We start from the raw sequence: 62,572 nt of genomic DNA on the forward strand, positions 1-62,572 counted from the left end.
AGTGTGTATGTGTCCACATACTTATGGTCATGTAGTGTATAACTAAGTTATCGTTACTCACTGTGGATTTATTATTACTTCTCTATTTTCTTTCTCTCTGCGGCCCGTAAGTACCCATTTATTATTATTATTTAGTTTTTTTTGGCATTTCACTGTTAGTCCACACCTGTTTTTTACGAATCATTTGAAGAATAACATTTGATTAGTAGTAGTAGTAGTAGTAGTAGTAGTAGTAGTAGTAGTACAGTAGTTGTATTAGTAGTAGTAGTAGTAGTAGTACAGTAGTTGTATTAGTAGTAGTAGTATAATTAATAGTAGTAGTATAGTAGTAGTCGTAGTACTAGTAGTAGTCGTAGTACTAGTAGTAGTAGTAATAGAGTAGTAGTAGTAGCAGTAGTAGTAGTAATAGAGTAGTAGTAGTAGTATAGTAGTAGTAGTATAATTAGTAGTAGTAGTACTAGTAGAATTAGTAGTATAATAATTAGTAGTAGCAGAAAAAAAGTCCTATTAGCACCAACTTTTCCTATTTAGGAATAATGTACTTATATGACTTGATATGTGGTTGTCTCACCTATTTATCTTAAGATGAATGCACTAACCGAAAGTTGCTCTGGATAAGAGTGTCTGCTTAATGACAAACATGTACAATGTAAATGTAGTAATAGTAGTTCATAGCAGTAGTAGTTCTGTAGTGGTAGTAGTAGTACTGTAGCAGCAGTAGTAGTTTTGGGGCGGCAGGGTAGCCTAGTGGTTAGAACGTTGGGCTAGTAACCGAAAGGTTGCAAGTTCAAATCCCCGAGCTGACAAGGTACAAATCTGTCGTTCTGCCCCTGAACAAGCCTAGGAACACTTTAGGTTCCTCTTTTAAATTAACATTCCAACAGTTTTCCCTCCAATCAGTGAATGGGAAATAGATCAAGTTGTGTTTGTGATTTTAGAGTGTGGGTCAGAACATTCTCCTGGTGAAACAATGACAAACAATGACAAAAGTTTCACCAGGAGAATGTTCTGACCCACACTCTAAAATCACAAACACAACTTGATCTATTTCCCATTCACTGATTGGAGGGAAAACTGTTGGAATGTTAATTTAATTTAAAAGAGGAACCATTTGGAGTGTTGTCTATTCCCTCTCCATGTTCGGTGTTTTGGCATGTAGCTCCAAGCTGCTGAAATATATATAATTATAAAAATATATATTTTTCATATGTTTAAAAAATAAACTGTTTTATTGTGGGGAATACAACCATGTTCTATTTTGTATTAGTTTTCTGTCATTGAAAATAAGAATTTGTTCTTAACTGACTTGCCTAGATAAATAAAGGTAAAATAAAAGTTGTAGTAGTAACCTAATTACTTTCTAGAGTGATACATGTCCACAGCAGATTGCAATTAAGTCCAGCAGCACTGTCTTATTATTTTCCTGTTGTGAAATTATTTCAAACCTTCTCTTGGTTGTTTTACTGCATAGTAATGGGCCACATTTACTGCTTCTCCAGGAGCGCTATACTGCAGGCTGAAACAGTGCCAATACAGGAACACAATGTTACAGGAGCGCTATATTGCAGGCATTCTGTTGCCCTGGAACTTGATGTTCTAGTAGATTACCCCAGGGGAGAAAATACTGTGCATTTGCTGTATGTCTGGTTGAGATTTTCATAGTGCAGGTAACATATCTCTAACTCATTTCACATGAGATTACATACACATCTGCCCAGACCAGCTCTTTGCTCAGCAGCAAAAGTAAAAAATAAGAGCTGATCAATATACTGCAGCCATGTTGTGGAGGGAATCATAACCTTACCACTGACCTCTACACACAGGAAAAATTGTATTTTCTGGTTCTCCTCGCTCTCACACTGTTCTGTATCTGGAACTTTCTCTGCTGCAACTATGTGTTATAGTTAACTGAAGGCTCCGTCACCCCATTTACAGACTGGCTAGTCTGTCTGTCTGTCCGTCCGTCCGCCCGTCCGTCCGTGTGTTGGGGAGAGACTCCACACTGTCTGTCCGTCCGCCCGTCCGTCCGTGTGTTGGGGAGAGACTCCACACTGTCTGTCCGTCCGTCCGTCCGTCCGTCCTGACTCCCAGTCTGTTTCTGCTATAGCTGTCTTGTCATGGTCTTGCCTTTTATCTCACTGCAGCTTGACAGCTCGCAAATGCAAATAAGTCGCTAAAACCTGTATAAATAAAGCAATGAAAAGTAATAGGAAAGCAATACATAACACAATAGCATTGCTAAATAGAATAACAGTCAGCTGTAGATGCCAAACAGTAAGAATAAGGAACTAAATAGGGAAACATTTATTTAGTATCTTACTCTAGAGAACTATTCTCCTTAGCCTCATCAATAGAAGATGAATATAATGTAACACCAGTCAGGTTCAGACTAACATCACAGCACAGTTAACCTGTGAGTCTACAGTGAAGGGAAGGGGGAGAATATGTCCTGACGATATCTCAGCAGGGAAAGCTGTGCTTCGTATATTGTCCCCATGAGAACCCTGTTCTGCTCCCTGTATTCCCAGGAGAGATGAAATAACTAATATTCCCACATGAGCTTTGAGGCTGAGGTTACAGACATCAACCTCTGCTGTCACGACAGCACAATGTAATAAATGATATTCTGTAGTGATGACAGTGGAAAGGGAGTATGAACAGAATTAATAGAAGTCATTGTTTATGCTTCACTGGTTCACCAAAAATTCTGTGTAAGATTTCACATTTTCTCAGAAATAGCACATGGTGATTATTTACATGCTGAATGATCGAGTCATGCAATCCATATTGGCTAAGTAATTCTAGTCGAGTCCTTCCTTCTGATCTACCGTCATATTTTTTTCAATCAACCAAACACAAACAGTTAAAATATTATTTCATCTCATACCTGACACTTCTCCAACAGAAAAGTTTGTGTTTTTCTTGCTCTGGCAGAGAGATTGGAGATGTGGTAGCCTATGAGATAAAAAGAGAGTGGAGAGAGAAATATATATATATAAAAAAGCGTCCTCCTGGCTATGTGCTTCTATAGATGTGCTCCTTCCTCCCTGAACCACACACACACACACACACTCTCTCTTCACTGGCACGCGACCTACTCATTTAAAGCTGCGAGCCCTGCACTCTGCCCCCGCACGCTCAGTCGAGCGCTGAACGGAGGAACAGTGGAAGAGAGAGAGAGAGAGAGGGAGAGATGCGTTACTTGGGAGTGGAAAATAATGGAGACAGAGGCAAGTCCACACGACACAGGTGGGCTACCCACTGGAGAGAAACCCCTCCTACACAGGGGATGAAGGGTTATTCTATTCTATTTGTTTCTACCCCTGGATTTTTTGTTATTTTTTATTTTGAGGTTGCTTAAACTTGTGCTATTTATTGTTCTACTACAATTAACTATGACGAGGAGGATGAGGATGGTGGTGGTGAAGATGGTGATCATCCTCATCATCATCATTGCTTTGCTGTAACCTAATGATGATTCCTTGACACATGGTCATCAACCAATCATGTGTATCTAACTGTGTGTGCCCAAGGGTTTTATCCATCATACCATATGGGACCACTGCTTTCTATTTACTAGCCTTCTATTTATAGTCCTATTCTCTATTTCCCTCTGTGCAATGCAGCTACATGCATCACTCTGCTCCAAACAATCTGAATACAATAATCCACAAGTCAAAAGCACAGCCATATTCTGGTTCTGGAATGTTCTATTTCATTACTCAAAATAACCATCTTGACCCGCTACTGAGGCTGCTCATTCACTGATTCTATCTGAACAAAGAATGTCCTTGCTACAGGATTTGTGTGTGTGTGTGTGTGTGTGTGTGTGTGTGTGTGTGTGTCAGTGGAATGGAATAAATGGAATGGTATCAAACACATCAAACAGGTGGAAACCACGTGTGACTCTGTTCCTTTTATTCCAGCTATTACAATGAGCCTGTCCTCCTTTAGCTCCTCCCACCAGCCTCCACTGGTGTGTGTCTGTGGCCCTCTTGTGGATTTTATTGGCCATGACAGAGTAGTTCCAACACTACACTAGTCCCTGCAGTGCTACGGCATCTACAGGTACATTGGCTGCCTAAATGACTCGGCATTTTGTTCCTATGGGAATTAAATGCAAGTGAATTACAGTGCCCCCTTGAAAAGCCTATATCAAAAGGTGCACGCATTCCTGCCAACACACACACACACACACAGCTGGGACAACATGGAAATAAACAACAGGACAGACCAGAGAAAGGACGCAGCTTTACATAAGGATACATGATATATGGAGGTGGATCACATGCAATTTGTTTGAAAAAACATGACTTACACATAAACTTAACACATTTTATGATGGAAGGCTTTGAGGCCGATACATAAAGCTTAATAAAGAACAGTTATACTAGCAAGAGCAGCGTTTCTCTTTTCTCTCATGATGGAATAGCTGTCAAATAAATCAAAAACTCTCACAATGATTTACCCCATAATCATGTGGGGACATATTTTAGAGTAACACTGGCTCCATCAGGCTCTCTGGTTTCCTCTCAGTCTGAATAATACTCTGTTGGGTTTGGGCAGTTTGGCTACCCAGCATCCTCTGGCTACAGGAAGTGGAATCACCGCAGCAGAGTGACCAGGATGAGGAAGAGATCCATGCGTGCCAGCAGCTCCATGGTACACACACGAGAACCTGACACACACACACACACACACACACCAGATTATGAGTTACATTTTGATTGCTGAATACAGTGTACAGTAGAGTACAAAACCTCACTGGCCTAGTTGCGTCATATTTCACTGTTACTGTTCTCTTTGTCTCTCACTGTTTGCTTATTAAAACAAGCTTCTTGCCCAGCGGTGGCTGATGCCTGACTTGTCACGTATACATTACTAACAACAGTTATATAAAGTCAGAACCAAACGCCAGTGACAAACAATTTACACAGCAAACCTCGGACACCTGTAGACCAACTGAGCAGCTCAGTTTCTCTTTAGAAATAAAGATGCCAGTATTCCTGACTCACATTCTAACGTGGCCATAGCCTCTCTAACCTTAGTTAGGTTGCACACCAAACCTTAGGCTGCATCTCGATAGTCTACCCTCGTCTCCTCTCATTCAACTGCACAGGTGTGATTGATAGAACTGGTGTCAGAAGCTATTTATTATTAGTCGTGAATGCGGAGAACGCCAGAAAGGCGTCTGGTTTCACAAACTCATCGTTCAGGAAGTGGGCAGGGTTAAAGTTATTGGGATGCTCCCATTGGCTGCTCTCGAAGAGCATAGTGAGGTTGGTGATAGAGAGAGAGAGAGAAGGGAGGGCGAGAGAGAGGAGAGATAAGGGAGAGTGAAGGAGGACAGAGGGATGGAGAGAGAGAGATACGGGAGAGAGAGTGAGGAGAGATAAGGGAGAGAGAAGAGAGAGAGAAAGAGAGAGAGAGAAGGGAGAGTGAAGGAGGACAGAGGGATGGAGAGAAAGAGAATGATAAGGGGGAGACAGGAAGAAGAGAGGGAGTAGGAGACAGAGGGGGGCGCGGAGCAAAAAGAGAGGGGAGAAGGGTTAATAACAGGATAAATGCCAAATTCATGACCATACATGTTGAATGCTAAAGGTTGACCAGATCTCCACCTTGTGTGTACTCATGTGTGTGTGTGTGTGTGTTTATATGCATAGAATGACATATTACAAATAATGTATTAGTAATTTAATTGGATCTCTCTCTCTGTGTGTGTGTGTGCACCTCTGGTATGTCATAGCCCATGAGCTTGGTGGGTCTGATGGTAGAGTGGTGCGATGTTGGCTAGACGCTGGGTCTCGTGGATAATGGCCAACACATAGAGAATCCTGTGTCTGTCCTCAAACAACACTCTCTACCTCTCCCCAGAACACTATCTACTGTATCTCTGTCTGGCATTGGGCTAGGGAGGGAGGGGGAGTCAAAGAGTGAAAAGACAAAGGGAGAAAGATTTAACATATTTGTTTTAGTCTCCTTTGGGACTTTGTTAGTCTCCTTTGGGAGAGACTGGCTGTCTTATACTAATGATGTCCTGGCCTGTGTCAGACTGTTCATCTAAAAAGAGTTTGCAGTGATGACAAACATAATAATAATAATTTACATTTATAGAGCGCTTTTCATTTACAGACATGAATCAGAAAGCTCTGGTGTCAATACCATAGTGTGCCATCACAGCAGCAAGATTTGTGACCTGTTGCCACAAGAAAGGGCAACCAGTGAAGAACAAACACCATTGTAAATACAAGTCATGTTTATTTATTTTCCCTTCTGTACTTTAACTATTTGCACATAATATGACAAATGTAATCTCTATATTATTTTGGAGCTATTGTGAGTGTAATGTTCACTGTTCATTTGTATTGTTTATTTCACTTTTGTTTATTATCTAGTTCACTTGCTTTGGCAATGTTAACATATGTTTACCATACCAATAAAGCCCTTAAAATTGAGAGAGAGAGAGATAATGAGGAGACAGGCAGAAAGAGAGGGAGTAGGAGACAGAGGGGGGCGGGGAGCAAAAGACAGAAAAACAAAAAGAGAGGGGGAGAGTCAGAGGGTTAATAACAGCTGAAGTATAAATGCCAATTTCATGACCATACATGTTGAACACTAAAGGTCAATGAATTTGTGACGTCTCGCGACAGAGCCACACCTGTTTTGATCCCCACCTGTTTAGATAAAACATGTATTTATTTTTTTGTCTGTTTTGCATGTTATTTTACCATTAATATGTCACACATCAGTTTGCAATAAAAAAAATATAATCATTGAGTTAATAAAGCTGCATACAAACATGGTCTCTTTTTTGTTTTCTTGAGTAAGGCAGCTCCAAAATGCAGGTGTTCCAGCCTAGCTCAGTGCTTTCTGTGGTGGTGGGGCAGCCAGTGGAAAATACAGAGCGTGGGGATTGGTAACGTTCTCTAGTTGCGCCTTGATTGGCTCAGTGTTTTGTCACTCATGGGGACACTACGTCGCTGCAAAATCTACGGGGAGAGCTCGAAAATGTAAGCCCCTTGGGTGCTGCCATAGAGTCACATTAGAAGTGCCCATCCAAGAAGGCTCAAGGTCATCGCCCACAGATAAAATTACGTCAAATCACATACCGACCGTAGCTTTGATTGAACTAATCATGTCGACATCATACTTTCAAAATCTTAGCTAGCAAACTAGCAGTCATCATCATGACAATCTACTGGCAAATCCTTTTCAATCCTTGTCATATTAAGAGAAATGATAGAGAAAATTACAGATAAAACGTATCGGTGCTCATCAGCCATTCGACATAAACATTACACAACAAGTTGTAAATCTCAAATTCAACAATGAGTGGTTTGGAAGGAATCAGTGGCTAACTGCAAGCATTGCAAAGAAATCACTAGCCTGCTATTCAGTGGAGCAGGTGTGTGGTCCAAATCTGGGTTTAAGGGTCTCTTTTCTAACCTTAAGGGAGAAAGATTTATCAAATTCCTTTGGGACAGACTGGCTGTCTCATGCTAATGAGGTCCTGGCCTGTGTCAGACTGTTCATGTAGAAACAGTTTGCAGTGATGGCAAACATAATAATAATTTACATTTATAGAGCACTTCTCATTTACAGACGTAAATCAGAAAGCTCTGGTGTCAGAAGCTATTTATTATCAGTCTTACCTGTGAAGAACCCCAGGAAGGCATCTGGTTGATAAGATGGCACCGGGGAAGAAGGCTAACGTTTTACTGTAATATCTTATGCTTCACGGAGTCGTGGCTGAACGACGACATAGAACAGCTGCGTCTGGTAAGACAAGGGGCGGCGGACTATGTATTTTTGTTAATACATAGTCAGCTGGTGCACGATATCTAAGGATGTCTTGAGCTATTGCTCGCCTGAGGTAGAGTATCTCATAAGCTGTAGACCACACTATCTACCTAGAGAGTTTTCATCTATATTTTCCGTAGCTGTTTACATACCCCCACAGACTGAGGCCACATTGAATGAGATGTATTCCGCCATAAGCAAACAAGAAAACGCTCACCCAGAGGCGGCTCTCCTAGTCGCCGGGGACTTAAATGCAGGGAAACTTAAATCCGTTTTACCAAATTTCTATCAGCATGTTAAATGTTCAACCAGAGGGGGAAAAAAACTCTGAACCACCTTTACTCCACACACAGACGCATACAAAGCTCTCCCTCGCCCTCCATTTGGCGAATCTGACCATAATTCTATCCTCCTGATTCCTGCTTACAAGCTCAAATTAAAGCAGGATGCACCAGTGAATCGATCACTAAAAAAAAATTCTGATAAAGCAGATGCTAAGCTATAGGACTGTTTTGCTAGCACAGACTGGAATATGTTCCGGGATTCCTCCGATGGCATTGAGGAGTACACCACATCAGTCATTTGCTTCATCAATAAGTGCATCGACAACATTGTGCGCACAGTGACCGTACGTACATACCTCAACCAGAAGCCATGGATTACAGGCAACATCCGCACTGAGCTAACGGCTAGAGCTGCCACTTTCAAGGAGCGGGACTTGCAAGAAATCCTGCTATGCCCTCTGAGGAACCATCAAACAGGCAAAGCGTCAATACAGGACTAAGATCGAATCGTACTACACCGGCTCTGACGCTCGTCGGATGTGGCAGGGCTTGCAAACCATTACAGACTAAAAAGGGAAGCACAGCCGAGAGCTGCCCAGTGACACGAGCCTACCAGACGAGCTAAACTACTTCTATGCTCGCTTCGAGGCAAATAACACTGAAACATGCATGAGAGCACCAGCTGTTCCGGAAGATGGTGTGATCACGCTCTCCACAGCCGATGTGAGTAAGGCCTTTAAACAGGTCAACATTCACAAGGCCACAGGGCCAGACGGATTGCCAGGACATGTACTGCGAGCCTGCGCTGACCAACTAGCAAGTGTCTTCACTGACATTTTCAACCTCTCCCTGTCCGAGTCTGTAATACCAACATGTTTTAAGCAGACCACCATAGTCCCTGTGCCCAAGAACACTAAGGTAACCTGCCTAAATGATTACCAACCCATAGCACTCACATCTGTAGCCATGAAGTGCTTTGAAAGGCTGGTCATGGCACACATCAACACCATTAGCCCAGAAACACTAGACCCACTCTAATTTGCATACCGCCCCAACAGATCCACAGATGATGCCATCTCTATTGCACTCCACACTGCCTTTCCCACCTGAACAAAAGTAACACCTTTGTGAGAATGCTATTCATTGACTACAGCTCAACATTCAACACCATGGTGCCCTCAAAGCTCATCAATAAGCTAAGGACCCTGGAACTAAACACCTCCCTCTGCAACTGGATCCTGGACTTCCTGACGGGCCGCCTCCAGGTGGCAAGGGTAGGTAACAACACATTCGCCACGTTGATCCTCAACATAGAGGCCCCTCAGGGGTGAGTGCTCAATCCCCTCCTGTGCTCCCTGTTCACATCATCACTCCCAACAACATCATTAAGTTTGCCGATGACACAACAGTGGTAGGCCTGATAATGACTAGACAGCCTATAGGGAGGAGGTCAGAGACCTGGCCGTGTGGTGCCAGGACAACAACCTCTCCCTCAACATGATCAAGACAAAGGAGATGATTGTGGACTACAGGAAAAAGAAGACAGAGCACGCCCCTGTTCTCATCGACAGTGCTGTATTGGAGCAGGTTGAGAGCTTCAAGTTCCTTGGTGTCCACATCACCAACAAACTAACATGGTCCAAGCACACCAAGACAGTCGTGAAGAGGGCACGACAAAACCTATTCCCCCTCAGGAGACTGAAAAGATTTTGCATTGGTCCTCAGATCCTCAAAAGGTTCTACAGCTGCACCATCGAGAGCATCCTGACAGGTTGCATCACTGCCTGGTATGGAAACTGCTTGGCCTCCGATCGCAAGGTACTACAGAGGATAGTGCAAACGTTCCAGTACATCACTGGGGCCAAGCTTCCTGCCATCCAGGACCTCTATACCAGGCAGTGTCAGAGGAAGGCCCTAAAAATTGTCAAAGACTCCAGCCACCCTAGTCATAGACTGTTCTCTCTGCTACCGCACGGCAAGCGGTACCGGAGCGCCAAGTCTAGGTCCAAGAGGCTTCTAAATAGCTTCTACCCCCAAGCCATAAGACTCCCCAACATCTAATCAAATGGCTACCCAGACTATTTGCATTTCCCCCCCCCTTTTTACACCGATGCTACTCTCTGTTGTTATAATCTATGTATAGTCACTTTAATAACTCTACCTACATGTACATATTACATTAACTAACCGGTGCCCCCGCACATTGACTCTGTACCGGTACCCCCCTGAAATAAATCATCCCAGACATTTTCTATACGCACAAAAAGCTTATTTCTCTCAAATTTTGCGCACAGATGTTTATATTCCTGTTAGTGAGCATTTGTTCTTTGCCAAGATAATCCATCCACCTGACAGGTGTGGCAAATCAAGAAGCTGATCAAATACTGAGGAGTATTTCTGTCTGTAATAAAGCCCTTTTGTGGTGAAAAACTCATTCTGGTTGGCTTGGCCTGGTTCCCAGTGGGTGGCCCCACCCCAGTGGGTGCACCCCTGCCCAGTCATGTGAAATCCATAGATTAGGGCCTAATAATTTATTTCAATTGACTGATTTCTTTATATGAACTAACTCAGTAAAAAATTGGAAATTGTTGCATTTATGTTGGTTGAGTATAGAAATCTGTGTTACTGAGGGTACAACACACTGCTGCCCTCAGAGACTGGACGGGACAGAGACCAATTCTTAGGCTACACAGTACATGGGAGCCAGGCAACTATTCCCATTCCGTTTCACCCAGTTACATTTACTTCAGAGTTCCCTTGGGGTACCCAGTGTTGATATATACTTAGGACTACACAGTCAACACAGTTATTTTAGGCATGCACGCACGTACGTAGGTAGGTAGGTTTTACTATCCTTGTCGGCACCAAACAATTGATTCCCATTAAAAATCCTAATTTTCCCAACCTGCACTCGTAGTATATAGTAAATGTAGTAAATGTAAATCCAGGACACTCCAATTAGTATGATATGTTACGTTTCTTATGGTATGTATTAATTTGTGGATGTCCATCATCCATTTCGTATGATATGTTATGAATTACAATTCGTACAATAAGTTACGAATTTACAAAACGTATGATACAATGTATGTTACAAATTCCAATTAGCTGTGGCTAATGTTAGCTAGGTGGCCAGCGGTAACATTAGCTAGGTGTCTAACCTTAACCCCTAGATTAGCTAACGTTAAAGGGTTAAGGTTAGGGAAAGGACTAGCTAACACGCTAAGTAGTTGCAAAATAGCTAAAAAGGTAGTAAGTAGTTGCAGTTCCTAATTACCTAAAAGTTGTCCGTGATGAGATTCAAACACGCAACCTTTGGTTTGCTTGACGTTCACGCATCCACCCAGACCTACCATCCTTTTTGCCATAAGTATCCTGGTTATGTAACCATACCAAACGTTACATATCGTACTAATTTGAGAGTCCCGGATTTAAATGTACTATGTTACGTCTAGTCTATGAGACCAGGCTGATTTTCTCTAACCCTAAAATAGCGTTTTTCCTTGTGGGGACTGGCGAAATGTGCCCACTTTTTCCTTGTTTTACTATCCTTGTAAAGACTTCTGGTCCCCACAAGGATAGTAAAACAAACACACACCTGGTTCTGGGCACACCCCAAGATCAATGATTGCTCAACAGTGCTGGCAGGTTTTCACAGCTGACTGAATGTAAGCATTACTGTGCTGCATTCAACAGCTCTGAGAAAATAATCAGTGGAAAGTGTTTATTATCATTAAAAGCCAACATGTTTTAGCATCAAGGTGCTGTTTCTTTAATTAAAGCACTACACTGCCACTCAGCAGGGGGCTTCATCAACTTGGCTGCATGGTTCTGTAGAAACAAGCCCGACCTAGAAAGACATCCTTGTAAATGCAGAACTGAAGCTTGAGGGCTTTAACTCTTTGATCAGTGTGTACCTATCAGGTGACGTCATTCTATTCATTGGAGTGATCTGCCAATAACAACAGGAGGGTGACTGAGGCATGAGCTTGCCGTTTATTATTGTTATCAAGAAGTTACCATGGTTACCTGCATTGAAATACAATACGATAAACCTCAAGCTTTGTGAGAAAGCTCCAACTCCATGACACGGGGTAGAGAGCTACTGGATTATTACAGACAGTAAATCTTATTGGCAATTAGATATGTTTAGTAAGTACATTCTCCTCTACAAGATATTCATGTACAATATACAAGTTAAAAAATATAATTTGTTTTGTTTGTTTGCATTGAGTTCAAAAAATGTCATGTTTTTTATGCTTTCCGGTTGACAAAGTGTTTTCAGGTATGGAGAGCACTGGCTTGTCAAACAGAGTATAACCAACACATACTGTATAATGCATATGCATAGGGAGGCAGATCTATGCATGTAGATGCTTTACGTGACAGAAAAAGACAGGAAATAAGAGATGAAGCCGTTTCATCATGATCAGAGGAAAACAACAGAATTCAAAAGAGAAGACCAGGCATTGAGGAGCAGGCAGCTGAAACAGCAGTATTCTTTGATCACACACACACAAATCCTAACACACCACGATACATAAAAACCACCAGAAGCAGGCCACAGACTAGTGTTCGACAAACAAACACACAACGAAAGGGCACACTACACACAGCGGATACTAAGGATCCCCTAACTCAGTCAATGGAGGGTCTCCACCCAGCAGAGAAACAAACAAACCATTCAGAAGAACAACAACTGCTCTGAAAAGGATGAAGACACCGATCTAAAGTGTTTCCCAGCACAGCTGATCCTAGATCAGTGGTTAGGGGTAACCTGGAGCCCCAGAGAGGCTGAGAAAAGGAATGTTCTAGTCCTCCCTCGTCGCTAAGGACGGCAAACTTACATCGACCAATCCAATAGTTTTTAAATCATGAGGGGGAGTGAACAAGTGCACACTTCTGAGAAAAAGTGTGGGAAATGAGAATGTAACTCTGGACATACCAAGACAACTTCCTCCTCAACCCTACCTGCGTTACACAAAGGGCTGATCTGAAATGGCACCCTATTCCCTATATAGGTTAATACTTCTGTCCTCATAAGGCTCTGGACAAAACGTGTGCATAGCATTACATTGGGAATAAGGTGCAATGCCAAACAAAGACAAAGGGCTTTAACCAGTAATCATGTGTAGAATGGAAGGAGTGTGTTGGTGAAAAAAGCTAACGTTATATGTTAGATTGTTACCATGATAAAGTACATACAAAACACATATTAAATGATTGTATCAACCTGGAAACAACCCTTTCTAGAATACTGTAGCACTTATTTCCATATGGACAACAGACTGAGAAAGTAATGTGGTTAAGTGTGATGCACCTAGCAAAATAATAAACGGAGAGACTGAAAACTGCACATTAAACTGTGTAACACCAATGTAGAACAAAGGAATTTGCAAATGACTCCAACTGTGTGTGTCCTTGACCAAATTCAGCCAACCAACAGTGGGTCTGTAGTTTCCATGACAACCACAACAATGAACACTAAAATTGCCAGAGATAACAAATGTGCGGTAGCTTCTCGAAACAGAAAATTAAGTTCATGTGGTGCTTCAAAAGTACACAACAGGCATTCATCTTTAAAAAGAACAGAAGAAGCACAAAATGTAATAGTATCATTATGATGTTTGTTTAGAAAATAAAAAAAATGTAAAACTTTTTGGGGGGGGCAGCCACGCTTCAGTGGCGATGCCTGCTGCGGACTGGAATAAAGAACAAGTTACCCCAGAAACAGTTTCCATAGTAACTTTGACACAGAAGAGCCTGGGAGGAAGCACCCAACCTATTGCCTCGTCCCCTACTGTCTGTGCTGTAGACAACTCTAACGTTTGTTGTCAAAACAGGACTTACATAAAGTATGGGGCAAGGCTACCCCACCAAACCTCCAGAAACTACCAACTACCCTCAGACCCCACATTAGTGCTTAGTGGGACCACAAGGCACCCAGGGAAACAGAGTTCTAGCCAACATCTCCCCCCAGGGTACAAGGCGTGGGCTGTAGCCATTACTTTGCTATGGGAATGCTGCGTTAAGGACATCGGTGTGAGGAATGGTAATTAAGGGAGACAGTATTACATAGTGTGGCAACAACAAAAAACATGTCAACAAAAACATGAAATAAAAAAAACATAAAAATAATAAAATGTCTTTAAAAGGCAAAACCAATATCCTCCCCAACATACTGAATAGTAATCCACTGGGAAGTTAGAGACTACAAAACCCAGAATTCTTCCTTCAGTAACAGAAAACATGACACTTAACATTATCACTGGAAATATCCCTTTTTTCTCAAAAAATGGTTTAGCCGGGCAGAGGGAAACCACTGATTGGCTGAGACGTTGGATTAAACCATTTTTGGTTTTTGGCACAGACCTTTTTTCTCAACTATGAGAAGGGCTCACTCATCTCACTAGCTCCCAAAACAAACTAGCTACGTGTTTCTTTCCTTTGGTTAATAAGAAAAAAGACAATAATTCATGGCAAAAAAGGGAGAGAGAGAGTGGAACAAAGACAAACAGAACAGGTTAGCTAGGTTGTTCTCCCTCTGGTGAGCAGAATGCTGCTAGACTCAGCCTGGGTCTGGTCTGAGACAGGTTTAAACTCAGGCTGAGCTTTAGTTTAGGGGTTTAGGCTTGTTATTAAGTTCGGTCATTAAGCTCGTTAGGGCTCTCCAGATATTCACAGTGGTTTATAAGGGGACGAGACAGCCACTGTTCCTAGAGAGAGAGGGGGATGAGAAAAAGAGAGGGAACAAAAACCCCTCCGTTAATCTCGGTTCTCTCGTAGACCTCTCTGAGATTTTAGTTTTTCGTAATTTTACATTTTCTTCTTTTCATTGTAGTAATTGTGATCACGTCTCAGGCGTTCAGGTGCGGCTGGCAAAAAAATGTAATTCCTGAGAGAGGCAAAGGGAGAGAGATGTCAGGTCATTTACAAATCACAAAAACAATATTTTAAAAATAATTACAGTTAGTTCCAAAAGATCCAGCCACAACATGAACTCAAGACATAGTTCCTGTAGTTACCTAGGACTGGGACAGCATTGGGGTCAAAGGGCAATCTCATCTGTAGCTCTTCTGCTGTTGCATCAGACCGACGTTCTCATACACTCTGGAGCAGTCCTCCCTCATTCTACACACACCCCCCCCCCGAGAGAAACACATCAGCCAAGGTATTTCTCAACTGAAACTGACTAGCTGAGTGCTAGTTTGATTATACACAGAGTATACCAAAAATTAGGAACAACTTCCTAATATTCATATTTTGCCTTCAGAACAGCCAAATTTGTTGGGGCATGAACTCTACAAGGTGTGGAAAGCGTTCCACAGGGATGCTGGCCCATGGTGACTACAATGCTTCTCACAGTTGTGTCAAGTTGGCTGGATGTCCTTTGGCTGGTGGACCATTCTTTTTACCCCTTTTTTCTCCCTAATTTCTTGGTATCCAATTGGTAGTAGTTACAGTCTTGTCTCATCGCTGCAACTCCCGTACACTCGGGAGAGGCGAAGGTCGAGAGCCATGCGTCCTCCGAAACACAACCAAGCCGCACTGCTTCTTGACACAATGCACATCCTACCCGAAAGCCAGCCGCACCAATGTGTCGGAGGAAACACCGTACACCTAGCAACCTGGTCAGCGTGCACTGCGCCCGGCCCGCAACAGGTAACGCTAGTACGCGATGAGACAAACCCTCCCTAACGACGCTGGGCCAATTGTGCGCCGCCCCATGGGTCTCCCGGTCGCGGCCGGCTGCGACTGAGCCTGGACTCGAACCCAGAATCTCTGGTGGCACAGCTAGCACTACGATGCAGTGCCTTAGACCACTGCGCCACCCGGGAGGCCATGGTAGACCATTCTTGATACATACGGGAAACTGTTGAGTGTGAAAAGCCCAGCAGCGTTGCAGTTCTTGACACAAACTGGTGCGCCTGACACCTACTGCCATATCACGTTCAAAGCCACCTAAATATTTAACAAGTGACATCAATAAGGGATCATAGCTTTCAACTGGATTCATCTGGTCAGTCTATGTCATGGAAAGAGCAGGTGTTCTTGTTTTATACTCTGTGTAGTAGCTGCTAGTTGGTAGGTACTCACTCTGCACAGGTGGGGCTGGGGGTGCAGGGAGGCAGAGGACTCTGCAGCTGGTCTCCACCAGTCAGGTCAGACAGAGAATACTTAATGTTGGTGTACTCCCTCCCCTTTATCTTACTCTTCTGTTAGAGAGAGGCGGAAGGATGTTAGAGAAAGACTTTCACGCACACACGGGGGACACACACGCGGGGTACACACACGCGGGGGACACACACGCACCTGTTCCTCCTCTATGCGTCTCTGCAGTGTCTCTATGTAGTGCTGGACAGCCATGTAGATGAACCTGTACTGGGCCTCAGTCTGAACCATCCCAGACCGCTGGGAACGAACCATCTGGATGCTCTTAGGAACGTCTATGTCACAGTCCACTCCTACAGAGAGAAGAGGTTAGACTAGGAACGTCTATGTCACAGTCCACTCCTACAGAGAGAAGAGGTTAGACTAGGAACGTCTATGTCACAGTCCACTCCTACAGAGAAAAGAGATTAGACTAGGAACGTCTATGTCACAGTCCACTCCTACAGAGAGAAGAGGTTAGACTAGGAACGTCTATGTCACAGTCCACTCCTACAGAGAGAAGAGGTAGACTAGGAACGTCTATGTCACAGTCCACTCCTACAGAGAGAAGAGGTTAGACTAGGAACGTCTATGTCACAGTCCACTCCTACAGAGAGAAGAGGTTAGACTAGGAACGTCTATGTCACAGTCCACTCCTACAGAGAGAAGAGGTTAGACTAGGAACGTCTATGTCACAGTCCACTCCTACAGAGAGAAGAGGTAGACTAGGAACGTCTATGTCACAGTCCACTCCTACAGAGAGAAGAGGTTAGACTAGGAACGTCTATGTCACAGTCCACTCCTACAGAGAGAAGAGGTAGACTAGGAACGTCTATGTCACAGTCCACTCCTACAGAGAGAAGAGGTTAGACTAGGAACGTCTATGTCACAGTCCACTCCTACAGAGAGAAGAGGTTAGACTAGGAACGTCTATGTCACAGTCCACTCCTACAGAGACAGAAGAGGTTAGACTGTAGACACAGACACCCTTGGGATCTGAACAAGGCAGAAGCTTTCTTCATGGAAACCATCTCATGTAACACAAATAGATGAAGTATTTGCAATCACCTTTTTCCCTGATGACGTCAATGAGTATGTCAATCACTATGAACGTTCCTGTCCGTCCGATACCAGCACTGGAGAGAGAGAGGGAATTAGAGAGCAACAGTACACATAACTGTTGGTGTACGTGTGTGTGTGTGTGTGTGTGTGTGTGTGTGTGTGTGTGTGTGTGTGTGTGTGTGTGTGTGTGTGTGTGTGTGTACCTGCAGTGCACCACTATGGGCCCAGCCTCTAGAATGCTCTCCTGTTTGAGGTTGACCTCCTCTAGGAAGTCCAGAACACCCCCGGGGTCTGTAGGGACACCATGGTCCGGCCACGCTCTGAAATGGTACTGCCACACTGTCCGCTCTGTGTTACCCTGAAACACACACACACATTTTGAAGTAGCATGCATGCTCACACACACAGCTAAGGACACACTTCCAAAAAAAAGTCCCTCTTACCTGTCCAACCTTGGACAGTTTGAGTTCTCGTAGGATGTAGTCGTGAGCAGACGTCTCTTTAACGTTGCGGACGCGCATGATTCCATACTCCTTCAGAGATGACATGTCTGGCCAGTACTTCACACACTTACTCTGTGGGGAGACAAAGTATCTCAATTGACGTGCATACTTCTGCCCCAAAGCCACAGCAGCAGTTCACACTGAAACCTATGTAGAAGCTCTCCTGGTTTTCAGAGATGCTTGAAATGGAGAACCACGACAGCAAGTCAGCCAGTTACCTTTCCCCTCTCCACCTCCTTGGTAGTCATGACGATGACCCGGGAGTTCTCCTGGAAGACCATCCTCCAGAAGTCACTGATGGTGTTCTGTAGACAGCCCTGCGTGGCGATGTACGACTTCTTCAGCTTGGTGCTGTTACACTTCCACTCCAACTCCGGCTAGAGAGAAAGAACACAGTTCCACAGAGACAGGCGCTGGATGTAGTAGTGTGTAGAGGAAAGCAGACTTAAGTGCAAAGTAACATACAGCGATTGTCTTAGCAGTCCACGTCACACACTCAATGAATGAAAAGACAAACAGTAAGCTTGCGTATTCATTTGTATTTTGTAGAGCCGTCACATACAGGAAATTGCAGATTGTGCTTGAAATAGAGCTGAACCTAAGTGTGTGGAGTTTACCGTGAGGTCATTTCGATACCATATTGTGTGTCTGACAGGTGTGTGTGTCCTGAGAATGAAGTGAGTTTACCATGATGTCAGTTACTACCATGATGAGATTGGCATTAATATAGTCCGAGCCAGCCTCAGATCCATCCCCATCATTCAGCACCACACGAGTGTGATCAACTAGAGAGGGAAAGAGAGACAGAGAGAAGAGTCATGATTAAAATCATACTAATATCCAGGCTCTGCATACTGCAACAACAGGGTGGTCAGTCAGTCGTGATATTTGATAGGGCAGGATGTGTGTGTTTTCTCACAGGGCAGGATGTTCTTGTATCGGTTCTTGTTCTTGTTTTCAGCTCTCTGCCCCTCCTTACGGCTGTAGAGAAGCTTACACTCCTGCTGCTGCAACGTCTGGGCGGGACAAAGGAAAAGGGATACTTGTTAAAAGTCTATGGGTATCTGCTAGCATGCTATCTGCTAGCAGATACCCATAGAACTCCAGTCATTGCGCTAATGCTAGTTAGCAATTGCGCTAGGTAGCAACTTCCTTCAAGCTGCACACAGAGACATAAAAATTGTAACCATGAGTTCATCTGACTCTGTGGAAGTATATAAAGGGCATCATTGTCAAAATCCCAAAGTATCCCTTTAAAAATGTATCCTCAACGTATTGCTTTAATCTATTTCAATAATTCAGATGTGGAGCGTGGCTAGGTTATCGGGAGACAGACGACATGTGAGAATGTAGCTTGAGGATGTACAACGGTATAAAAAACTTTTCCTGACATAAGAACAACACTACATTAAATACTTATTTTGAAACGCAATGGCGCGTCTCTCACCTCAAACTCTTCCCAGAAGCCCTGTTTGACCTTGTCCGTGGCCTCGGCCAGTTTACTGAGCTCTCTCACTCTGCTCTCTATCTCTGCTGCATTGATACGCGTGGTGTTCAGGGGCTGGGGAAAGACGCATACAAGTTTAGAAACAAGAAATCTATGGATTATTAAAGCTTCTGAAAGACAAAAAAGGGCATAAATGATCAAGATCAGGGGAATGATATGTAGCTTGCTGACAAGAGAGAGACAGCAGGCTGAAGAGCGACCTGTTTGAGTTGCAGCACCGTGCCCAGTGTCTCCACCATGGGGTTCTTCTTATAGTGCTCCACCAGGTCTGTCAGAGAGTCAAACTTCTCTCCTCCACCAACGTCATACTTTAGGTCATTCTGAGAAACACATACAATGTGGACCGTCACTTCACCCACAGAGATATGCGAGAGGCTCTTTGACTATTTTAAATATCATGTAGTGTATCTGTGGTCATAAGCCACATCTTTAGCTCGAGGGAGGGAGGAGTGGGAAAAAAAGGACAAAAAAAAGGTAATAATCCTTTACCTGGCAGCGGATCATGACATGTGTCACCTTGGGCTTGTTGTCGCTGCTGTCCGTCTTGTCGTCTCCGGTGCGGACGGACAGAACGAAGTCTCCAGGGTGGCTCTGGCTCTCTCTGACCAGGAAACTACCGTTCTTTCCCTTCTCTGTCAGCAGCTTCTCAGCCTCCCGGCCTGACAGGTGACCATGGAACCACCTGGGACACACACACAGTTTATAGAACTCTACTGACATAGCCATCAAATCCACTGGATTGGTGGCTAAAGCAGAGACAGACTGACACTCAGGCTAGAGAGGTACACACACACAGACAAGCAGAGACAAACACCGTGTTGTTTCAGTGTCAGAGCTCACCTCTCAGAGGTGGGGTCAGCACAGTTGAGGGGGTATTTGAGCTCGATGACGTCGCCATTCTTCTCCTTGAGTTGGCCGTGGTGCTCCATGTAGTACTGAACCAGCTCAGCCAGGGTGGCGAACTTCTCCCCCCCGTACAGGTCATAGTAATCCCCTGTGTTCTGGATCTTAATGTGGGTGACTGCTCCGTTACGCCTGCCAGGATTGAGAGAAAAAGGAAATATTAAAACACACCCCTCATCTAAAGCTGAAACAGTCTGGTACCCAGGCCATTATCTTCAGTTGGCCTAATCAATTATAATAAAGGGAAATGGTAGAGTATAAATTGGGAAAGTGTTTTCTTGTATGCTGTCAGCCTGACTAAACTAAATAGGCCTCATAGATATTTATTCCTAAAATTTCAACCCAGCCTACGGTAGCGCCTGTGTCTGATGATCTGGTGCTACAATAACTCACCTGACAGAGAGGGTGAAGTCTCCAGGGTTGCTCTTGCTGGGTCGGGCCAGGAAGCTCCCGTCGACCCCCCGGGTTAACAGCAGGTTCTCAGCCTCCACCCCTGTGATATTGGGGTGGAACCACCTAAACACCACCACATCATCATCATCATCACAGGTCAACTAGCTAGCTAAGTGCATTTGGAGAACAAGGTAGAACAAAAACACACACAATTTGTATTTTGTAATAATAAGATGAACATGATAAAGTAAGCAAGCATAGAATACAGGGTCAGTTCCAGTACCATATTTACAATGTGCAGGGAGACTGGACGGTAAGGTAAATAGGCATCAGGATATATGATAAACACAGTAGCAGATGCGTATATATGATGATTATATGTGAGTGTGTGTAGAGCCAGTATAAATGTATGTGCATATTATGTGTGTGAGAAAATTGAGTGTTTGTACAGTGCATTCGGAAAGAATTCAGACACCTTCCCTTTCACCACGTTACGTTACAGCCTTATTCCAAAATGAATTTAAAAATTGCTCATCAATCTACACACAATACCCCAAAATGACAAACGCAAAAACTGATTTTTAGAAATGTTTGTAAATGTATTAAAAACAAAAACATATTTACATAAGTACTCAGACCCTTTGCTATGAGACTCAAAATGTAGCTCAGGTACATCCCGTTTCCATTGATCATCCTTGAGATGTTTGTACAACTTGATTAGACTCCACCTGTGTTCAATTCAATTGATTGTACATGATTTGGAAAGGCACACACACACCTGTCTATATAAGGTCCTACAGTTGACAGTGCATGTCAGAGCAAAAACCAAGCCATGGGGTTGAAGGAATTGTCTGTAGAGCGCCAAGATAGGATTGTGTCGAGGCACAGATCTGGGAAAGGGTACCCAAAACTTTCTGTAGCATTGAAGGTCCCCAAGAACACAGTGGCCTTCCATTTAAGAATGGAGAAGTTTGGAACCACCAACACTCTGCCTAGAGCCGGCCGCCTGGTCAAACTGAGCAATCGGGAGAGAAGGGGCTTGGTCAGGGAGGTGACCAAGAACCCGATGTCTACTCTGACAGAGCTCCAGAGTTCCTCTGCGGAGATGGGAGAACCTTCCAGAAGAACAACTATATCTGCAGCACTCCACCAGTCAGGCCAGTACAGAGAGATCCCAGGTGAACACCTGCTCCAGAGCACTCAGGATCTCACTGGGGCGAAGGTTCACCTTCAAACAGGACAATGACCCTAAGCACACAGCCAAGACAACGCAGGAGTGGCTTCGGGGCAAGTCTTGAACATCTCTGGAGAGACCTGAAAATAACTGTACAGCGACGCTCCCCATCCAACCTGACAGAGCTTGAGAGGATCTGCAGAGAATGAGAGAAACTCCCCAAATACAGGTGTGCCAAGCTTGTAGTGTCATACCCAAGAAGACTTGAGGCTGTAATCGCTACCAAAGGTGTTTCAACAAAGTACTGAGTAAAAGGTCTGAATACTTATGTAAATACTGTATCAGTTTTTATTTGTATAAATTTGAAAAACTATGGAGTATTGTGTAGATTGTTACATTAACCTTATTTCTCATCAATGTGGAAAGTCAAGGGGTCTGAATAGTTTCCGAATGGTGTGTTGGAGTATTGGTGTGTGTAGGGCCCTGTGAGTGTGCATAGAGACAATGCAACTACAACAAAAAATACTATAATAAAATACAGAAGTTCAACCTGGATAGTCCATGTAGCAATTTTGTTAGCTATTTAGCAGTCTTATGACATGGGGATAGAAGCTGTTCAGGAGCCTGTTGGTGTCAGACTTGATGCACCGGTCCCGCGCGGAAGCAGAAAGAACAGTCTATGGCTTGGGTTGTTGGCGTCTAACAATTTTCCAGCCTTCCTTTCACACTGCCTGATATAGAAGTCCTGGATGGGAGGGAACTCAGCCACAAACCTATGGCAGGATTAGACAGATGGGTCTCCAGATAATATTTACTTGGGTCCCTGCCCATGTGGGGGTGGAGGGGAACGAGGCAGTTGATGTACTGGCTAACCAAGCACTTAGACGTTTGTTGTAGTTTCAATGAGCAAGGCATAGACAAAAAGCCTGATATGGACAGTGATGGTGCAGAGATGGCAATGAGCAGTGGAGTAGAGATACTAAGAGCAGGCATTTATTTCAAGTACAGAGGAAAGTCGGGGAGGTCGGCAGAAAGGAACAAAAGAGAGGATGCTATTATTACAAGATTAAGGGTGGGACACAGCCAGTTGAATAAGACCTTAAATGTGATAGGAAAGCACCCAACAGGAAAGTGTGATTATTGCCAGGAAGACCGTGGAGCATGTATTGCTACAGTGTGGGCAGTATCTGAGGGAAAGAGTCAGATCTAGTATGAGGGAGAAGGGGATACAGGAAATTAGTTTAGAGAATATTGAGTAGAACATCATTAGATATAGTCTCAAATATTATTATTTATTTTTTTAAGAGCAACAGGGCTGGCAGGTAGGATTTAGTTCTCCCTGTCTCTGGCCCACACTCCAGTACAGTAGGTGGCGGTAATGTACCATAACGTTGGATGCCATCCGCCGATAAACCCCACAGAAGAAGGGAGCTCAGCCCCAGTGAGGTTCCCTTGCTGTCCGCGCCAACCTCTGTAGCGCCAAGCGATTGAGGGCGGGGCTATTGCCATACCAAGCAGAGATGCAGCCAGACAAGATGCTCTCAATAGTACAGCTGTATAACTTGTACTCAGATGTCATGGGCACAACAATGCAAATCAGGATAAAGAATATATTGATGTGGGGAAGGGTCAAAATCAATGATGTACGACTAAAGGATGATGTGAGAATTATCAGAATCCTGATTTAATCAGAAAATCACGTGTACAGTGATTGACATTGAACAATTGAAGTCTGTATCCATTTACTGAGTATATTGAGGTTGGTATCTTTCCAAAGAGCATACAAGCCTGTCGTCCAAACTGAACCAGATGCATTGAACCCCCTTGGCTTCTCAGCTGGAACTGACAGCTAGGTCCCCCAATGGTTGCTAGATTTTCTTGTTTGCAATTGTTAGCTAAGCATTCATATTTATAATTGATAACTAAACACGTCTCCAAAAATGTTATAGGCAGATACCTTTGAATTCTGTGTGAGCTATTCACAAGCTAACTGCATTGTGGGCTTCAATTTCACGGATGCCCATTGCCCAATAAAGAACCTAGTTAACTAGCTAACGTTACCACATACTAGTTGCCGTAATGTTGCTGGCTCCAAAACACCGACAAGGCACATCCTTGTCAAATACGACTTGTTTTAGGTCGTTAACTGACGATCACATACATTATTCATCAATGGGATTATCTTGAAAATGTAAACAGTTCTAGGCTAATGTTAGCCGACAGGCTAGTTAGTTGGCTACCTAGTTTCCATCAGATTGCTTTCCATGATCAGTCCTTACCTCCGAGATGTCATTTTTTTCAATCCTTGTTTCCTCGCGCTGGCTTTTCCAACTATTGTGCTTTTCTTCGGCAGTCTACTCCCAGCAAAAATGCCTCATAAGGTCCAGACTCCGCTCAAAACGGGAAAATGTTTCGATTGGAATTTTTTACAACAACAAAAAGTCCATAGGCCTCAGCCCGGAGACTTCAGAGAGCGAGTCGATTGTTGAAACGTCACCAGACATGCGACACTTTTATTATTATTTTTTCAATCGCATAGTCCTGACTAAGTTTGACCCTCGCTTTTTCCCGTTTAAATCCTTACGTGGCAATCTCGCCGAAGCTAGCTAGGAAGTTTACAAAATATCCTCAATAATTTGTGCTTGTTCTGAGCCTCCTGCTGCGATACATGTGCAATTTTAGGGGATATTTGAAATCGCTGGTACACAGAGAATCTACAATTGTCACGTAACGCTAGCTAAAATCTAAGCATGTTCACTGCTTCAGAGATCGTTGTTCTTCTTTGGTTCATGTCTGCCACAGCGTCCGGCTACTTCGTTAGTATAGACGCTCATGCAGATGAGTGCTTCCATGAGCGGGTTAACTCGGGAACCAAGATGGGCCTAATGTTTGAAGTTGCTGAGGGGGGCTTTTTGGACATTGACGTTGAGGTGAGATGGTATTTGTGCTTTTGATTGATTTGGTTTGACTTGCAAAGGTGGTGGGGCGTGGCTAGCGAGATGGCTATTGTAGCTAGCCAGTTAGCTTAATTGCTAGTCATAAGCCGACATGCATGCCATTTTGTATAGTTTAATTTATGTTCTTTGTAGTTTAAAGTTAACCCACTGCTGGTTAAGATCAATTATTTTAGCTTAGTTGGTAGCTAACTAACTAGCCAGTTCGCCTCTTGATTTGACTTATCTGTCCCGATTAGTGATACAGGAAGTTTTAAGTTAGCTAACTACTCGCTGCCATTCCTAACAGCTGTCAGTGTCACATAACTTGAGAAACAGGTCATCCACATTTGTTTGACAGCTGACTATAGGTACTGCTCCACCACATGATGTATTCACCACCATATAGTTGAGAATTGTAGTCATGCTAATAAGATCCATATTTTTAAGGGATTTCACAAGTGTGGTGCAGACTGCCCCAATCCACCAACCACTGAATGAAATATGTTGCAACAACGGTCCAGACACATTTTTTTGTCTAGCACACCACAACTATGTTTCAACATATTGGCTAATATGTGTATGATATTGTCTACTATGTAGATAACAGGACCTGATGGCAAGCAGATCTACAAAGGAGATCGAGAGTCCAGTGGAAAGTACTCCGTGGCAGCTCACATGGATGGGACCTACAAGTTCTGCTTCAGCAACAAGATGTCCACCATGACACCCAAGATCGTCATGTTCACCATCGACATCGGAGAGGCACCGAAGGGACAGGACATGGAGACGGAAGGTAGGCTTTAGTTGTGTGTGTGAATGAAAGGCAGACTCAGTGAAATGACGCTGCCATGAGCAGCACTGCAGATATTGAGATGAGCGAGATGTATGACTTTGTTTTCACATGGTCACACACAGTATCTGCGCATGTTCACAGGTTCACTTCCTGCTGGTGAAAGTGTGGTAGCCAGAGCACCAAAACAGCAGAGAAGTTGAGCTTTGCGCTTCAATGCTCTTAGTTGTTGCGGAGATTTACCTACTATGCTGTTTACTTTTTCTGAATCTACATCATATCGCGAAATCTACTTTTAAGCTCTATTCATATTTGCCAATTGCTATAACGGATGATCACATTTCTGTTTTCACATACTATTCCTCTTTTCTATATGGTCCTATTGTTGTCTCTTTCTCTTCATCCTTTTGACTGGGTTTGACTGGCTTTCGCTTCACCCTTGTGGAGAGAGTTGGGATGGTAGGGTTCTCGCCTCGCCTGGAACTATGTTTGCCGAAATGCATTCGGTTTCCTCTAACCTAAGTTGAATGAGTTTTCCAGTGCAATCTAATGTTCACAAATCACCACTTAGTTACATTAGTATATGTTGCCTGGAATAACCCCTCACAATTTATAGATGCAGGAATATGTTGTGTGCATGATTTGAGACATCTAAGACCTAGAACTAGTAATGTATTGTAGAGTGTTTTATATGATAAAGCACAACTTTGTTTGGAAGTTGTCTTTATTTTTTACTCTAATATGCATGTAATTTTCACTAGAATGTTGTGGATTCTACAATGATCCTAATTGATTGGTTGTGTGTTCTGTTCCAGCTCACCAGAACAAGCTGGAGGAGATGATCAACGAGCTGGCGGTTGCCATGACGGCCGTCAAGCATGAACAGGAGTACATGGAGGTCCGGGAAAGGATACACAGAGCCAGTGAGTTACACACACGCCGCACATGAAATAAAATGGTGTCAGAATAGACTGTAGTTAAGAACCTGTTAACTTAATTGTTGTGTGTACTGCAGTGTTTAGTGCTGACAGCCAGTCTTGAACTTATTAGTCGTTGTTTTGTTTTCTTTCCATCCAGTCAATGACAACACGAACAGCAGGGTGGTTCTCTGGTCGTTCTTCGAAGCCCTGGTTCTGGTGGCCATGACTCTGGGACAGATCTACTACCTGAAGAGGTTTTTCGAAGTGCGCCGAGTTGTGTAACACCTCAAACCTTCCCCCTGTGACTTCCTGTTGCACTGTTATTTCAGCACAGAGACAGTGAAACAGTCACTCCTTGGAAATGAGACTCTTGGCAGATTTCATTAAAAGTCTGAGTACAAATTGGATCCCTATTATTAAAATAATAATGTTTTACCCTGTTACCCCTTTTGTTATTTCCATCTTCATGTGCTTGTTACTGTTGTATCTGTTTTGGACTCTAGACCTTTCAAAGATCATATGGTTGATGATGTCAAGTTTGATTTATTGTCTCATCACTGCGTAAGCAAATTATTTGTTATGGATTACTCCACCCAGCTTGGTCAACAGCAACTACTAGCCAGGGAGGTTGTCTGCCTAGAGTCAGTGGCTCTACTAGCCAGGGCAGTTGTCTGTCTGTCTCTAGTCAGTGGATGGGATGTATAAAGTAACACAACTGGGACCGGCATTTGAGAGATGCACACTGATGTTTATGCAACAGTGTCCCTTATTTGACCCATTTCTTTGGACCCCTTTGCAATCGATATGACCAACTAGTTAATATAAAGTATGCATCAGCTCAAGGTGAGACACTTGGGGCTTGTTCATGAGAGTGAAATATCACAGAACGTTCATGTAGAAATGTATTGTGCAGAAGCGACATGCTTTTCTGTAATGTAGAATAAAGAATTGTGTTCACTCTATAGATCATATTTCTATCTGCAACTTTCTGAACATTGCATCCTGCTAAATATCCCTGAATATCTGAAGGAGTTGTGTTGTCTGGGAAGCAGATGTTTTTGCTCTTGTTGCTTTTGAGTCATAGATCCATGACATATAATCCTTCTGAATGTGTACACGGGCAGTGCAGGGAAAACCTGTATACTCCCATTTTACCACAGATGGGTTATAGTAGGTCAGTGTACTCAAACCTGGCCCTGGGGATCCACTGGGTGTGCAGGGTTTTTTCTAGCTCATCACTCACACCTGTTGCAACTAATCAATTATTAATTTAACCCTGGATTATATGATTCAGGTGTGTTAGAGCTGGGCTGGCAAAGCCCCGGACCCCTGTATTTGCCTAGAATCAGGAATGAAGAACACTGTAATAGATTATATTGAATGTGTGGCAGGGGGCTGAAACTATATTATGATTGTCGAGGTGAGGTAGTTACTTCAACATTTTGTTGTGGGGACTGGTTGTAATTTGAGGTGGGGAAGGTTGGGGGCTCTACTTTATGTGGCAGTAAGCTGTTTTTTTTTCTTCTGCAGCATATTCAGTGTGGTGCAACATTCAGAACATTGGTATGTCGATGTATAAGAATGGACATGACTAGAGGATTAATTGTAGGCCTATCCTGTCTATAATCTATTTGAAACACCATAAATGTTGTGTCTTACTGAATATGCCTTAGTTTTGTACTTTACATGTTCTGATAAGGTCAGCTATAACTGTCACGTGAGACTGGAGTGACTACTGAGGAGAAATTAGGTCAAGTCACTCCTGAACGTCATTAATGAAGTTCTGCAGCATGTAAAGAAATATGATTGTCTGTGGATCCAGGTTTAATAAAACAAAAACAATATTCTTTAAAAATGCTGTTTGTTTTCTTTTTGTTTGTGTTGACATGTATTTATTGGTCAAATATATATATCTTTTACAAATATTGTGGTCTAAAGATCACTGAAATTATTCAGAATGATTTTTTAAATATATATATTTTTATTATCAACAACAAATCAATACATAAAGTACATGGGGGAACACAAGTATATATAGATTATATACAATGGACAATCGAGCTAGGGGGTACAATATCACATTACAATTACACAAGGACCTTAAGGGACATACATATACTTACAATTCTAACAGCTTTTTTGTTAGTAGAGTATTTAACAGTCTTAAAATACAGTTCAATTTCTTTTTGTAGGGTAAGAAAATTTGATTTTTTGTTTGTAAATTTACATTTGTGTATATGAAATTTGGCCAAAAGAATAATGAAATTAATTACATAAAAATGTTTCAGCTTATTTCTATCGTATGTAAAGAATCCAAACAGTACATCTCTCCACAATAGTGTAAAATCTTCATAAATGTGTTCAATTATAAACCTACTGATGTCCTTCCACAGTTTTCTTACATGCATACAATGCCAAAAAATATGCAACACTGTTTCTGGGTGGTCATTACAAAAGGAGCAATTTGAGTTGATGTTTTCCTTAAACTTCTTCATATAGTGGTTGGCAGGATAATATTTATGAATAATTTTAAAGGCAACTTCCTTAATTTTGTTAACAAGTAGGTATGTGTGTGGCAACATCCAAACTTTTTCCCAACAGATATTATCAATAAATCCATTCCAATAAGGCATGACATAAGGTATAGATACAACATCCTGCTGAAACAAGGTTTGTATCGCTCTGTTGTTGAATGGACCAAAAGAGAAACAAATCTTTCCTACTGATGAGTCAACAGGGTCAATAGAAAGTAGGTTCTGAGGGTCAGGTCTTGACACATTCCTGAATAACATAGCAACACCTGAGGGAATGGCATCTAAAACAATTGCAAAATCTTTAGGTGTTACAGGGACCTTGTAAAGTGATAAGAATTCCTTATAACTGAGTAAAATACCCTCTGCATTTACCAGTTGGCTCACCAATAGGATATTATTTCGGAACCAATATTCTAAAAACAAAGAAGTATTTTTATACAATATATCCCGATTATTCCATATATAATATGTGTGGAGAAAAATTGTGTTTATAAATTAAGGACCATGATAAGAAAACCTGCCGATGAAAAGCAGAAAGTTTCACTAGCACCAAATGTTAGTCTAGAGATACCTTCAGCCTTGGTTATTAGGACTCTACCTTTTAAAGATAAGTCCCTCTGTAGCCATTGATTTAGCTTCTTCTGGGTTTTTTTAATAAGAGGGTTAATATTTCGTAAGCCTCTAGACTTCTGATCCTTTGTAATGGTTATGCCTAAATATGTAAGTTCTTCCTTTACTGGAATACCATAATATGAAGGTGTCACACAATCTTTGACAGCTATGAGTTCACATTTATTAATGTTAAGATATAGACCAGACGCTTTGGAAAAGGATTGTATCACATTGATCGATATGGGAATTTGGTTAGCGTCTTTCAGAAAAAGTGTAGTATCATCAGCCAGCTGGCTTATAATAATTTCTTTACCAGCTATGGAAATACCTTGTACAGGACTATTATTTAAAGTTATTAATAAAAACAGGTACGGAGAGATAGGACAACCTTGCCTAATTCCTCTCTTTAACTCAAATCTAGGTGAGGTGCCATACTTCAATTTCAATAGCCTTACAGAAAAAATCCCCAAAGCCAAGTCTCTCAAGGGAGTGGAAGAGAAACTGATGCTCTACTGTGTCAAATGCTTTATAAAAATCTAAAAATAATATGAAGCTATCCTCAGTTTTTAGGTCTGAGTAGTCAAGTATGTCTAATATTAGTCTGACATTGTTAGAAATATGTCTGTTCCTCATGAAGCCAGACTGTGTTTCATCAATGATTGCATCCAGGACTTCTTTAATTATTTTTGCAAGTAGTAAGGCTAATATCTTATAGTCATTATTAAGAAGACAAATTGGACGCCAGTTATCGATGAGCAGCACTTCTTTTTTAGGCTTAGGTATCAGTGTTATTAACCCCTGACTCATTGTAGGAGGGAGAACATTGTTTTTAATACTCTCTAAAAAGACTTCAAATAGGAAGGGAGCTATTTGTTCAGAAAATAATTCAGAATGATGAACTGGCGCTGGCGGTACAAATATGTACAGTGCTTCCGATTTCCAGGCGGACTGTAAACATCGATGTACAGGAAGTCGGTACAGCGTGGATTGTGGCTGCATTTCCAACATGGACAACACAACTGAAGGAAAATGGGATAGTTTACCCGTTAAACTTAACGACGGTATTACGCAAACTCTCAATGAGCTTGGATTTACACATATGACACCAGTTCAGGTATTAACATTTCTTTACAGTTTTCGTTTATTTCACTCACATGCCATAGCTAGCTATGCTAACAAGCTAGTTAACTAACGTTAGCTTCTCTAATTCAACCTCCACAATAATAATTTCAATATTTTTATATTCCAGTCTGCCTGTATTCCACTGTTTATGCGAAATAAAGATGTGGCTGCCGAGGCTGTAAGTATGACTTGACACACATTATTGTTTACCATGTAACTCGGATGTTTTGTGTACTGCATTTCTCCAGAACCAGATTGCATAGGTAGCTAACTATTGAAGGGAGAAAGGTCTAAGCAACACATCTTCTCGTTGCTGTTACAGGTGACTGGCAGTGGAAAGACACTGGCCTTCGTGATTCCCATCATAGAGATACTTATAAAGCGAGAGGACAAATTGAAGAAAATGCAGGTAAGGTTTGGGTTATTCCGTTTCTTAGACTTATTGCAATGGCTACCGTTTGAGTATATGTGTATGGTTGTGAGTCAGTTTGACTTTTGATATACAGTATTAAACTGAGACGTTATGTTTCACAGGTTGGTGCTCTGATCGTCACGCCGACCAGAGAGCTGGCCCTGCAGATCAGTGAGGTGATGGGCCAGTTCCTCCAGAAATTCCCTCAGTTCAGGTAGGGGTACAGCCAGCGGAGAGATAAAACCAGAGACATGAACACAGTTCAGCAGGCTCTGTTCCAGATCTAAAATGTTCATTGTTCCAAGACTCTTATTGTAATCCTGTTATGACCGGAACTCTTCCTCTTTCAGACAGATTCTGTTGATTGGAGGGAGCAACCCCATTGAGGATGTGGAGAAGTTTAAGGAACAGGGGTAAATATGCTCTTCCTCTGATCTCACACAAAGATGGGAGCTTTTTTGTGCCACATGTTTTTATGTCCAGATCTGATGCCATACAGCAAGCCTGTAAAGGTACAAACGGATTTCCAGCCCCACTTTAAATGAAGTACAACTTATAAAGGCCTTATATAGCATACATAACTGCTTCATAAGCGCTATATAAATGGTTCACAAACAATCTATAAGCTTTTGTATAAACATTAAGCGTTATGTCACATTTGGCAGAAATTCACCCTACATTAGGAATGGTTATGTCACCCTTTATAGAGTGACACACGCTTATAGGTGATTTGTGAAGCATTTATGTAGTGCTTATGAATCCTTTGTATGCTATATAAAGCCTTTATACGTTGTACTTGGTTTAAAGTGAGACTGGATTCCCTAACTGATAATTATTCTAATCAGTGTGTTGTCTTTTCCAGGGCCAACATATTGATTGCCACCCCGGGGCGTCTGGAGGACATGTTCAGGAGGAAGGCAGACGGTCTGGATCTGGCCTTGTCAGTCAAGTTTCTGGAGGTCCTGGTCCTGGATGAGGCTGACCGCCTACTGGATATGGGCTTTGAGGCCAGGTACTATAGTGCAATACAATAGACTACAACTATGCAATACAGTACACTATTGGACATTAAGGAAATATGATTCAGTACAGTACAATCACCAGGCTGTTGGACATTGGCTTTGATGTCAGGTACAACAGCACAGTACACTTTAAGTACCTGACTCCCTCCCTTTCTCCAGTCTGAATGTTATCCTCGGGTACCTCCCTAAGCAGCGTCGTACAGGTCTGTTTTCAGCCACTCAGACTCAGGAGCTGGAAAAGCTGGTGAGAGCTGGTCTCAGGAACCCTGTACGCATCACAGTGAAGGAGAAGGGCGTGGCCGCCAGCTGCACCCAGAAAACACCAGCCAGGCTCTGCAACTACTACACAGTGAGTAACATACACTGTTGGGGATTTGGGTTGTTCAGGTTTGGAAATGCTGGATTCAAAGGAAAAAGTGGACCACGACTGTATTTTAATAAATGTAACTACATGTAATCCCCGAAAGTAATTATTTATCATGAGAGGACCATAAACAATAACTAGTAATGCTGCATGGTCCAAGAAAGGTTCAAATCAAAATAAACAGTTTGTGCACAAAACGGGATGACCGGAACGTTCTCTCAGTCTGAGACATTCTTCCAAGACACATTCTCAGAGGCCTCATGATGAAAGCATCCTTATCTGTTTCGCTGTCTGTGCCAGCCCGTGCCATAAAATTACTCAAGGACTATAAACCATCTGTAAGTGGAGACACAAACACAGGAAAAAAGACAAACCATGACTGATCACTTTTTCTTTTCTGTTATTTCTTGTTTGTCAGATCTGCAGAGCGGAGGACAAGTTTAACAGTCTGGTAGCGTTTCTTAGACAACACAAACATGAGAAACAGCTGGTGTTCTTCAGGTATGTATCCTGGCTACACAGCCCTCCATGTTATTCTCTCACCATGACTACAGCTACCTCTAGTATTCTACGTAATGGCCGACTATATTCATCAACACTGCGGACTGTGTGTTGTTTCTCTCCCTCAGTGTCAGATATTTGTGTTTTAATGTGTTGTTTCTCTCGCTCAGTACATGTGCGTGTGTGGAGTACTTTGGCAGAGCCTTGGAGGCCCTGATTAAGAGCGTCACCATCCACTGCATCCACGGCAAGATGAAACACAAACGCAACAAGATCTTCTCAGAGTTTAGGAGGCTAAAGAGGTATTTTATCCCTTGCTGTTAGCTCAGCTGAGGAGAGCATGGGTTTGATCTTTGCATTGAAATGTAACGTTGTGTTTCAGTGGTATCCTGGTGTGTACTGACGTCATGGCCAGAGGCATTGATATCCCAGAAGTCCACTGGGTATTGCAGTACGACCCCCCTAGTTGTGCCAGTGCCTTTGTGCATCGGTGTGGACGGACTGCGCGCATTGGTAACCAAGGCAACGCCACGGTCTTCCTGCTCCCCATGGAGGAATCTTACGTTACCTTCCTGTCCATCAACCAGAAGGTATGCCCTTTGTTTCCCTCTCCATCTTGCCTGCCTTCCATGCTCTCTCCATTTAAAACCAAGCTGCCCCTCCCTGTCTCCTGATAGTGTCCTCTGGAGCAGATGGCCCCAGTGAGTGACGTGGTGGATGTTCTGCCCAAGGTGAAGGCCCTGGCTCTGGCAGACCGGGCCATGTTCGACAGGGGCATGAGGGCATTCGTCTCCACCGTACAGGCCTACGCCAAACACGAGTGCAGCCTCATTTTCAGGGTCAAAGGTGAGAAGAAATCCCTTTTACCTTCCCTGTGTACAGACCCTCAAGTATGATGGTGTTAGATTGTTTATGCTATGGTCTGAGGAGAATTATGTTTACGATGTCATCCTCCTCCTGTCATTGGTCAGATCTGGACTTTGTCGCGCTGGCCCGTGGCTTCGCCCTCCTCCGCATGCCCAGGATGCCCGAGCTGAAAGGGAAAAACTTCCCTGACTTCATAGAAACAAGCATAGACACAGACAACATCCGCTACAAGGACAAGCAGCGGGAGAAGCTGAGGCAGAAGCTGCTGATTGAGCTAAAGGTGAAGAGGGAGGAAAGGGCCGCTGCCCCCAAGAGACACAACGATAAGAACAAAGCCTGGTCCAAACAGAAGAACAGGAAGGACCGCAGGAGGAAGACTGCTGCCAAGAGGAACCGGGATGAGGTATTTAGTCTTCTCGAGAATTAAGGGGAGGTTTTCCTGACCCAGATTAAGTATAGTCCTGATCTAAAATGCACTTTACGTGGAGATTTCCTATTGACATACATTTTTAGTCCAGGACTAGGTTTAATCTGGATCTAGGAAATGGGCCCTAAAATGCTTTTAGAACATCTTTAAACATGGGAGCGGGGCCCATATGCAGAAAAAAGTATAACATCAGATGACTGTTAATGAACCCTTTGTTCTCTTCAGGGCTCGGAAATGGACGATGAGGACATGAAGGAGCTGTTGAAAGACACTCGTCTCCTGAAGAGATTGAAGAAGGGACAGATCAGCGAGGAGGACTTTGAGAAACAGGTGACAGCAGGACCGAAGAGCCAGAGGAAGACAGCAGCAGGCCCCTCAGAGGACCTACCCAGCTCAGCGGGAGAGGAGGACAAATGAAACAACACACCTGTCAGTGTTTTCCCCCAATGTTCTAGCAGCAGGTCAGGCTGTCCCACCTAGCCCTGTTTACCATGAAAGAAACAGAACATGTTATATATTTTAGGGGGGGCTTTATGCCCCGCCTACAGAACAACCATAGGGGAAATACTGCCTGTTACAATAAGGAGCAGGTCAGGACCACCCATTGAACTTTGAATACACTTTTAAAATAGAGCTAACTGTTTTACATCTATTACTCTGTTATGAACCAGAGAGATACATCGCCTTTCAGGAATGTTATGTATACAGTGTAAAGTTATGTGCATCGCCATATTTTGTAATTAACAATCTATAAAGATAAAACTGATACCAGTCAGTGTCCCTTTTTTATTGAGGTCTTTTGTTTTAAGGCACTGTTATAAATAAAGTTTGATAAGTTCATCGCTGACGGCAGAGGGGGTGAGGACCCCCAGGTCTGTGAAGAGGAGCGTGATGAGGGAGGGAGGGGTGTAGTCGATCATGGGGTGTTCCTCTGACAGGTCAGACACAGTCCTCAGGGTGTCGGCTTTGTACTGCACAGAGAGGAGAGAGATGGGTTAAACAGTACTGAAGAGGACTAGAGAGAAAATGTACTGCACAGAGAGGAGAGAGATGGGTTAAACAGTACTGAAGAGGACTAGAGAGAAAATGTACTGCACAGAGAGGAGAGAGATGGGTTAAACAGTACTGAAGAGGACTAGAGAGAAAATGTACTGCAGAGAGGAGAGAGATGGGTTAAACAGTACTGAAGAGGACTAGAGAGAAAATGTACTGCACAGAGAGGAGAGAGATGGGTTAAACAGTACTGAAGAGGACTAGAGAGAAAATGTACTGCACAGAGAGGAGAGAGATGGGTTAAACAGTACTGAAGAGGACTAGAGAGAAAATGTACTGCACAGAGGAGAGAGATGGGTTAAACAGTACTGAAGACTAGAGAAAATGTACTGCACAGAGAGGAGAGAGATAGGTTAAACAATACTGAAGAGGACTAGAGAGAAAATGTACTGCACAGAGAGGAGAGAGATGGGTTAAACAATACTGAAGAGGACTAGAGAAAATGTACTGCACAGAGAGGAGAGAGATGGGTTAAACAGTACTGAAGAGGACTAGAGAGAAAATGTACTGCACAGAGAGGAGAGAGATGGGTTAAACAGTACTGAAGAGGACTAGAGAGAAAATGTACTGCACAGAGAGGAGAGAGATGGGTTAAACAGTACTGAAGAGGACTAGAGAGAAAATGTACTGCACAGAGAGGAGAGAGATGGGTTAAACAGTACTGAAGAGGACTAGAGAGAAAATGTACTGCACAGAGAGGAGAGAGATAAAATGTACTGCAGAGAGGAGAGAGATGGGTTAAACAGTACTGAAGAGGACTAGAGAGAAAATGTACTGCACAGAGAGGAGAGAGATGGGTTAAACAGTACTGAAGAGGACTAGAGAGAAAATGTACTGCACAGAGAGGAGAGAGATGGGTTAAACAGTACTGAAGAGGACTAGAGAGAATGGAAAGACAGTTCAGATAGACACACCATGAGATGGAGCCAAATCGGCATAATAATCATCATAAGTTACACACGAATGTCAATGGGAGATGTGCACTTAATTTTGAATTGCATGTGTGTATCTCCAATCAGCCCATGGCACAACATACAGTGAGTGCTTTCAGAACGTATTCATTCCCCTTCACCTACTCCACATTTTGTTAGCCTGAATTCAAAATGGATTAAATGAATAATAATCCCTCACCCATCTACACACAATACCCCATAATGACAAAGTAAAAACGTGTTTTTAGAAATGTTTGCAAATGTATTCAATTAAATACAGAAATATTACATTTATATAAGTATTCACTCCCCTGAGTCAATACTTTGTAGAAGCACCATTGGCAGTGATTACAGCTGTGAGTCTGTCTGGGTAATTCTAAGCATTCCACACCTGCATTGTGCAACATTAACCCATTCTTTTCTAAATTCTTCATGCTCTGTCAAATTGGTTGTTGATCATTGCTAGACAACCATTTTTCAGGTCTTGCCATAGATTCTCAAGTAGATTTAAGTCAAAACTAACTCAACCACTCAGGAACATTCACTGTCTTTTTGGTAAGCAACTCCAGTCTAGATTTAGCCTTGTTTTTTTTAGGTTATTGTCATGCTGAAAGGGGAATTAATATCCCTGTATCTGGTGCAAAGCAGACAACCTCTAGGATTTTGCATGTGCTTAGCTCCATTCCGTAAATGTTTTTGCCTGAAACACTCCCAAATCCTTAACGATTACAGCATACCCAGAACATGATGCAGCCACCACTATACTTAAAAATATAGAGAATGGTACTCAGTAATGTGTTGTATTGGATTTGCCCCAAACATAACATTTTGTATTCAGGACAAAAAGTGAATTGCTTTGCCACATGTTTTGCAGTATTACTTTAGTGCCTTGTTGCAAATAGGATGCATGTTTTGGAATTTATTCTGTTAAGGCTTCCTTTTCACTCTGTCAATTAGGTTAGTATTGTGGAGTAAATACAATGTTGTTGATCCATCCTCAGTTCTATCAAAGCCATTAAATCTCTTAACTATTCTAAACTCACTATTGGCCTCATGGTGTAATCCCTGAGCGGTTTCCTTCCTCTCTGGCAACTGAGTTAAGAAGGATGCCTGTATCTTTGTAGTGACTGGGTGTATTGATACACCATGCTCAAAGGGATATTCAATGTCTTTTAATTTTTTTTACACATATACAGTGGCAAGAAAAAGTATGTGAACCCTTTGGAATTACCTGGATTTGTGCATAAATTGGTCATCAAATTTGATCTGAATCTTCATCTATGTTACAACGATAGACAAAGTGTGCTTAAACTAATAACACAAATTATTATATTTTTCTTGTCTGTATTGAATACATCATTTAAACATTCACAGTGTAGGTTGGAAAAAGTATGTGAACCCCTTGGCTAATGACTTCTCCAAAAGCTAATGGGAGTCAGGAGTCAGCTAACCTGGAGTCCAATCAATGAGACGAGATTGGAGATGTCAGTTAGAGCTGCCTTGCTATATAAAAAAACACTACAAAATTTGAGTTTGCTATTCACAAGCATTGCCTGATGTGAACCATGCCTCGAACAAAAGAGATCTCAGAAGACCCAAGATTAAGAATTGTTGCCTTGCATAAAGCTGGAAAGGGTTTACAAAAGTATTTCTAAAAGCCTTGATGTTCATCAGCCCACGGTTGAAAGCACTGTTGCTACTCTCCCTAGGAGTGGCCGTCCTGCAAAGATGACTGCAAGAGCACAGCGCAGAATGCTCAATGAGGTTAAGAAGGATCCTAGAATGTCAGCTAAAGACTTACAGAAATCTCTGGAACATGCTAACATCTCTTGACGAGTCTACGATATGTAAAACACTAAACAAGAATGGTCTTCATGGGAGGACACCACGGAAGAAGCCACTGCTGTCTAAAAAAAACATTTCTGCACGTCTGAAGGTTGCAAAAGTGCACCTGGATGTTCCACAGCACTACTGGCAAAATATTATGTGGCAAAATATTCTGTGGACAGCTGAAACTACAGTTGAGTCATTTGGAAGAAACACACAACACTATGTGTGGAGAAAAAAAGGTACAGCACACCAACATCAAAACACCCAACTGTAAAGTATGGTGGAGGGAGCATCATGGTTCGGGGCTGCTTTGCTGCCTCAGGACCTGGACAGCTTGCTATCAGACGGAAAAATGAATTCCCAAGTTTATCAAGACATTTTGCAGGAGAATGTTAGGCTTTCTGTTGAAGCTCAACAGAAGTTGGCTGATGCAACAGGACAACGACCCAAAACAAAGAAGTAAATGAACAGCAGAATGGCTTCAACAGAAGAAAATACGCCTTCTGGAGTGGCCCAGTCAGAATCCTGACCTCAACCCGACTGAGATGCTGAGGCATGACCTCAAGAGAGCAGTTCACACGAGGTGTCCCAAGAATATTGCTGAACTGAAAAGGTTTTTTTAAAGAGGAATGGTCCAAAATTCCTCCTGACCATTGTGCAGGTCTGATCCACAACTACAGAAAACGTTTAGTTCATGTTATTGCTGCCAAAGGATGGTCAACCAGTTATTAAATCCAAGGGTTCACATACTTTTCCCACCCTGCACTGTAAATGTTTACACAGTGTGTTCAATAAAGACATGAAAACGTATCATTGTTTGTGTGTTATTAGTTTAAGCAGACTGTTGGTCTATTATTGTGACCTAGATGAAGATCAGATCAAATTTTATGACCAATTCATGCACAAATCCAGGTATTTCCAAAGGGTTCACATACTTTTTCCTTGCCACTGTACCAATAGGTACCCTTCTTCGCAAGGCATTGGAAAATCTCCCTGGTCTTTGTGGTTGAATCGGTGTCTGAAATTCACTGCTCGACTGAGGGACATTACAGATAATTGTATGTGTGAAGTACAGAGATGAGGTAGTCATCAAAAATAATTGTATTATATTGCACACAGTGAGTCCACGCAACTTACTATGTGACTTGTTGAGCACATTTTTACTCCTGAACTTATTTAGGCTTGCCATAACAAATGGGTTGAATACTTTGACTCAAGACATTTCAGCTTTTAAATTTTGAATCAATTTGTAAAAAATGTGACAACATAATTCCATTTTGACACTATGGGGTATTGTGTGTAGGTCAGTGACAAAAAACAAAACAATGAATTTCAAATTCAGGCTGTAACAACAAAATATGGAAAAAGTCAAGGGGTGTGAATACTTTCTGAAGGCCCTGTATATATTGCTGGCAGGCTCTGAATGGTTAATTCTCACCTTAAATCTGTCTGGGACGTCCTGCTGGTTAAGAGGGTAGAGACGGACAAACTTGAAGCTCTCCGCTACCACGTAGAAGGGCTTGTTGTGGGCTTTGGAACACACTGCCATCTGATAGGTTCCAATCTGTACAGACATATCAACCAACACTGTCACTTGCACACTGTTACATACTACAATACATGTTTGACTTTATTATTATGAGTTGATTGTTCCCAGAACACACCTTGTTGATGATGCCTCCACTCTCAACGACTCCTTCTGCTCCTACAATAACCAGGTCCACCTTCTCCAGGACATAACTGTAGGTGGAAAGATATAGAAAGGAATATGTATCTTTAACCTTTATTAAGAAAGGTAAGCCATGGTAGTGTTTGGTACAGTCAGTATTTACCCCACAGCAGCATCCAGGACCACTGTCACAGGAACGTTGAGTCTCCTCAGCGCATCAGCCATCTGTTTCCTGGAGAGGACAGACAACATGTCACACGAACTGTGTGTGTGTGTGTGTGTGTGTGTGCGTGTGTGCCTTACGTGTTCAGTTCCCCCATCAACTTGTTTGCTTTGGAAATGTGTGTTGTCTCACCCGGCTGTATCTGGCTGGGACTCTGTGACGTAGACTGTGAAGCGTTTCTTCTCGGCTGCAGCTTTCTCCAGCACCCTCAATACTACTCTGGAGGAGGAATGGGTCAGGATTTTCTGAGGGAGAAAGAAAGATTTGTTCTTCAAAAATACATCTTTCTTATAACATTCTTGGAATTTTATATTTTGGTGAATTTTTGGTACCAACATAGTGTCTATCAAAATCAGGTTTGCCAAACTTAATTTGACATAAAATGTCTGCCGCCATGACTCACTCACCGCCCCGTCTTTGATGAAGGTGTGGCAGAGTTTGGCCACCTTGGTTCTGGAGAGAGAGATCTTCTCCAGGAACAGCTCTCCTCTCTCCTCCATCACCTTCTTACAGCACGACAGGTCCTGAGACAAACATGGAGGGGGAGGTGAGGCCTTGAGAGAACTCTGACCTCTTCTGAGGTGAGGCCTAGTAATTTTTTCTGTTCATAAAATAAACGAGTGACAATAAGCTGAAGTCTATTTGTGGTGTATTTCTATTAGAATGACAAAATTAGAAGGGATAGAATGGAGAGTATTTACACTTGGTTTTTATTTCATGGCAAAAATACCTGAGTGTATATGTAGTAGTCTATGGCTGTGTATGGCCCTAACCTGGTGCTCCAGTGACGTGAGGCTGATGAAGCGAAGGAACAGCTCCCCTCCAGAGGACACGGCTACAGAGGAGTCCACCCCCGTCAGACAGTCTGTGGCCCACTTCAGGCTCTCCCTCAGACCCAGGATCGTCTCACCTGAGCAGGGGAGCAGGGAACAGAGTAACATGGAGGGGCCGATTGTATCCAGAGATCGAATTACCGGGATCATGGGCGCTTCCATAACAATTCAGGTAAACAGTCATAAAAGTATAAAATACAAAACTTGTATGACAAAAACACACTATTTTTCTTGGTATGATTTTGACATTAATATGACTAATAGGCAGAAAGGAGAGAGTGGTCAGACCTTTGTCTCGTCTGAGGAACTCCAGCAGGGTGCGGATGGCTGCTACAGCAGAGGCCATGTCAGGGTCTGTCCTCATCTGGGTCCTGAAGTACTCCACCAACTCTGACAAGAGTGAGGGAGAGCAGTCCTGGGTCACACTAATGACTAGCCTACTCAGTAGTACACTACTAATGAAGACAACAGCCATGTTTGTCTGTTCAGTTGGTTAATTTATCTCACACACACAACCTACCTTCTTTGTTCATTTTCGAGGACTGTTGCATCTGAATTCTAACTATCGGTAGCTAGCTAGCTATATTCTCGAAGTTTATTCAAAGATTAGTCAGGGGCAGCAACTGGAAGTAGCTACGAGGCCGAAAGTTAGTTTCTTATTTCTTCGCAGGATGGCAAAAATGCAGTCAAACGTTAAAAACACATGTATCAGAAATAGAGGTCAGTTAAACCAGAGAATAAACCCACGCGAAATAATTTTTTCTGTACGTATTTCTGACAATTTCAGTCATCTGTCATCATGTCGCAATCTGATGACGTAAACTATTTGAAGGCTTCTTCTTCTCCTTCTTCGATTAGGTTTTACGGCAGTTGGCATCCAACACACGTTGCATTACCGGCACCTACTAGACTGGAGTATAACTCCCTTATAGGTTGCTTAAAAATATATATAATAATAATAAATGATCAACAAATACCTTCCAATCTAACCCTACACTCACTTAAAACCCACCACCCTACTATTTAAATATATTTAGTCCTACTTCAGGCCAACAGCCTGAAAGGATGGGACACCACCACTTAACACACCTTGTAACTCTTCTGATGTCAAGTCTCGCACACCCAAACACCTCTCTGCAGCTGCCACCACAACCTCAATTTTCTGTGACTTACGTTCCATCCCTGCAGTACAATTGATAACCATTGCTATAAATGCTAAAAATCCAATCTTGCTGAAACATTTATCACTTGTTGTCCTATCCTTCTGTACTGGTACAGTTCTACTACTCACACCACTCCTTTCAGGACCCCTCCCCCTTGACCCATCTTCCTCTACTTTCTTCACTGCTTCAGCATACAACTATTTCTGCACTACTCTAACCCTGGAAACCTCAACCTGCCTCTCTCGCACCTGACATTTCTGATCCCCAGCCCCATGGTCAGTTAAGAACAAATTCTTATTTACAATGACGCCCTACCCCGGCCAAACCCTAACCAGGATGACGCTGGGCCAGTTGTGCGCCGCCCTACGGGACTCCCAATCACAGCCGGTTGTGATACAGCCTGGAACCAAACCAGGGTCTGTAGTGACGCCTTTAGCACTAAGATGCAGTGCCTTAGACCGCTGCACCACTCTGGAGCAAATATCCTGGCCCTAATGTAAAGAAAATATCTGGGAAAATCTGACAATAAAGAAATATCTGATCTAATCTAATTTAACCATAACCACAAGCATTACATAACACTCTAACCTTAACATTTAAAATGGTTACGGTAAGGGTTAACTTCAATTGGGTATGTACTTCCCAAGGAACCCAGATAGCATAGAGCCCCAAGGTGGAGATGTCATAATACCAATAAAACCTAGCAGTCAAACAGGGAAATGGTTCCAATTGTTTTTACATCATTAATCTTTCCCATAGGGGATTTTTAGAATCACTTAAAATAAAGGCTGTGTTTCATTTTGATAACCATGTAAATCTCTCGCGGACAGGATTACTTTTATCAATGTATTCACCTCAATTTACTCTCAGATTTGAAAATGCTAATTAGCATCAATGTAGACATCATGCAAAATTACAAATCCCTGCAAACTCCTGCATGTAATTTCTAGCTGACACCTTTGCTAACAGGTATTGTGTCAATTTAAAACTTGCACAAAACAGTTCACGGAATTGTCCATTTTGTCAATTTATTCATTACTACATTTAACTAACATTAGATAGTTAAGAGATTCTTACCTTTGCCTCGATTCGGCAGTCTAGTCTAGATCATCTTGGCATTTGTAGTTGTTTATCATAGCCACGTTAGCAGCTAATTAGCATTTAATTTCTTTTTTTTGGGGGGGGGGGGGGGGGTAAATGCAGTCAAATAAATAAATTCAATAAAGTCAAAATTGGCTACAAAGTATGTGGACACCTGCTCGTCGAACATCTCATTCCAAAATCATGGGCATTAATATGGAGTTTGTCCCCCCATTGCTGCTACAACAGCCTCCACTCTTCTGGGAAGGCTCTCCACTAGATGTTGGAATATTGCTGCGGGGACTTGCTTCCATTCAGCCACAAGAGCATTAGTGAGGGCGGGGACTGATGTTGGCCGTTTAGGCCTGGCTCGCAGTCGGTGTTCCAATTCATCCCAAAGGTGTTCGATGGGGTTGAAGTCAGGGCTCTGTTCAGGCCAGTCAAGTTCTTCCACACTGATCTCGACAAACCATTTCCGTATGGACTTCGCTTTGTGCACGGGGGCATTGTCATGCTGAAACAGGAAAGGGCCTTCCCCAAACTGTTGCCACAAAGTTGAAAGCACAGAATCATCTAGAATGTCATTGTATGCTGTAGCGTTAAGAATTCCTTTCACTGGAACAAAAAAACAGCCCCAGACCATTATTTCTCCTCTCACCAAACTTTACAGTTGGCACTATGCATTGGGGCACGTAGCGTTCTTCTGACATCCGCCAAACCAAGATTCGTCTGTCGGACTGCCAGATGGTGAAGTGTGATTCATCACGCCAGAGAATGCGTTTTCACTGCTCCAGAGTCCAATGGCGGTGAGCTTTACACCACTCCAGCCGACTCTTGACATTGCGCATGGTGATCTTAGGCTTGTGAGCGGCTGCTCGGCCATGGACACCCATTTCATGAAGCTAGCGAACGGTTCTTGAGCTGACGTTGCTTCCAGAGGCAGTTTGGATTTCAGTAGTGAGTGTTGCAACCGAGGACAGACGATTTTTACACGTTACGCGCTTCAGCACTCAGCACTCCCGTTCTGTGAGCTGGTGTGGTCTACCACTTCACGGCTGAGCCATTGTTGCTCCTAGACATTTCCACTTCACAATAACAGTACTTACAGTTGACTGGGGCAACTCTAGCAGGACAGAAATCTGACAAACAGACTTGTTGGAAAGGTGACATCCTATGACGGTGTCATGTTGAAAGTCACTATGGAGATTGCATGGCTGTTTTATACACTTGTCAGCAACGGGTGTGGCTGAAAAAGCCAAAGCCACTCATTTGAAAGGGTGTCCACATACACTACATGTACAAAAGTATCTTATTGGTCTTAATTTAAGGTTAGAGTTAGGCATAAGGTTAGCAGTGTGGTTAGAGTTAGGTTTAAAATCAGATATTAAGAGAAATTGCAGAAATGGGTGGGGTTTAGACATAATTATTACATAGGGCACGCTCCTCTGTCCAAGCGTTACTGACGCATGCCAGATCTTACAACGTCTGGATAGGTATTGTAAGTATCAGTTAACCACTTCATATTTTCTAGCAATCGGTCAGGCGATGACACAGTTGATGACATGGCGCGCAACCATTGGTTGATGCATGCAACATCTGAGCAGGGGAACACAACCTTTATTATGACTGCTGACAACCAGTTGGCCTGGGCAAGGTGCGTAGACTGTAGATTTTCTCATAATGGTGCCTGCAAGACAACTGGTGCCACGTTCAAAACTGGGAACTGGGAATTGGAAACAAATACATCTGACTTGAGTGTTCAAGACAACTAAGAACTCTGGAAAGAAAAGTTCCCAGTTGTCTTGAACGCACTGAAGTCGGACATTACCACGTTCCGAGTTCCCAGTTGTCTTGAACCACTGAAGTCGGACATTACCGTGTTCCGAGTTCCCAGTTGTTTGGAACAGGGCATAAGAACCAGAGGTAGACACTTATTGCAGGTATGTACATTGTACACATGTAATACACACGTATGAAAAAGTTTCTAAAGACTGTGACTGTCACAGAGTAGGCCAGAAGGCTAAACTGGAAAACCTAACCTCTATCAAAATAAAAAAGATGGCAGAGCCACAAAAGTTATTCTGTGCAAGGGTGTTTATTTACAAAGTGATTCCGGAACAAAAACAACAGTACTGCCATCAAACATATACCTTATGGGCCAGCTAAGAACAATGCTGCCCCTTCCACAGCTCGATCCAAAAATCCTCTCCATGAACTGAAAGAGAGGCTCCTTTTGTAGGGCTAGCCCCTCCCCTCAGAACAATTAACACTAATTAATTAAGCAATTACCTATACAAACCTACATTTTCCATTAACTAAACATACTAAAGGATATACATTACAACACGTTTTTTAAACAATATCACAACATAACATTTACAAAATTACATCACCACTGACAGTGTCTTTCAATATGGCCATTTACATTAATGAGCCATTTGGGACAGACACTATAAAGTCAGCCCAATTCCCTTAGCTCGGGTTCTTTTCCAGCATACCCGGAAGCTACCGAGATGGAGAGAGAGGAACAGAACAAACAAACAAAGCGCTCATCCACAACATCGATAAGTATAATAAATATCGCATATATTAAATATGAACACTGACATAAGTGTGAAATGTATGTAGAAAGACAGAGAAGTTAAATTGTGTGTCGACCCACATTAACTTATCTGATAACGGAGCAGGGAGGAGTGATGAATGTGTGCGTGCGTTAAAGTACCAAATGCTGCCCGCGAGTTCTACTTCACAGTGACAAAACAGTAATAGTTTTGAGAATTAGAAAGTTCAGTCTGCCGAACAGCAATAGTCTGTCATTTTCATGCATCACGTCGTTTTTTATTTATTGTCAACCATCACAAAACGTGTCAGGCCAAGTAATCAGTCATTGCTAATAGTCTTGCAAATTAAATCAGTTTGTCAATAGTTTCAAATACATAATGTTTTTGAGAATGCAAAAATGTGTTACAATTGTATTGAGTAAGTATAAAATCATCCATAATCTAATACTAAACCAATCAAGAACATAGCATGATCAACACTGCCAATGAGACCATGATTTGATTGTGAAACCACTGATGAGAATAAAATGTTGACATGGTATCATTAGGCAACACTAAAATGGAAAGTAGGCTATATAATTCAATAGTAAGACACTGAAAACATTAAATATTTTGACATGAGTAAATATTATGACATTGAGAAGTGAAATTCTGTACTGAGTAGCCTAGAGTAGGCTATACAGTACTGAATGAAACAAAATGAAAAGTGAATTACAGCCTACAGTAAGGAACTTACTTTTGCAAGCGTATATCTTATGCAATTTGCACATAAGTTACTGCATCTATTGTGAAAAGGCATACGCTACCATATGAAAGGTAGGTGTGAAGTCAATCAATTGCAAGCAAATACAGCCTACTAACAAAGTAAATGATTATGCAGAAGCAATACAAATCTTGAATTATTATCGCATACAGTTCAACAAGAAATGATCAAATTATGATTGTAATGCAGAATAGCCCTTTAGCCAATATACTCTTGGACACAAAATCAACATTAACCCAGGGTATTGGTTGCTATTTGATGGCTGTAAGGATGTCGATGTACTCTGGGGTATTCTGGTCTAGGTACTTGTCATTGGTCACCGATGACTTCAGCCTCTCCAGCTCATTCTGGTTGATTATCCCCTTTTCATTGTGATGATTCAAAATCTGATTGAAGCTAGCCTTGTAGTAGGACACTGTTCCTTCAGCAGACATGCCAATATATCCCTGGGTAAATGGATTGGGCTTTTCTACAATAATAACATTACATTTACATTTACATTTAAGTCATTTAGCAGACGCTCTTATCCAGAGCGACATATAGTACATCTTCAAATTAAGGGATTAAAACATTCTGTGAGAATGAGAAAACTGTAAAAAAATATATATATATATAAGATAGTATAAGCAAGCAAACTCAAATGACAAATTCTTGAAAAATGTTTGACTGATATATACCTGTTTTATACATCACTAAAGGTATTTTCTACATAACAGACAGAACAATCAGCTGCGTCGTTTCGGAGCTGGTCGGAAGCCATAGGATGAGCCATGATGAAAGAAAACTTCAGAGATTTCTCCACATCCCTGCTTACAAGTGTATCCGCTAGCAGCTTGCTATGAGATGGAAGGAGAAGCACAGGGTTGTTAGAGATGGAGAACATTCAGAGCAGGGAAGCAGCAGAGATAGTATTAAATGCCTAATACAGCACAAGAATGGAACCTTTCACATTGTAGCAAAATAAAAGGTCTTCTTTAAAAGTCAGAACTCTATGAAGAATAGGTCCAGGTAGGAACCCTGCTTGAATGAAATCAAAGCAGGTTTATTTCTGTGTGTATTTATTTCAGCTCGTACACATTGTGTATTACAGGGGGAGGGGGAGCCATGGATTGCACCTATAATAATAGAGAATTCACCTTATGTATTCAGACTCCTTATTGGTCCCAGTGGTCAGTGCAGCCCTGTGATGGTGCTTGAGAGCCCGCATGGTGAGCAGGTTCTCTCCATTTAGGTCTGATCCAATGCTGTTTATCATTTCATAAAACTTTGGATTCTTCTGTTGGTGATTTTTCATCTGAAGTTGGTTTCTGACCAGCTGCAGTGAACCCTTTGGTGGGATATGGTCTGCCTCCACAAGGTCTTTGTTCTCCTTGTCATGAGGGAACAGTCTGGTGTTTTTGACTCTTATGAGGGGATAGAAGAGGAAAGGTTAAGTATGGTAGTATAATTGAAGTATAAGCACATCTACACCATTGGTATGTCAATGCTTTATGTTTCAATATTTGTTCTAAAAAAACATATTAAAGTATAAAAAACTATGAATGCAGGGTGACTAATTACACTGGTAGATTTGAATGATGCCTGCATTTTCACAAAAAAGATTATACAAAATTACCTTTTGTAAGGACCAACTAATCCAAGGTGGTACACATAGGCTATGTCATACTCAGTTAGCCCTGAGGATGAGGAACCATAACGATTCTTCTTCATGGAGCTGAAATCATCCTCATATTCCCCCTCATCACTCCTCTGTGCTGTCGGCCTGAACCCTCCAACTATAGCATATTTTCCATGATTTCTCTCAAGTGCATCATAGGCCCTCTGGGTTTGAAGCATTTCACTATGAGCATGAAGGTTCCCTTCAATCTGTGGGAAGACATAACAGGTATAAATAACTCCAAAGGTGCAATCTGTCATCTTTATTTATTTGTAATAATTTTTATTTTAGGGATAGTTAGTTCCTTCAATGGATTTGATTATAATTACATATTTAAGACTTGTAATTAAACTACAAGAAGACATGTACAGTACCTGGTCTTTAACACTGTTTCATAGATTCACAGCTTCCCGCTTGATCTCATCCTCTGTCCTGTTAGACATCGTTGCCTGTGCCACAGCAGTGTAGAAGCAGTTCTGGTTCTCTGACTGCACAAGGATTACTTTGCCATCTTGGATGATGTCAAAATGACCACTGTATTGACTCTGCAGTCCTTGGATTCTGTCTTTTACTTTAGAGACGATTCCCTTCTCACCGAAAGAGCAAAAATAAAGAACACCATTGGTTCTCATTAATGTAGTCACAATCGGAGAGATAGATATTTTGGGAAATTTGCATAAACACAGTTTATGACACATACCTGTCAGTTTTCTCAGGCTCTTTGGTCAGCCGTAGAGTGATTTGGCCGGCTGAGCTGTTAGTTTCTAGGTAGGACTCCACAGAGTGTTTTCCCATGTTGATCCACAACCGTGAACCGGATGCCTTGACCCTGGAGCAATTCACTGTTTGTGAGGACATAAATGTCCAGGGCCAAGGCTGGTCGATTCACATCACTAATATTCTCTGCATAGTCCAGGAGTTATTTTGTTTCAGTCTCTGGCAGAGCTTTCCCAGTCTTCTGACTGGCTGAATTCATACTGTATTTATGCTGCCGGTCCTGGAAAAAGGCCTCCATTTTGTGCCTGACAAGTATATTGCCGACAACTTTTCCGGTGATTCCATTGAACTTTTTCTTGAATGGTCCCTTCACAAAGGAGGACATATGACCAGCACACACATCTATGAATGCTTGGGAGACACTGTCCAAGATGGAGCTTAGGTACTCATCCTTTAGACGAATCAAGTCTGGTAAGTTATGTCTTCCATCTTGGTCATACTTCCCCAGATCTTTTCGCTGCTCTTCCATTTAATTTATTAATTCAAGGACAAATATGTCATTGATAACATGCTCTGTTGGAATGGACTGAACCAATTGAACCAAGTTTGTACTGTGTTCTGCTATTTTTAAGCTCATTTTGATTACCTTTGCAATTTCCTCTGTGTCACTTTTTGCAACACGTTCTGTTGCTTTATTGAACACCTCAGAATAGTCTGCCGATAAGATCACTGATTTGGGATGTGGTTGAATCGGTTATGAGTCCAGAGATTAGATATTTTGTCATATCCTGAACTAAATCTTTCATTTGTTGTTCAAACTTTGAGTCAATCTTATAGTTGCTGCAGTTCTGCCAAGTTCCTTTTGGTACTGCAGAGCCAATATACTCAGTTAGACTAAGATGTAGTTCGGCATTCTGTTTGACTGTTGAAGTGACCAAGTCCTTGAAAGCTTTTTCCAAAATCGCCTTGAGACAGCCTCAATTCCAGTATCAATGACATAGTTCCTTGTGCAGACTTGAATACATGTTTCCTGCAGCAATTATATCATTTGCAACAGATGAGAGATTTTTAGTACCATTGAGGAGACCTTTTGTGGCTTGATACACTGACTTGCCAACACTTTTAATGATGCTGAATCCTGCGGAGAGCAGAGACATTCCGATGCTGATGCTTTTGGAGGAGACATTCCGATGCTGATGCTTTTGGAGGGGACACCCAATCGAATGTGCCTGTTATCATGCCTGTTATCCCTTCAATCAGGTCGGAGACACCTTCAGAGATGAGACTTAAGCCAATCTGGGTTGCAGAGCCAAACGACAGGGCACAAACCAGAACTCCAAGGATGACCTGACACATTCCGATGAAGAAACAGAACAGAGCGTCAAAGTTGATCTCTGGCTTCTTTTTCACCTCTAACACAATGCTCAGGCCATTCTCATACAAGGCTGTGAGTTAATTTGCAGTGATGTAGTCAGGATTTTCTGAGAGGATGTGCACTGAGGATTCCTCTGTTATGGCTATGCCTTTAGCCTCAAGCTCTCTTGCAACCGAAAGGTCAAATCTGTTGTTCTGCCCCTGAACAAGGCAGTTATCCCACTGTTCCTAGGCCGTCATTGAAAATAAGAATTTGTTCTTAACTGACTTGCCTAGTTAAATAAAGGTTTAAAAAAAATGCTCAACCTGGAATCAATTTGCTTTAGAAAGTTCTGTTCTTCTTCATGATGTGGTTCAAAGTTTCCTCTTATGGCAATCTGAAAAGAAACCATGGTGTTTGTTGTTTCTGACAAGTAAACACCCACAGTTGTCTTTGCCCTCTCCAGTAAGCCACGTGTCTCTGTTTTGTTGCCATCTTTTGCCATGTTGATGGTGATGAAGGCTTGGTTGTACAGTGCCACGGCACTGTAAAAAGGGTCACACACTTCAATATCTTTCCAGTAGGATTTTGCTCCATAATCACATTTGCTTTTGTTGCAGCAGTGCAAGTCAGTTCTGCCGATAGCCTGCTTGATGTGGTTATAGAAGTTGGGACTTTTTCCATTCAACAGCATGTTGTCGCTATTTGTCATATGCTCAAGAAGGTCTGCTTTAAAAACACTGATATCATCTTGCCGACTGATGTGCTCCTCATGAAGGGTAAGCCATAATGCCCATGTTTCTTTCAAAGCTTTGAGTGCAGGCTGGTAATCAAACTTGGTGCCTCTATCTTTAAAACACTGAGGGACATCATTCGGCGCCATTCTAGACAGGTCCTGTCTCTCCTGTTTTGTGAAGTTGCTGTCGAACTTGTCAAGAAATTCACAAAATGTTCCAAACAGGTACTCTTTTGTTTTGATTTTGAGAAGCTCGTCTGTCTCCATGTCTTTGATGCGTTGGACTTCATAATCCTCTCTGAGTTGTCTCATGACCTCCACAGGCTGGCCCTGGTATGTTGGGGCAAGGTTATCCCCACGGATGATCCCTTTGACACCTTCTTCCTGGAAAGTTCCTTCTCCCTCTCCCTCTCCAGTTGCTGCTGGAGCCTCCTCTCTGCCTGCTCTTGTCTTTGTTGCTCCTCCTCTCTTCGCCGCTCCATTTCCTGCTGCTGTTGACGGATACGGTCTTCCTCTTGCTTCCCTGTTGGATGAGTACAGGCAAAGGCCACATTCAACTCAAGATGTTAAGGCTGCGGTTGTGAAGGTAACCGTCCCGTTCTGCCCACATCCCAGCCCCCTTGGAAGCCTCTTCCCAGAGAAAGAAAAAACGGTATTACATTCTGCACGTCTTTGCACTTTACCTCTACTTTACACACAGTCAGGATGGGTGTCACGGATCCCTCCGGAACTTTCATCACGCACACCTGTTCCCTATTCCCACTGATTAGTATTTGTATATATGTGCCCTTTGGTTTCCATGGTCTTGTTGATTATTGTTACTATGTCCGTTGGTGCGTGTGAGCAGCTGTGCTGTGTGTTTTGGCTTTCGTGCCCTTGTGGATTGTGCAGATAATTACGGGTGCTTTTGTGTTATTTATTCGAGGTACTCCTCGCTCCTTTGTTTGGGTTTCAACCCTGTGTTTTGTGTACGTGTTTGTTTGGTCTTCGTCCCCGTTTCTTTACACGGCACGCCATAATTTGGGGTATAATAAAAAAAATATCACGCATTCCTGCACTTGACTCCCGAATCATTGTTACCAACGTGACCAACATGACCAATTCACGCCAAATCCTGACTCTGCCATCAGCATGACACAACAGGAACCAGGATTCGTTCGACAGGCACGTTTTTCCACTCCTCAATTTTCCAGTGTTGGTGATCGCGTGCCCACTGAAGCCGCTTCTTCTTGTTTTAGGCTGATAGGAGAGGAACCCGGTATGGTCGTCTGCTGCAGTAGCCCATCCATGACAAGGACCGAGGAGTTGTGGGTTCCGAGATGCCGTTCTGCACACCACTGTTGTACTGCACCGTAATTAGCCTGTTTGTCGCCCGCCTGTTAGCTTGCACGATTCTTGCCATTCTCCTTCGATCTCCCAACAACGAGCTGTTTTTGCCCACAGGACTGCCGCTGACTGGATGTTTTTTGTTTGTCATGACTACCTCGCCTGGTTCACCAACTACTTCTCAGATAGAGATCAGTGTGTCGAATCGGAGGGCCTGTTGTCCGGACCTCTGGCAGTCTCTATGGGGGCGCCACAGGGTTAAATTCTCGGGCCACCTCTTTTCTCTGTATATAATGATGTTGCTCTTGCTGCGGGTGATTCTCTGATCCACCTCTGCCCAGATGACACCATTCCGTATACATCTGGCCCTTCTTTGGACACTGTGCTAGCAAACCTCCAAACAAGCTTCAATGCCATACAAGACTCCTTCCGTGGCCTCCAACTGATTTTAAATGCAAGTAAAACGAAGTGCATGCTCTTCAACCGATTCCTGCGCACACCCTCTCGCCCGACTAGCATCACTACTCTGGACGGTTCTGACTTAGAATATGTAGACAACTACAAATACCTAGGTGTCTGGATAGACCGTAAACTCTCCTTCCAGACTCGCATTAAGCATCTCCAATCCAAAATTAAATCTAGAATCGGCATCCCATTTCGCAACAAAGCCTCCTTCACTCACGCTGCCAAACATACCCTCGTAAAATTGACTATCCAACCGATCCTTGACTTCGGCGATGTAATTTACAAATTAGCCTCCAACACTCTACTCAGCAAACTGGATGTATTCTATCAGTGCCATCCGTTTTGTCACCAAAGCCCCATATACTACCCACCACTGCGACCTGTATGCTCTCGTTGGCTGGCCCTATTCGTCGCCAAACCCACTGGCTCCAGGTCATCTATAAGTCTTTGCAAGGTAAAGCCCTGCCTTATCGCAGCTCACTGGTCACCATAGCAACACCCACCCGTAGCCCTTGCTCCAGCAGGTATATTTCACTGGTCATCCCCAAAGCCAGCACTTACTTTGGCCGCCTTTCCTTCCAGTTCTCTGCTACCAATGACTGGAACGAATTGCAAAAATCACTGAAGCTAGTGTCTTATATCTCCTCTAACTTTAAGCATCAGCTGTCAGAGCAGCTTACCGATCACTGTACCTGTACACAGTCAATCTGTAAATAGCATCATCCCCATATTGTTACTTATCCTCTTGCGCACCCCAGTATCTCTACTTGCACATCATCATCTGCACATCTATCACTCCAGTGTTGATGCTAAATTGTAATTATTTCGTCTCTATGGCCTATTTATTGCCTACCTCCCTACTCATCGTTTGTTTATGTGTAACTCTGTGTTGTTTATGTTGCACTGCTTAACTTTCTCTCGGCCAGGTCGCAGTTGTAAATGAGAACTTGTTCTCAACTGGTCTACCTGGTTAAATAAAGGTTAAATAAAAATAAATAAAACAAAAAATGTCATAAGGTGTTAAAACGCTGGGTGTCAAGTAAAGTGTTACCTGGTCTTACACTGTATAATTTAAAGGTAGACTCAGTAAGATGACGTAGATGCACAAAGTAAACAGCAGTAGTGAGTCAATTTCCATAACAATTAAGAGCTTAGGAGCGCGAGGCTAAACTTTCAAATGTAATGTGTTCATTTATCTACTGTACCTTTGCTCAAGTTACTAGCATAGAAGGTGAGGTAACACTTTAGAATACACTTTCATTAATAAGACATCATAAATGCTTATCATCCTTACAAATATGTATACATTCTGAAAAACTAAATAAATGTCCTATGTATGTTGTTTATTATGTATGCTTGCTGAAAGCAAAGCAGAACTTTAGAAACTTGACATACTTATTCTTACTATTCACCTTCCGCTGCCACCTGTAGGGCCAAAACCATAAAAGTTACCGACAGCAAAATAACTTTAAAACCTGCAGGCTGACTGTCCGCAGGTTGCTTGAAAATAACGTTTTGAAACTACAAATATTTTTCACACTACAACCATATTTGCATAAATCTGAATGCATTTCAATGGGTATACTTTAATGGGAAAACGTTGCCGTGTAACTAGTCATCAACCCTTTATTAAGCTAGAAACGCCATTCAAACTTTAAAACGTGCAGACCGGTCTGGAATAGGTTGCTTGTGTACAGCTTTTTGATGCCATTTATACTTTTTGAACTATAAGGCTAAACACATTTAATTAACTGTATAACTGATTCTTAATTTTTATTTCGTCGGGAAGGGGAGGGGGGGGATCTTGGAAGGCTGGTGGCCTGGCGGTTGGGAGCTTGGACAGGGGGCTGATGGATCGCTGGTTCAGGTCCCCGTTTTTGAGCTTGTGGGAGATCTGTCGACGTGTCCTTGAGCAGGGCATTGACCCTGGTTGCATCTGTGTTGCTCTGGATGGGAGTCTGTTAGATGACTAATTTGATGTAGTTGTTGAGCGGCTTCACTGCAAGTATACTGTATGTTTTAAATATTTTAAAAAAATACAAAAAAAGGAAGATAACAGATTTTTTTTAAATTAACTTCTTGTCAATATGGGGGCGCTGTTTCCACTTTGTAAAAAATCGTGCCCAAATTAAACTGCCTCGTACTCAATTCTAGATCGTACAATATGCATATTATTATTACTATTGGATAGAAAACACTCTCAAGTTTCTAAAACCGTTTGAATTATATCTGTGAGTAAAACAGAACTCATTTTGCAGCAAACTTCCTAACAGGAAGTGAAAAATCTGAAATCGAGGCTCTGTTCCAGGGCCTTCCTATTCAATTGACTGAAATCTATGGATATACATGCACTTCATACGCCTTCCACTAGATGTCAACAGGCAGTGAGAGGTGGAATGGGGTGTCTAGCTTGATCTGAGGTCGAAGAAGAGCTTTTGGAATGACGTGTCTGGAAATTTCATTGTCTTCGAAGGCGCGAGAAGGAACCCCAGATTGCCTTCTGAAAAGCTTTCGGTATACACGGCTAATATCTCCGGCTTTGATTTTATTTGATACATGTGATAATATTATCGTAAAGTATGTTTTTTCAATCGAGTTTTATCAGATTATTCAACGTTTATCGGGAGTTTTGGAGTTTTGCGTTGTTTGCGTCGAGAGAAGATGGACATCTTCGCGCCACTTGGCTAGCTATGGTTGCTAATTCGACAGGAGAAGAGGACATTCTAAAACCAAACAACGATTTATTCTGGACAAAGGACTCCTTGTACAAGATTCTGATGGAAGCTCAGCAAAAGTAGGAACCATTTATGATGTTATTTCGTATTTTTGTGTGAAATGTGTAGTCCTATTCCCTGCCCTTTTATCGGGCGCTGTCTCGCAATGTCGTACTAAAGTTATTTAAAAAAATCTAACACAGCGGTTGCATTAAGAACTAGTGTATCTTTCATTTGCTGTACAACATGTATTTTGTAGTAAAGTTTATGATGAGTTCTTTGATTAGATTAGGTGACTGTCCAAAATATCTCCGGAGAATTTTGTGCATTTTGGCTACGTATTCACATTGTAAAACCAGGATTTGTACCTCTAAATATGCACATTTTCGAACAAAACATATATGTATTGTGTAACATGATGTTATAGGACTGTCATCTGATGAAGTTTGTCAAGGTTAGTGAATAATTTTATATCTTTTGCTGGTTTTTGCGATCGCTACCTTTTGCTGCTGATAAATGCGTTTGTGTGTTTGGCTATTGTGGTAAGCTAATATAATGCTATATTGTGTTTTCGCTGTAAAACACTTAAAAAATCTGAAATATTGGCTGGATTCACAAGATGTTTATCTTTAATTTGCTGTACACCACCACGTTTTTCATAAATGTTTTATGATGAGTATTTAGGTATTTCACGTTGCTCTCTGTAATTATTCTGGCTGCTTTGGTGATATTTTTTATGGTAGCTGCAATGTAAAACTATGATTTATACCTCAAATATGCACATTTTCGAACAAAACATAGATTTATTGTATAACATGTTATAAGACTGTCATCTGATGAAGTTGTTTCTTGGTTAGTGACTAATTATATTTCTATTTGGTCGGTTTTGTGATAGCTACCTATGCGGTAAAAAAATGGTGAAAATATGCGGTTGAGTCTTTTGCTATTGTGGTTAGCTAATAGAAATACACATTGTGTTTTCGCTGTAAAACATTTAAAAAATCGGAAATGATGGCTGGATTCACAAGATGTGTATCTTTCATTTGGTGTCTTGGACTTGTGATTTCATGATATTTATATGCTAGTATTTACTTGTGGCGCCATGCTAGGCTATGCTAGTCAGCTTTTTACTGATGAGGATGCTCCCGGATCCGGGATGGTGATGAAGTAGAGGTTGAGGTGAGCGAGCAAAAAAATACTACAATGATTAAAAAAATGTTTACCTCTTGTAATAACACTAAACAACCTTAGTACAACACCTAGCGACCTCACTATAAGATTTAGCCTTTTATTATTGTAGCGACGGCAGGGCAAGGAATGGAAACCGGGCTGCTGGCGTGAAAGGCAAACACCGTAGGGTTGATGCAACTGTTCGGAATTGTAACGTGGCTCATATACTGAGGATCACAACAGGATCAGTTGGTCCGCGCATGCTTTGAGTGCACGTCCTGGTAACCCGTCTGGCCCAGCGGCTTTGTGAATGTTGACCTGTTTAAAGGTTTTGTTCACATCGGCTAATGAGAGCGTTATCACACAGTCATCCAGAACAGCTGGTGCTCTCGTGCATGCTTCAATATTGTTTGCCCCAAAGCGAGCATAAAAGGCATTTAGCTCGTTTGATAGGCTCGCGTCACTGGGCAGCTCGCATCTGCGTTTCCCTTTGTAGTCCATAATAGTTTTCAACCCCTGTCACATCCGACGAGCGTCAGAGCCGGTGTAGTAGGATTCAATCTTAATCCTGTATTGACACTTTGCTTGTTTGATGGTTCGTCTGAGGGCATAGCGGGATTTCTTATAAGCGTCCAGATTAGTCTCCCGCTCCTTGAAAGCGGCAGCTCTAGCCTTTAGGTCGATGCGGATGTTGCCTGTAATCCATGGCTTCTGGTTGGGATATGTACGTACAGTTACAGTTACAGGGACGTGGTCATCGATGCACTTATTGATGAAGCCGATGACTGAGGTGGTGTATTCCTCAATGCCATTGGATGAATCCCGGAACATATTCCAGTCTGTGCTAGCAAAACAGTCCTGTAGTGTAGCATCTGCGTCATCTGACCACTTCCGTATTGAGCGAGTCACTGGTACTTCCTGCTTTAGTTTTTGCTCGTAAGCAGGAATCAGGAGGATAGAACTGTGATCAGATTTGCCAAATGGAGGGCGGGGGAGAGCTTTATATGCATCTCTGTGTGTGGAGTAAAGTTGGTCTAGGATTTTTTTTCCCTGGTTGCACATGTGACATGCTGGTAAAAATATGGTAAAACTGATTAAGTTTGCCTGCATTAAAGTCCCCGGCCACTAGGAGCGCCACTTCTGGGTGAGCATTTTCTTCTTTGCTTATGGCCTTATAGAGTTGGTTGAGAACCTGTTCCAGTGAAAGCAGGATATCCTTCTCGTCGGACTCGTTAAAGGAAAAAGTTTCTTCCTGTCCGTGGTGAGTAATCGCTTTTCTGATGTCCAGAAGTTATTTTCGGTCATAAGAAACTGTAGCAACAACATTATGTACACAATAAGTAAAAAAAATAAGTTACGCAATAAAAATTACAAAATTGCAAAATTTTGCACAATATTTTGCTTTTATCCTAATTTAAAACCATTATAGTTCAAAAAGTACATACAACATAACACAATCTTTTGAAAAACAATCTAGGTTGAGTCAGTCTTCACATTTCAGCGTTGGTTTCGTGTTTGTAACAAAAACAGTTCAAGAGAAGCGGCGAACCCAAATACTTCCCATTCAAGTCTTTGGAGCTTTTATGTACATTTAAAATAGTTATAGTACAAAAAGTATAAATGGTATTAAAAATCTGAATACAAAAATACTATTCCAGACCGGTTTGCACATTTTAAAGTTAGAAACGTCATTCAATCTTAAACAGTTGAAGACTAGTAGTGATCTGAATTGTTCCTATTCAAGTATATGGCCCCTGAAATGCATTGGGACTTAGGCAGATATCGTTGTAGTGTGAAAAGTATAAGTTGTATCAAAAAGTTTTTTTCAAGTGTAAGTACTAGTGCCAGCCAGTCTGCAGATTTCAACGTTGTTTTTGGTGTTGGTTGGTAGCTTTAATGGTTCAAGAGCAGTGGCTAATTAAATTACTTCCCATTCAAGCCTATGGTGCTTTTATGCACATTTAAAAGGGTTGTGCCATACATGGTTAAATAATAAATAAAAAAATCTAAAATAAAATGTTTTATTTCAATAATATGAATATATTATTTTTGATTAATCTAATGATTCGCTTCGCCATTGTAGTAGTTGGGCAAACTCTGCCATCACATGTGTGTCCACAATCACCACTAGCCTAATAATAACACAATGGTCTGTTGCTAGGTGCGCAGTTCAATTAAAGGGGAACTATACCCGCCAAAATAATAAAAGTGGTCTCCTGATGTGGTTAAATCTTTATTCTGGACTTAGAACATCCAATTTGTATGTTATTCTATAAAAATATTGAATTTGAGAGTGAAAACCTGAAAAACCTGGGGGAAATCAGAAACCTGGAAAAAATAACTATTGCATTTTATAGGGCTCTATATCTAGGCTATTACTGAAATAAATTAGAATAGGTAAATTTTTCCTGAAGAAAATATATGTGCTTGCTTCAGCTTTCTAAAAAAATTGTATGTTAGTGAGGGATGTGTTAAATGTAGAATTCAAGCTCAATAGAAAGGGAAAAGTGTGAAGCAGTTCATTATAGTAAGAATCGGAATACTTTAGCAGACTGCTATATGTTTTACACATACATTATGAAACATGGTAAATCTATGCCTCAGAAAAAGTAACTGTGAATAAAACTCTAACTGTCCAACACTCAATCTCAACCGCACTCCACACTTTCTCCCCTGGACAAAAGGAACACCTATGTGAGAATGTTGTTCATTGACTATAGCTCAGCGTTCAACACCATAGTGTCCACGATGCTCATCACTAAGCTAAGGACTCTGGGACTAAACACCTCCCTCTGCAACTGGATCCTGGACTTCCCGACGGGCACCCCCAGGTGGTAAGAGTAGGCAACAACACGTCTGCCACGCTGATCCTCAACACTGGGGCCCCTCAGGGGTGTGTACTTAGTCCCCTCCTGTATTCCCTGTTCACCCACGAATGCGTGGCCAAACACGACTCCAACACCATCATTAAGTTTGCTGATGACACAACAGTGGTAGGCCTGATCACCGACAACGATGAGACAGCCTATAGGGAGGAGGTCAGAGACCTGGCAGTGTGGTGCTTGACAACAACCTCTCCCTCAATGTGAGCAAGACAAAGGAGCTGATCGTGGACTACAGGAAAAGGCGGGCCGAACAGACCCCCATTAACATCGACAGGGCTGTAGTGGAGAGGGTCGAGAGTTTCAAGTTCCTTGGTGTCCACATCACCAACCAACTATCATGGTCCAAACATACCAAGACAGTCGTGAAGAGGGCACGATAAAACCTTTTCCCCCTCAGGAGACTGAAAAGATTTGGCATGGGTCCCGAGATCCTCAAAAGGTTCTACAGCTGCACCATCGAGAGTATCCTGATCGGTTGCATCACCGCCTGGTATGGCAACTGCTCTGCATCTGACCGTAAGGCGTTAGAGGGTAGTGCGAATGGCCCAGTACATCACTGGGGCCATGTTTCCTGCCATCCAGGACCTATACAATAGGCGATGTCAGAGGAAAGCCCATGAAATTGTCAGAGACTCCAGTCACCCAAGTTATAGACTGTTTTCTACCCCCAAGCCATTAGACTGCTTGGGGGTAGCCCCCTCTTGTACACTGCTGCTACTCACTGTTTGTTTGTTACCTATGCATAGTCACTTCACCCCCACCTTGTCACGTTCCTGACCTGTTTTCTGTTTAGTTTTGTGTGTTAGTTGGTCAGGACGTGAGTTTGGGTGGGCATTCTATGTTATCTGTTTCTATGTTGGTTTAGGGTTGCCTGGTATGGCTCTCAATTGGAGGCAGGTGTTTGGCGTTCCTCTAATTGAGAGTCATATTTAGGTAGGCTGTTCACAGTGTTTGTTTGTGGGTGGTTGTCTCCTGTGTCTGTGTCGATGTTTGCACCATACGGGACTGTTTACGGTTTGTTCATTTCATGTAGTCTGTTCCTGTTTATTTCGTTCTTCACGTTGTATGTAAGTTCGTTGTTCAGGTCTGTCTACTTTCGTTTTGTTATTTTGTATCATTTTCAAGTATAGTTCGTTTTCATGTTTGTTCGTTTTGTTTATTTAATAAATCATTCATGTCATTTCAACGCGCTGCACCTTGGTTCAATCCCTGCTCCTCCTCTTCGGATGAAGAGGAGGAGGACCGCCGTTACAGAACCACCCACCAATCCAGAGCCAAGCAGCGTAATTTGGAGCAACGGGCAAGTATACAGGACTTGTGGAGTTGGGAGCAAATATTTAACGGAGAAGGACCATGGGCTAAAGTAAATCACCGTCCATGGGAACAGCTGGAGGCAGCTCGGAGAGCGGAGGAAAATAGAGAGAGGAACCGGCGTTATGAGGGGACGCGTCTTGCACGGAAGCCCGAAAAGCCCGTGAGTAACTCCCAAAAATTTCTTGGGGGGGGGCTAAGGGGTAGTGGGCCAAGGGCAGGTAGGAGACCTGCGCCCACTTCCCAGGCTAACCGTGGAGAGCGGGAGTACGGGCAGACACCGTGTTACGCAGTAGAGCGCACGGTGTCTCCTGTACGTGTGCATAGCCCGGTGCGGGTTATTCCACCTCCCCGCACTGGTAGGGCTAGATTGGGCATTGAGCCAGGTGTCATGAGGCCGGCTCAACGCGTCTGGTCTCCAGTGCGTCTCCTCGGGCCGGCATACATGGCACCTGCCTTACGCATGGTTTCCCCGGTTCGCCTACACAGCCCGGTGCGGGTTATTCCACCTCCCCGCACTGGGCGGGCGACCGGGAGCATTCAACCAGGTAAGGTTGGGCAGGCTCAATGCTCAAGAGAGCCAGTACGCCTGCACAGTCCGGTATTTCCGGTGCCACCTCCCCGCCCCAGCCTAGTACCTACAGTGCCTACACTACGCACTAGGCTACCAGGGCATTTCCAGAGCCCTGTTCCTCCACGCACTCTCCCTATAGTGCGTGTATCCAGTTCGGTGCCTCCAGTTCCGGCCCCACGCACTAAGCCACCTGTGCGTCTCCTAAGTCCTGTACACACTGTCACTTCTCCCCGTACTAGTCCTGAGGTGCCACCAGTGCCGGTACCACGCACCAGGTATAGAGTACGCTTTGAGAGTTCAGTGTGCCCTGTCCCTGCTCCCCGCACTAGTATGAAGGTGCGTGTCCTTAGCCCGGTGCCTCCAGTTCCGGCACCACGCACCAGGTCTACAGTGCGCCTTATCCTATCTGAGCCATCCGTCTCCCCAGCGCCGTCTGAGCCATCCGTCTCCCCAGCGCCGTCTGAGCCATCCGTCTCCCCAGCGCCGTCTGAGCCATCCGTCTCCCCAGCGCCATCTGAGCCATCCGTCTCCCCAGCGCCATCTGAGCCATCCGTCTCCCCAGCGCCGTCTGAGCCATCCGTCTGCAATGAGCCTGCAAAGCCGCCCGTCTGCCATGAGCCTGCAAAGCCGCCCGTCTGCCATGAGCCTACAGAGCCGTCCGCCAGACAGGAGCCGCTAGAGCCGTCCGCCAGACAGGAGCCGCTAGAGCCGTCCGTCAGACAGGAGCCGCTAGAGCCGCCCGTCAGACAGGATCTGCCAGAGCCGCCAACCAGACAGGATCTGCCAGAGCCGCCAACCAGACAGGATCTGCCAGAGCCGCCAACCAGACAGGATCTGCCAGAGCCGCCAATCAGACAGGATCTGCCAGAGCCGCCAGCCAGACAGGATCTGCCAGAGCCGTCAGCGAGCCATGAGCAGCCAGAGCCGTCAGAGAGCCATGAGCAGCCAGAGCCGTCAGAGAGCCATGAGCAGCCAGAGCCGTCAGAGAGCCATGAGCAGCCAGAGCCGTCAGAGAGCCATGAGCAGCCAGAGCCGTCAGAGAGCCATGAGCGTCCAGAGCCGTCAGCCTGCCATGAGCGTCCAGAGCCGTCAGCCTGCCATGAGCGTCCAGAGCCGTCAGCCTGCCATGAGCGTCCAGAGCCGTCAGCCTGCCATGAGCGTCCAGAGCCGTCAGCCTGCCATGAGCGTCCAGAGCCGTCAGCCTGCCATGAGCGTCCAGAGCCGTCAGTCAGCCATGAGCTGTCCCTCAGCCAGAAGCGGCTAGTAATCCTG

At 42.9% G+C, this 62,572-nt stretch overlaps 5 protein-coding genes across 6 annotated transcripts in view; 2 read left to right on the top strand and 3 right to left on the bottom strand.

The window, feature by feature from the left end:
- Nucleotides 1-3,076, bottom strand: part of rph3aa (rabphilin 3A homolog (mouse), a) — a 39,884-nt gene extending 36,808 nt beyond the window's left edge. The window contains exons 1-2 of the mRNA XM_071338351.1: nt 2,888-3,076; nt 1,812-2,180 (exon numbers count right to left, since the gene is read on the bottom strand). The gene's annotated coding sequence lies outside the window, so the exon portion shown is untranslated. The remainder of the gene's footprint in view (nt 1-1,811; nt 2,181-2,887) is intronic.
- An 11,766-nt stretch (nt 3,077-14,842) lies between these two features.
- Nucleotides 14,843-24,264, bottom strand: ptpn11a (protein tyrosine phosphatase non-receptor type 11a). Of its 2 annotated transcripts, XM_071338365.1 has the most exons (16): nt 24,057-24,264; nt 20,604-20,726; nt 20,148-20,342; nt 19,797-19,989; nt 19,508-19,627; nt 19,248-19,361; nt 18,720-18,816; nt 18,488-18,585; nt 18,019-18,177; nt 17,741-17,872; nt 17,501-17,655; nt 17,304-17,371; nt 16,398-16,549; nt 16,182-16,300; nt 15,110-15,215; nt 14,843-14,979 (listed from the first exon to the last, which is right to left on the bottom strand). In XM_071338365.1, exons 1-15 carry the CDS (start codon nt 24,068-24,070, stop codon nt 15,146-15,148), a joined length of 1,809 nt encoding a protein of 602 aa, XP_071194466.1. In that variant the 5' UTR covers nt 24,071-24,264; the 3' UTR covers nt 14,843-14,979; nt 15,110-15,145. The 2 variants fall into 2 exon arrangements, with proteins under 2 accessions (XP_071194466.1, XP_071194476.1); XM_071338375.1 differs by lacking the exons at nt 14,843-14,979; nt 15,110-15,215; nt 16,182-16,300; nt 16,398-16,549 and adding an exon at nt 17,093-17,183.
- Nucleotides 24,240-27,387, top strand: LOC139537263 (transmembrane emp24 domain-containing protein 2-like). Its single transcript, XM_071338385.1, has 4 exons — nt 24,240-24,707; nt 25,314-25,506; nt 26,319-26,426; nt 26,581-27,387. Exons 1-4 carry the CDS (start codon nt 24,528-24,530, stop codon nt 26,703-26,705), a joined length of 606 nt encoding a protein of 201 aa, XP_071194486.1. The 5' UTR covers nt 24,240-24,527; the 3' UTR covers nt 26,706-27,387.
- Nucleotides 27,388-30,516: 3,129 nt separating this feature from the next.
- On the top strand, nt 30,517-35,055 carry ddx55 (DEAD (Asp-Glu-Ala-Asp) box polypeptide 55). The gene is made up of 13 exons (XM_071338393.1): nt 30,517-30,683; nt 30,819-30,869; nt 31,014-31,100; nt 31,226-31,317; nt 31,454-31,516; nt 31,966-32,115; nt 32,285-32,474; nt 32,908-32,990; nt 33,161-33,292; nt 33,373-33,580; nt 33,668-33,836; nt 33,962-34,260; nt 34,510-35,055. The coding sequence occupies exons 1-13, from the start codon at nt 30,576-30,578 to the stop codon at nt 34,699-34,701; spliced, it is 1,824 nt and encodes a 607-aa protein (XP_071194494.1). The 5' UTR covers nt 30,517-30,575; the 3' UTR covers nt 34,702-35,055.
- A 1-nt stretch (nt 35,056) lies between these two features.
- LOC139537275 (translation initiation factor eIF2B subunit alpha-like) lies at nt 35,057-41,655 on the bottom strand. Its single transcript, XM_071338405.1, has 9 exons — nt 41,345-41,655; nt 41,113-41,214; nt 40,765-40,901; nt 40,399-40,515; nt 40,124-40,236; nt 39,932-40,000; nt 39,764-39,839; nt 39,538-39,663; nt 35,057-35,255 (listed from the first exon to the last, which is right to left on the bottom strand). The coding sequence occupies exons 1-9, from the start codon at nt 41,373-41,375 to the stop codon at nt 35,100-35,102; spliced, it is 927 nt and encodes a 308-aa protein (XP_071194506.1). The 5' UTR covers nt 41,376-41,655; the 3' UTR covers nt 35,057-35,099.
- Nucleotides 41,656-62,572: the final 20,917 nt, after the last annotated feature.

Source organism: Salvelinus alpinus, chromosome 1, assembly GCF_045679555.1.
Source record: "Salvelinus alpinus chromosome 1, SLU_Salpinus.1, whole genome shotgun sequence".
In the NCBI taxonomy this organism is placed as follows: domain Eukaryota; kingdom Metazoa; phylum Chordata; class Actinopteri; order Salmoniformes; family Salmonidae; genus Salvelinus; species Salvelinus alpinus.

What these genes read in the sequence shown, in the direction of transcription:
- LOC139537263 (XM_071338385.1), top strand. Translation starts at nt 24,528, where the DNA reads ATGTTCACTGCTTCAGAGATCGTTGTTCTTCTTTGGTTCATGTCTGCC. An exon ending in TTTTGGACATTGACGTTGAG is followed by an intron (nt 24,708 to 25,313) that starts GTGAGATGGTAT and finishes TCTACTATGTAG; the next exon opens with ATAACAGGACCTGATGGCAA. An exon ending in ACAGGACATGGAGACGGAAG is followed by an intron (nt 25,507 to 26,318) that starts GTAGGCTTTAGT and finishes GTTCTGTTCCAG; the next exon opens with CTCACCAGAACAAGCTGGAG.
- ptpn11a (XM_071338365.1), bottom strand. An exon ending in GACTTCACCCTCTCTGTCAG is followed by an intron (nt 20,343 to 20,603) that starts GTGAGTTATTGT and finishes CAATCCTGGCAG; the next exon opens with GCGTAACGGAGCAGTCACCC. An exon ending in ATACAAGAACATCCTGCCCT is followed by an intron (nt 18,586 to 18,719) that starts GTGAGAAAACAC and finishes TTCCCTCTCTAG; the next exon opens with TTGATCACACTCGTGTGGTG.
- LOC139537275 (XM_071338405.1), bottom strand. Translation starts at nt 41,375, where the DNA reads ATGCAACAGTCCTCGAAAATGAACAAAGAAG. An exon ending in GTGGAGGCATCATCAACAAG is followed by an intron (nt 39,664 to 39,763) that starts GTGTGTTCTGGG and finishes ATGTCTGTACAG; the next exon opens with ATTGGAACCTATCAGATGGC. An exon ending in ACGTCCCAGACAGATTTAAG is followed by an intron (nt 35,256 to 39,537) that starts GTGAGAATTAAC and finishes CTCTCTGTGCAG; the next exon opens with TACAAAGCCGACACCCTGAG.
- ddx55 (XM_071338393.1), top strand. Translation starts at nt 30,576, where the DNA reads ATGGACAACACAACTGAAGGAAAATGGGATAGTTTACCCGTTAAACTT. An exon ending in GAGAAGTTTAAGGAACAGGG is followed by an intron (nt 31,517 to 31,965) that starts GTAAATATGCTC and finishes TGTCTTTTCCAG; the next exon opens with GGCCAACATATTGATTGCCA. An exon ending in TCCTGTCCATCAACCAGAAG is followed by an intron (nt 33,581 to 33,667) that starts GTATGCCCTTTG and finishes GTCTCCTGATAG; the next exon opens with TGTCCTCTGGAGCAGATGGC.